Genomic DNA, 72,089 nt, shown 5'->3' with positions numbered 1-72,089 from the left:
CGAGAGTTGATGGCAGTACAAGTCAGGTTTACCCATTCATTGTTGCTGACATGAAGAGTGGAAAGTCCAGGTTGCCTGTTTTCGAATGTTGACTGGTTTGAAATAAAAGTCAATTGAACTATATCAGGAGCATCTGCAAAAAACGTTGAATGTTGACAAAGAAAAAAAATAGGATCAGGTCGCCAGGCAATATGATCATTGCGCTATCGCAATTAAGGAAAAATGTCAGTGAGAATAAAGTTAACACACCAACCAGTGCTTAAAAACGATTTGGAATATCGTAAATAGAAAATTTAAATCATTTCGTTAGTTTTATGAATTGGTCTGGTCTATATTAATAACGATATAAAGCTTGCAGTCATTAACCAAAAAGACGGCGCCATACCAAACAGATAAATAAGTTTAGTTGCTGGAGTAGCTTCATTGACGTCACATGTCACTTTTCCGACGTCATTACTGGAAACATTGTGAATGGTGAAAGTGAAATTGCCTCCGCTTGATTGAGCTCCCCGCAGAGAATATTTTGTTTCGTCACTAGGATCCTAAAATACAGCAAGAATACCATTTAAGAATTTCAAACAGACGAATAGGCTGCTACGTTGTACATTGTACAAGCACTGAGCTGTTTTCCTTGGTGGCCGGTCTTACGTAAGTTCAAATACTCTCCGTTTATATTTCTTTTCAATGTCAGCTTTAGCATATGAAGCTGCAACTAGAAGTTGACAACAAGCTAGTGTCCAACCACAAGCTGATCCTGTAGTTTTTTTCTGCATGAACAGCTTCATTTTTCAAAGAATTGCTTCATTATGATCTTCAAAAGAGAAAAATAAATCACTTGCTTGATTTGCAAAACTTTTTTAGACACATTTCAATAACCGATACAGTACAGTTTTTGTAAAAAGTTGTTTGAGGAAATAATTTTATTGTAAACTCTGTTAAACCAACGTTTTCTGGCAATTTTGTTGTTTTTAACTGAAAAAAATCTGGAATTTTTTCAACAAGCAGATCTAATGAATGAGTAAAACATTGGAAGGCGACTTCATAATTTGGAAAATCTCCAAAGCTTGCAGCAAATGCGAAAAAAAAATGATCGACCACTGCAGCCTGACACCCTTTTACTGTATGTTGGGTACTGGGTAGGCTATTCAATACTTTATACTTAATTTTACTTAATAGCTGGAAGTGGTCCCTCCGCTTAATGTTTTTAATTTTTTATCCGATTGAACTCGTAAGAAACGTAGCTTTGGTTGAAGCCAAAAGTAGCGTAGTTTTTTGTTTGAAACGTACTTTTGTAGGAAAGGTATCACAAGAAACGTATCTACGTAATTTCGTGGCAAAGGTTGCGAACTAAACTTAATTTAACAACTGTATGATGTTAAACGACGTTAATGATATCAAGAATATTTGCAAAACGTAAGCTTTGTTGAAAAAAAAAAAAACAACGCAAAGAAACCGGTAGCCTATATTTTTTGATATCACAACCGTATGCTGCATGCGATAAGCAGTTAGCTACAGAATTAATCAGCAGAAGATATATTTACCATGAAAACCACTCTATTTCCATTAGCAATCAGAGCTACTTGTTCATCTTTATGAATCCATCGTACAGTTTTCCCGGCCAGATTAGTGACTTCACAAACCACCGTGACGTTAGTGCCTTCTTTTGCATATGTGTAGTTTCTTGTAGAAAGTAAAGTCAGTGTGGCATCTGAATAAAAAGATTAGATCAAAGATTTTTATTTTTTTGGAAGAAACAATGAGGCTTACTTCGGACCAGTGCTTCTTAATTTTTTTTGATTCTGTTTACCCTTGTTGTTCATTCACCCCAATGCAACATATCATTGAAAGCATGCAATAACAGGCTAACATCTTAACTATTTGTAGCCTACATGATAAGTTAAGCTTTCAAAGTTGTAACAACAAAATATCTAAATCTAGAATAAAATTTAGAATAACCGCCGAGGAAGTGTCCCAGTCGTAATCATGTGATGTTTTCTTTTTAAAATTTCTGTAATGTGATGATGAGCGTCAGCTTTTATTGCAATAAACCTCATAAAAACTTGATTATTTTGCTTTAGTTTAGGCTGTATTTTTCTGCAGTTTGCGGATTTTAGATTTCTTTAGAATCGAAATATACCACCACAATTTTTTATAAAGTAACAAATTTAATTAAATCAAACTTTTTCAAATTGTAATTTCGACACAGACTTAAACAGCATTGCTCATTCCCCTTTTACAAAAATTTCATTGAGCTTTGCAAACATATCATTTGAAAAACATTGCTTTAGAGTTTAGACCATTGGCTCCGTTAGAGGGGGGCCGCGGGGGTGATTACCCCCCCACCAACTGAAGTGGGGGGTAACTAATGCAAAATTTCCCCCCCCCCTCCACTAATGTAAAGATAAAAACAATTTTATATTTTTTTACTTCTGTGTTCTGTGTTTTATTTTCATCTTTTTATTTTGTTGCACAACTTTTGAATTTTTTGCTTGGAAACTCCGACTCGCAAGACAACGCCAAACTGTGTATCCTGTCAAAAATATTCGCATCACAATGCGCTATGTGTGACGTCATAATATCTCACTGCTACAAACTGTTTAATTTCGCTTTTTTACCACCCACAAACGAAATCTACTACAGTTGCACTGTTTCAATGTCTTTCGGCGTTGAATTGTTGTAACTCGGCGGCTTTTTTCGCGGAGATAGCTTCTCTCCGCCTTTGTTTGAACCAGCGGGGCTTGATGGTTTTGCCATGCCATGCGATTTTGCTGATGGAGAGACGATGGGTGGCTTTTAAAATTGATTGCAAGGCCAAGGGATAGCTGAGGCAAGGGTCAGCTATTTGCTGAGTCAAATAAAATTCCTAATTATGTTTAAATATTATTATTTGTAAAATTCCATTTTTTGTTTACTGTTATTTCTTACACGGCGCAGATGCAGTGGCGTAGCTAGGAAGGAGCGGCACATTCCCTAGCTACGCCACTGTGCAGATGGTAGGGCGGTAGGCCTTCCTGTAGTATCGATCAAGATGTCTCTGTATTTTCAGTTGTTGTAACAGGTAATGCGTTTTAGCTTTAATTATATTTTTTTCTGAGTTGAATGTAGGCCTAGCTTTGACCTTTTAAATCTAATCTTTTATGTGCAAAATTTGGAGGACTTGAGCCAAGGAAGAATACTGAGAGGGATTTTTGCGTACGCCCCCTCCCCTCTTTCAGTCAAAATTGTCTCAAAACTTCAAAAAATGTGGCAAATGTTAAAGAGCTTTTGCTCGCGATTTCAGATTCGTAGAAATATTTTTTTGATTTTAAATCGTGCTAAAAAGCAACAATTTTGCGCCTTCGGCGCGAAACATGTCGCCTAAGACACTGTACGTATAAGAAACTGAAGCTTTTAGTAATGCAAAGGGGGTCTGGGGGCGACCTCCCATAAGTAAGTTATATGTGATGAAATAATCCAATAAGCCCCCTGTCGATGCAAAACATCATTCCCGCCCTTGCCTAAATAACCCCTCCCCAACTCTCAGGAAGTGTCCGGAGCCCCTGCTTTAGACACTTCAACAAGCAGAAACTTCACTCTGTCAATGTCGGTGACCAGATCTGCGTCTATGGTTTAAAGTCACTACAAGTAGGCACGCGACCTATCAGGATTGGTTTTCATAATACTAAAACATGCAAGCTGAGCTATCTTGCTGTCCCAGCGACCCAAGCATATGCCGGGTCGATCAAAGGTGTTTTGGGGGCTTAGATTTTTTTTAGCTCATTTCTAGTAACCTACAATAAAAAGGCTTATAAAGTTGCACTCTTCGAGTAACGTACCTTAAATTTTCTCTTACCGGTACTCCAAAAATTCCTAACTTCTACGAGTTTATGTCAATGTAATTAATGCAGGAATAACATTTTAGCTTACCTTTCTGTCCTTTGCATTGAGTAAACAACGCTCCAAGCAAAGCACCAAGCATGAGAAACATTTTGCTTTCCATTTGTGTGGCTACAAAAGCAACTGGCCAAGAGAGTGTCGCCCACATGCGCTGTGTACGACTAAATGAGATTGGCTATGGCAATTATACAAGAAGCTCTTTTCCCTGTGAGAAACACTTTGTTCCATAAGAATCCTTACTTTTTCGGCGTCACACTGTTATTCTGAAAACAGTGAACAGCCAGATTTGAAGGCGACACCACGCTGTGCTTCTTTTTAGAGAAAATCAGATTAAAAGTTTATTAGAGACTAATTGTGAAGATAAACAAACCAGAGGTTTACTTGAACGTTGTTTGATCGTAACGAAACAAAACACAAACGTAGGGTAAAACAAAACCTACCGTACCTACTTGAACTGAACCGGAGGTCTGGAAAACCGTCATAACGAAGTGAAAGCAACAAGTTCGGATTTGAATTCTGAAAAGTTTGGGTGTTCATCAGGACAATTATCGTTTCTAGCACTAGTTGCTACGTTCATCTGATTATTTTGTATGTTATTCGCTCTGAGGATGCGCATTGTCATGGTGCACGAAACGTCAGTGAAGCAATAAACCATCTTGTTTGTTGTTAATTTTACTTTCAATTTCATCAGATGAACGTAGCAACTAGTGCTAGATACGAAGTTCGGATTTGGTAACCATGTCTCTTATTGTAACTTACTTAAAATAAAAAAATTGAGACATTAAATCGAATGCTTTTCGTTTCACAACGTAGGTTTGGAGACATAAGGCTAGCATTCTAGTTTTGTTGGTTCTGCTGTTCGCTTTGAAAGTCTACTCCTCAAATTATCTTCGACATGAAAGTAATTTCGGAGAAACCATATCAACTTATCAGTAACTGTGGTCTGGCCAAAAACTTTAAATCACTGCCTATTCACTCACGATAAATACTTCTAAGTCAAACTTTTAAATAATTTCATCCAAGACCAACCAAATATCAACTACGGTAATGTGGAAGTATTTTACGACTACAGCCTACTAAAAAACGTTGAAACTGCTAAATACCTTGGTATCTTCATTGACAAGAATCATTCTTTTCTTCCTCATATTGATGCTCTAGCTTCAAAACTCTCCAAATCTGTATACTCTCTATATTGAAACATTGTTTATCAATCAAAGCTTTGCTATTCTCGCGTGCATCCTTAGCCTACCTAATATACGGACTGACAATTTAGGGATCGTCATACAAAACACATATAGGAAAACTTGTTAGGCTAGGCCAGGGCTTCTCAAACTGGGGGTCGAGTAACGAACTTCAGGGGTCGCAGAAAGTATATCAATTTGCACAAGGTAGGCTACTGCATAGGCTTAGCCTACTAACACTTCTGTGCGAGATGCTGTGACAGCTATTCCCCTTTTGCGGTTCAAGTAGATCCCTGGGAAGCAAAATAAAATTATGTAACTTAATATAGTCCAACGTCACCTTTGAGATGATATCCACATATTGCTGATCAACAAGGTCCAAGCATCTCTGTGGGGTACTTTTGAAAATTTTGAAAAAAAATTGGACCTCAACGGACCAAAATCGGAAAAAAAATTTGGACCTCAAAAGGTTAACTTTATTAAGAGTCGCGCACTCAATAGGCTGCCGGTATTTTTGAAAATTTAAGAGGTGAAATGGAATCTGAGTTAAAAACGCTTTTACTGCATCGTGAAATGAGGTGGCTTTCAAAAGTCAAACCTTAAAATGGCTAGCCAATTAATGTTGAAAACCGAAATCGTGATTTTTTCAACAGAATAAAATTCAGCCTTGGTCCACCATTTTTGCAATGACATCTAACTTTTGGAATTATGCCAAATGTCAGATTTGCTTGAAAAACTGAACTAACAAATTTAATTTGTCCCTCCAAAGAGAAAACATCAATATTTTGCATTGAAATCTTAAATTGATGCGTTCATCAAAAATTTGAACATCTGGAAACAAATATTTTAAAATGATTTATCTGAAATGTTCTCACTTCGCTTACCGTCCAGCCTAAACAACATTAAAACCGCCTTGAGACCTGCATTAACAAACACTGAGCCACGGCCGGACTTACTTTGTGGCAGAAACCAGTCACACTCATCACACTGAATAAATGTGTTTGCTTTTTTGTTTTGTTTCCAGTAGGCTTCCCAATGACCAATTGACCATAGGCTTGGTTGTTATGGTCAGAAATAAATAAAAACAAACTGAACTGAGAACGGTAAATTGTTTTTGGTTTTCGTTAGATTTAAGCTTTTCAATAAATAGCACAAATGTATATTTCGCACTGTTCGTTATTTTAATCGTAAGGGGACGCGAAATATTTTAGGAGATAAAAAGGGGTCGCGAGCAAAAAAGTTAGGGAAGCCCTGGGCTAGGCTATAATGTAAAATAAGGCTGCCAATGGCAAATGGGATGATCACGTCAAACCCTTTTATAAACAACTCGATGTCCTAAAGTTAAAAGATCTGTACAACTTTGAAATTGCTAAATTCATGCACTAGGTTAGTTTTGATTCGTTACACGGCACTTTCCAAAACTACTTTTAAAAAATGCAACAAAATTCACAACCTAGATTTACTATTATTGTCGATACACAATCACTCAACTGCAACGCTCTATAAAATACTCTGGCGCAAAAATTTGAATCTACCAGTTGAAGTTCGCAAACCCTCCTTCGCAACTTTTAAAAGAATGTACAAGAAAATTATTGACACATGTATTAGATAATTAGACAAATGCTAAATTACTTATCAGACTTGTAATATAGGCTACGTTGCCCTACCTAAGCTTCTAATTTCTTATTTTAGACAGCTTCACTATTATTTATTTGTCTCAATTAACCATTTTATCACTACCGGTAATAAGTTTGAACGTGGCTGCTTGACTTGAATGGTCACTTCGCAGCCTCCCGTCGCTGTGATACTATTATCATTTTTTTTAATTGTGATCTTTACAACAGTTTTACTGTACATTGTGTTTTGATTTATCGTACATATTTTTTTTCGCAGCAACCAATAAACATCTTTCTATCTGGTCTAGAGATTGATAACCTCATATAAACGCGTATAAAACCAAAGCAAAATGACTTACAAAAATATCGGAAACTCGGAATGACATGTTTCCCCACAGCTTTACTTCCAGTTAAAAACGACCAGCCACTCAAACTAATACTTACTGAACTTTTTAGCTGGTAAAAAAATACGCTTTACAGAGTTAAACCAACCAATTTATTACAGATACCGTTGTCTTTAGAATTGCAATTTACAATCCAAGTTTCATTCAAACCACGTGAAATGAACACGGGCAGTACAAAATATAGTAGGTATGTACATAAAGCACCTTTTACACTACCGCTGAAGTCGAGTGCGTTTTAGCAACTGGAGATTTTCAAATACAAAAGTTACACGTCAAGCGAGAAAAATATGTAATTTCGGAGAAATCAAGCCTGTACTGAAAGTTTTTAAATTTTCAAAATTTAGAAGGTTGACATAGAATAGACTGACGAGTGACACCACCAAACAGAACACTCTATTTTGTCAAGAACTGCGCGTGATGGTTACAAAAAGCAACTCATGCTTAAATAGATAATGAGACTTCTGTCTGAAGTTTGCAGCAAGCATTTAACAGCCTTAGAAATTGTTGTTCATGTGCAGTATGTGCACACATGCAAAAGTTTTCGAGATAAGATCGACAAATCATTCTCACTGACTTTCCTCGTGGTTGGAAAGTAATTACGATTTGGCAGTGCTAGTTTTATCAGACGAACGTTTTGAAACTTAACAAAAAACAACAAATGCAAAAATTGGTATTTATTAGGTAACACAGGGAGCAAGAATGGAGCAAGCCAATACCGTAAGCAATATGATAAAAGTCAATAAATCCACGACGGAGCTTCGGTGAACTTGAGCAACAACAGTGTTTCATGATTGAAGTCAATTTTTTAAAACAATTGGCTGGAATCAAAATTGATCACTGGCACAATTTGCAACGAAAAAGAAGGGGTTGAAAGCAGTGATCGATTGGTGTTTATAATCGCGCGCACGATGCGTGGCAAACGTTTGGAAATGAACGATTACAGAGGAACATTGCTGAACAGATACGACACGGACTCCCCGTTATGTGTTCGACGAATCGCTTCGGCCAATATGGGAGAAATGTCGATCGTCTGTTGAAAAACGTCAATCATTAAAGATTTTTGTAAGAGCATAATTGAACAAAACAAACAAAAATAAGTTATAAATACGTTGAACCCTAGATTGATACAAAAAATACGAAAACCGTCTTTGCATGATACTGAAGTACAAAGGTGACTTGCATTACCCAAACCGTCTGCAGAATCAATGTAAAAATGACGGATTTTGCTGTCTGGGTATTTCCAATAACAGTCTTGGCAACATTCTCATAAGCACATCCAAGTCAAATTAACCTTAAATAACTAAACCATCGCACAAAATCAGATGAATTTGATTGTATCGTAGAGCAATAACATTATAAAACTTCAGGGGTTGTTCTGGTGAAAGAGTGTAGACCAGATACCACGAGATGTTAAAATTCATAAGCAGCTTTATTTTTCACTAGAACGCAAAAAAAATTGTACCATGATGCCTGGTGAACAGTTTCGTTGTGTATGTGGTATGTTCAACTTCAATTTGCACATTTACTCTACCATTTTTGGTATCTTGGCAAAAACCAAAATTCTATGGACTATAATCAGTAGATAGTAAGTCGTACCTTGATTCTATCAGCTTGTCGCATGTGCTCATGCTGCGGTGTTGTATTGGTGACTACCACGGCTTCAAAGGCTGCGTTGTTGATTCTAGTCAGAGCTGGGCCGCTGAATATACCGTGAGTCAGGATCGCGTAGACTTTTGTCGCTCCAGCAAGTAACAATCTAAAATAAAATACACATTCTACTTATTTTGTTGATAGGTAGTTGCAGACGATAACTGTGCAAAGTGACAACGACACTTTCGGAAGGACTTAGTCAAGAAAACATACACAGTTACACAACACACACACACCCTATAATTAATTAAAAAATGACACAAGATTACTATTGCTAACGGGCTCTGATGGATGGTTTAGCAAACAATGGTGACCTGAAGTAAAGTCAAGTAGAACATCTACCTTTGCAACAAATAAGCCGACCTTGAATCTCTGTCGGATAGTCAATTCGAACAAGGGCTTACCAAGACTCAACTCGCTGCTTCTGATATTGGTCGTTTTAATATCAGACTGTTGCGTTAACACGATTTCCATGGAAGAAAACACTAAATGGTCGCACAACCAAGGGGTGCCCAGATATTTAATGCATCAACACGACACAAGGTAAAATCTTAAGACAATCCTAGCAATGTAGTTTTTAATATGACAGCAACAAACAGCTGCAGCTTGTTGCAGAACGTCATATTTGAAAACCTTAATTTTCCTCTTATTCCAAATGTTTTGATCTAAAACTCAAGACCAAACATCCCCGCAAAGTAAGAGGGTGTAAAACTTGCCGCACATACGAGATACTAAACTATCTGACGCAATGCGCCTGCAGGACGAGTTAATTTCATGAATTACTTATGTCACCAAAGTAAATCACTGATGAATAACCAGCATACTCGTAAAACGGGGTAAAGTTAAGAGTTGGTAATGCATGCAAACAAACACACAATTTGGCAAAGAGAATAAGAATTTTCCAGAATATCAAGAATTTCTTCTTTTTAATGATGATTGTTTCAAAATTAAAGCACAAAAACTTTCGGAGTTTTGCCAAAATGACAAACTTTTTGATAATGAAACCACGCAACGAACCGATATTACATAATATTACTTGTCAGCAGCATGGCATATTGTGCCACAGGTGTCAGCCATGTCATCAACGAGAATGGCAACTCGATCTTTGACGTCACCAACCAGCACCATCCTATCCACCTCGTTTGCCTTTTTCCTTTCCTTGTGGATCAACGCAAACTCTACTTTCAAGCTGTCTGCGATCGATGTCACTCTGAAAATAGAAAACGTAGGTTCTATGAACAGGAAGCATCGTGCTTGTCATTTGCCAACAGCTTTTTCACATCAAAAAACCACAACACACACTGATGGTCGAAATTTTCTACTTGTATCAGGCTCTGTAATCTGTATTGAAAATAGATACCGCATTGATATAACACATGGCCAACTGCTAACCCTCCCTTCGCGCTTTAAATAGCACAGTGATCTAGGAAACGCGTAAACAATTTGTAACTATGACAATGCAGGCGACTAAATGTTGTTTAGCAACGCATGATAATCTATATTGAAAAACAATGCACTACCCGGTGGGTTGAAATTCACAAAACACATGTACTAATCACTGTTCAAAATTATAACACTTCACTCGGATAAGGACCAACAACAAAACATAGACCACCTCTTTGCACCACCAGCGTCAGGTGAAACAATGACAGAATTCTTCCATTCAACAATGTTTTCTCTAATCCACTTTAGAACAGCAGGCTCGGCATAAAGGTTGTCCACTGGAATGTCGAAAAATCCCTGTTCACATAATGACACATGTTCAAAAATTATGTTGTGGCTACATATCTCTTCAACAACAAATTGACCAGTACCGTACCGTAAGCAATTAATTGGATTCATGTGCATTCACAACCACATCAGCACGCGTGAAAACACTGTGAATTGCGATACTTGGGATTCACACGTTGAAAGTGGCAAAAGTTCACCTGTATTTGTGATGCATGCAAATCCATTGTGATTATGTGATCAGCTCCCGCTATTGAAAGCATGTTAGCAACTAACTTGGCAGATATAGGAGCTCGACTCTGTGGTATCAAGGTAGAAATTATAAATCTAAGAATACATTTATTGAGTTTCATTAAGGATAGGGATCTCCTGACTAAGTAAGAAGCAAATTGATGAAAATTTTTCAAACTTCAGATTCATGTTCTGTATTCAATATTCATTTACACAAAACAAACAACAAGTCAAGCTGTATAATATATATTTGAGAAGGTAGGGGCGCGCGCACTGCGCAACACCCTAATAGCTATAAAAACCTACCGTATCGAATGACATTGTACAAATGATTGTGACAAACTCAATTCATTTAGTAAATAAAATTTCACATGAAAAGATTCTTAAATATTTTGAAGATTGATTGAAAATTATGATATAATATTATATAAGTCGTTTTCAAGTCAGGTTTTAGAACATGAAAATAAAATAAAAATTTAATGTTGTTTGCGGATAGAAATTAAACAAACATCATGGTACCTTATCTTTTTTGTCTTGCCTGGCATATGGAAATAGTGGTATGAGAGCTGTTACTCGAGATGCCGAAGCAATTTTGCATGCATGAATCATAATAAGCATTTCCATCAAATTGTCATTAATTGTTCCGCACCCACTTTGCACAATATAGACATCTTCACCCCGTACACTTTCTCCAATCTCAACGCTAAACAAATAGTTGTGAAAAAATCATTTAGGGATTATGAAGCTTGTTTATATATGAGCAAAATTAATTGAAAAAGAAACAATCCTTTTTCCTTAGCAAATTTATATATTTAGGAAAGAACTCACAGATTGAGCATCTACGATAGTGTTCCATTTAGTTAGTACAGGCCTATGCATAAAAAAATCGCCACACAAAGGTACATACCTATGTGATCATCTGAGTGTACCTACTGCACTGATAAAACATTTACATTGAAACGTTGTGCTAATGTGTACAATTAGCTCTAAGTAGGAAGGTAAATAACTTGTCAAACAATAAAACAAATCCATTACTAAGTTAAAAATAGCCACATGCGTCACAAAAAATGTAGTTACCATGTTTCTTGATTGCTGAACTTTCTTGATACAACTTTTCCCACATTTATTCCAAGTCTATCGGCAATTTTTTGTGCCAAATCAATATGAGATGACCCACTAAAAATTTTGATATTAGGCATTGTAATTTATAAAATCCAAAGATAACAGCCTGCTATTAGCTTCTGCTGTAGAAAGGTAGTATTATATATAAGTCATTGTATACTTCTAAATACTCTACCATAACCTCCAAATTCAAATATTTAAAAAATTATTTATTTGCGGGGGTTATTCTTACCCTATCTTATGAATAGGATGCAACCTAGTTCGTACCCTGAAAAGATCGAGAGAAAAAAAATCCGAAGTCGCTGATCGCAGTTTCGGCAGAAAAACAAAAACTCTTAGGATCATTACCGGAAATTTTAAAATCTTTGCGAAAACTCCAATCAACCCTAATCCTTTTAAAATGTTTGCGGAAACTGCGATCAGCGACTTCGGCAAACTCTTAGGATCATTATCAAAAATTTTAAAACGCTTGCGGAAACTGCGTTCAGCAACTTCGGCTTTGTTCTATTTTTTCTATCTTTTCAGTTTGTTTGTTTGCAGAAACCCAGGCGGAAACTCCATCAGCAACTTCGGCTATTTTTAATTTTTTCTTCTTGATCTTTTCCTAACCCTAACTAACCCTTTGCAGGTTGTGTCTCAGCATCACAAACGCTTTCCTCAAGCATCAAAGAACACTTTAATCGGGCAACAGTGAGTGGTTGGTCGCCATGAAACCACTGTTTTAAACAGCTAATACCCATTTCGTCATAGTGAGGGGGACCCAGTATGACCTAACACCTTGTGTGGACTTTGGTAATAACCAATAGACTTATAGGCTTACTATTGTACAGCAATAATACAACTTCAGAACACACGACACAATTAAACATGAAAATCGGATATTGAAAAATTCACCCTATGGTACTATTACTCTTTGCCAAGTCATAGAGCTCACGTTGCTGATTAAAATGAACCCAAACACTTATATGTTAGCTTGAACCGTTTTCGAAACACAGCCATCTTAAGTTTACAGTTTTGTCATAAAATCGCCAAAATTTTAGGGGGCTTGGGGCACCCCTAAACATAAATATTTTTCAAAAATATTTTACACAAGTTATTTTTAATCTTCAAAAATTGATTTTTTTTGAACCACCCTAATGCACAATCGTGCAATGCTTTTTTTCAATTTACGTGCGTATGCGACTCTGTGATAGTTTGACTGGTAGGCGTAACAACATTGAGCAGATGCCCTTGCTAAAGGAGTTGGCTCTGAAATATCTCAGCATACCTGCCACATCAGCATCTTCCGAGCGATGCTTTTCCCATGCGGGCTTGACGTTAACCAAGCTGCGCTCCCGCTCAGCGTTGCCAGATGGGCAAATATCAAATTAAAAAATTCTGGTGAAATTTAGAGGTCTTTATTGCCAAGCTTTTTGACCTTGGAACCAGATAACTTTTTGGTGAAATCTGGTGAAATTTTCCCCACTCAATTTTTTTCAAAAAAGTTTTTTCAATTTTTTTAAACTTTTTAGCAAATAATCCCTGCTCGTATAGAAAACGTTTTGCAAGAGGTTTGCGTATGCGTGATGGCAGTGTCTTATGTCTTAAAAACTGTTTAGTATTCCGGAATAATTCTGGAATAGTGAATTATTCTGAATTGCCCATCCCTAGGCGCGTATGATCATTGAAACTCCTTCCATGATTGCATCTGGCAGATGTCGTTACACTATTTCCAAAAACGATACAATTAAACACAGGTTGTGTAAAAACTGGTCAGCTCAGTGATTGCTGTCTATGAAAAACTTTCAGAACCTAACATTTTGTCTGTTGTGTCTTGACTAAACTGTGTCATTTAACACATTTTTATGCAGCATTAATTGGGAGTGCTTATGTATTACATCATCAGAATTTGAGATATTTTACCTCCATCCCCATTTGCCATCATTTCCCAATGTTATAAGCTTATTTTACAAAAAAACAAACACCCCTCATCAGTGTTTTTTTTAAGGTGTTTTGGGGGACTGAAACGGTCCCCCAAATTTCTTCAGCGGTTTCCCAAAATTTGGACTTGCAACTACAGTAGAAAAGTAAAGGTTGTTTCTCGCTGTGTCTTAAGCAAATATGGCAATTTTTTGGTATTTAAATGAAACACTTGCGGTCTCTTAAACCTACTTAGCGGTCACCCAAACCAAACCTTAAAAAAAACCCTGCCCCTCATCATCATTTTGGACGGATTCTTTCTGATGATGCAATGTGCATATCGTTCCATTTGTACATACTAGAGATGTACCGATATATCGGTATCGGTGATATCGGCCATTTTTTGAGTATCGGTATCGGCAAAATTTGGCCGATACTAAACATGCAAAAACAAGGCGTTTGCTGCGGATTTTTTGCAGAAGCAAAGATATAGATTTTTTAAAGTAGTAACTAACGTCACATTGATGTTGAAAAATAACAACCTGTTCAAATTTTTGATACCTCACACTCCCATGACTTCATGCGCGCACGTTTTGGCATTGTTTGCTTACAGTGATTCTTTCACTCAAACAAAACGTTTTGTTTCAGCAGTGTTGCGTTGTTCGATTCTTAAGTTGTGAAGGAGACTTAATTTCTCCAATATTTATCATTAGTGTTTATTTTTTACTCTCAGCAGAGGATAAACCCAGGCCAAGACTACCCAGGTAGCAAAAATGTATAATTTTGCATCGTTTTTACGTTGCTAAACGTTTAAAAAACCCATGTAACTTGGTTGTTTTTAGTAAGCTGGTTCTATCAGTTTGTGATTTAATTTCCACCTTTCGTTGTAATAAACTCACCAAGCTTAAACAATGTCATGGCAGAGTAAGTAGGCTCAAAATGAAAGCAATGGGACTACGAATCCTCACTAAACTAATCAATAAATGGTCTTGTTGCGCCTAAGATAAGAACCTCATTGTGAAGAAAGTAGCGTTCTTCCCATCTATCAGCACAAGGCTGAGCACTCACTAGTACAGCGAGCAGTTGCGATTCGCTAACCATAACGGTGTACCTTCCACGCTAGCCATTTAGACCATCCAATCAACTATAATGTTTCTCGGCAGCCATTTTGTAGCAAGAATTGACATCGACAAGAATTGAAACATAATGGCTAGTGTGGAAGCTACACCATTGTGGTTAGCGAATCGCAACAGCTCACTGTACTGGTGAGTGCTCAACCTTGTGCTGATAGCGGGAAGAACGCTCCTTCACAATGAGGTTCTCATCTTAGGCGCAACAAGACCATTTTGATTAGTTTAGTGAGGATTCGTAGTCCCATTGTTTAAGCTTGGTGAGTTTATTACAACGAAAGGTGGAAATTTAATTACAAACTGATAGAACCAGCTTACTAAAAACAACCAAGTTACACGGGTTTTTTAAACGTTTAGCAACGTCAAAACGATGCAAAATTATACATTTTTGCTAAAGCTTTTCAACCAAACGACAAGTGCCCTTAGGTTGCACATTACTTGTCGAATAGTTTTTGTACGACTACACAAATCACTTGGTTTACATTTTATATCTTATTATCAATTATGATAGCTTATTTGGAGAGTTTGCCCAAACACTTTATTAACTTTTCAGAAACCCAAATTATGATGTGATGTTTCTTCCCTTATACCCCAGTCCTTAATTACGGTGGACTTTCATTACTAAAACCTTAATATAATTCCTTGCAAATACCAAAATTGCTTCTTTTTATAACACCAAAGTATCGGCCAAAATATCGGCATCAGTATCGGTATCGGCCTAAAAAAGTGATATCGGTATCGGCCAAAATCTTGGTATCGGTACATCTCTAGTACATACCATACTATTTTGGCAGTGGCTATTTGACCGGCGCCGGTCTTTGAATCTGAAACACTATTTGACCGGTCATGATGTCACTATATAGGCATTTTTTTCTTTTTTTCTTTTAAAGCAAAAGACGAGAAGAGTGCCTATATAACTTCTAAATTCAACACCTATGTTCAGCTGATTCTGTGGCGCGTAGGATACGTATCGGGCTGGTGCTCCAGAGGGAATGAGTTCGATACTACGCGGAAGCGTTTTTTTTTTTTTAATTTTTAACTAAATTTTGACCCAAAGTGACTCAATCGTTAGGCTTCTGCATTTTTGTGGTCAATTTTTAATTTGAATAGCCTACAGCCTAATTTTTTATGTCTTTTCAAGTATGAGTAATAAAGTTAGACTTAAGAGTTTTTTAATTTTCTTGAATTTAAGAATTTCTCTGGATAATTTTCCATTTGTCATAAGAGGATGTGACCGTGTTTGCTGAACGACGCAAAAATGTAATGACGAACGGAAAATTACCCAGAGTAATTCTCAAATTCCAGAAAATTAAAAACTCTAACTTTACTACTCATAGTTGAAAAGACATAAAAAATTGGGCTGTAGGCTACTCAAATTAAAAATTAACCACAAAAATGCAGCAGCCTAACGATTGAGTCAATTCGGGTCAAAATTTAGTTAAAAATAAAAGAACGCTTCCGCGTAGTATCGAACTCATTCCCTCTGGAGCACCAGCCGGAGACTTATCCTACGCGCCACCGAATCAGTTGAACATAACTGCCGAATTTAGAACTTATATAGGCACTCTTCTCGTCTTTTGCTTTGAAAGAGAAAAAAATGCCTATAAAGTGACATCATGACCGGTCAAATAGTGTTTCAGATTCAAAGACCGGCGCCGGTCAAATAACCACTGCCTACTATTTTTAAAAGTGATTTTAAGAAAATTTGTTGAAAAATCAGGAGACATGCAAACTTTGAGTGAAAACTATGGCTAAAATAGAAATATTACCTCTCTCATTTTTTCATATGTTGTAGAGATAGTGTCAAAGAATATTTTTCATGTAGACAAGTTTTTTGTATCACGTGATCCACAAGGTTAAAGTCAAGGTCAAAGCAAAGGTCAAAAGGTCATTACCCCAAACATGCTTATTTTTGAAAATTAACCACAGAAATGAAATCCTTGACCAATTTCCTGCAAAATGACACCAGTTTCATTAAAATACACCCAGTGGTTGTGGAGAAATAAGCCGGGTACCCCCCATTTTCTCCCAAAATACAAAATTTCACAGGCCCATGTCTCCAAAACCACTGGTCGGATTTTGATAAAATTCATGCTTTTTCACCCAGAACTCACACACAAACCAAATTTAAGGAAAATCGGAGGTGGTGGTGTTAAAATTTTCATATTTTTTGGGTGATTTGATGTGGAATGACCCCTTTGTTCTATTTTTTTCTTTTGATCTTTCTAGAGGGTAAATTTTTAAATGTTTGCGGAAACAGCGATCAGCGACTTTTTTTAATTTTTTCTCTTAATCTTTACAGGGTACGAACTGAGGGTACGAACTGTTCAGGATACGAACTAGGTTGCACCCTTATGAATATAGCCTCAGAGGCTGTGTTTTGCTGCTTCCAGCTGTAACAGTGTGACTAATTAAGTTCAGTTGTTAAAATTTTTTAATTTTGCTGAGTTGGAGAGAGAGAAACCTTTTATTTTGTCTGCTGCGAAAAAATAGTATACGGTACAAATATAAACCGGTACAAATATATTTAACAACAGACAGGAAGCAGCGAAAGACTATATTAGTCATCGAGTTACCTGCTTCCTGAATTGTGACGGCATGAATTTTAAAAAAATGTTAAAAAAAAGTAAGGGTACGATTAAAAAATACATAGAAAATCTTCTCTTGGAGAATTTCTCTTGGTACCATATATTTTTATTCGCCAAAATTCCTGACCATGTTTGCCGAACAAACTTGCATGTGCAGGCCTTAAAACTCTTTATTTTCCGGCAGCCATCGTGGCCTACCGAAAAACTCCTTCTCAGCGGCCAAATCTGTGTGCTTGGAAGCCAAAATACAATTACAATAGCACAAGTAAATAGAATTAAACTTGCAACAATGCTAAAATGATCACTTAGCGTTGTTGAAGTCTGAGGGAGTCCTGCAATAGAATCGTTGTATCACGCAATAACTGCTTTATCGGGATTGTAATCCGGAATAGCTGGACCATCATTAGCAGAGATATTCACAGGTTTAAGACTGGATTAAATTTCCAAAATAGTTGGATCAAGAGAGTCAGATATTGTATTTGTCAAGTCAGGATCTTGGAAAAGGTACGGTAGATCCAAATATCTCTCCCATATACCTCAGCGAGTGCAACCTAGTTCGTACCTTGAACCATTCGCACAGTCAGTTCGTACCCTGAAAAGATCGAGAAAAAAAATTAAAAAAAGCCGAAGTCGCTGATCGCAGTTTAATGGCACAAGGCCGAAGTCGCTGATCGGAGTTTCCCCAAACAATTTGAAACAAACTCGAGGGTTAGGGTTAGCGGAAACTGCGGTTAGCGGAGACTGCAAAACTGCGGAAAAACGTTTGCGGAAACTGCGATCAGCGAGGGTTAGAGGAAAAATGTTTGCGGAAACTGCGATCAGCGAGGGTTAGAGCATAGATTACTCTATGGTTAGGGTAAAGGTTAGCGGAAACTGCGGAAAAATGTTTTCGAAAACTACGATCAACGAAGGTTAGGGTTAGAGCATAGATTACTCTATGGTTAGAATTAGGGTAAGGGTTAACGGAAACTGCGGAAAAAATTTTGCGGAAACTGCGATCAGCGAGGGTTTAGGTTAGAGCATACATTGCTCTAGCCTCTTGTTAGAGTTAGCGGAAACTGCAGAAAAATGTTTGCGGAAACTGCAATCAGCGGATTTCGGTTTTGAGCTATTTTTTCTCTTGATCTTTTCAGGGGGAAAATTTTAAAATGATTGCGGAAACTGCGATCTTGGCTTTTTTGAATTTTTTTTCTCGACCTTTTCAAGGTACGAACTGACGGTCCGAACTGTTCATGGTACGAACTAGGTTGCATCCTACCTCAGCTAGGCACTCTCAATTGTAATCATATTGCCAGTTGCATGTTGACGAAATCATTTCTAAAGCAAGTGAAGCCTCCAAATACACCAACCAAACTAAAAATTAAGTACGGTAAGATGAAGAAAAATTGTTATCTGCATGTAGCTTGTTACCTCATCAAACGCTTACAGTTCTGCTTCAACTGCTCTAAAAATAACATAACTACTAGGTTTTCAATCAAATGTCCAGTTCATGGTCCATTCTTCAGATACAATTTTACAAACAATTCAAAAAAGGATCTTCTTGTGTCAAAAAAACGTGTTGTTTCAGAATTCAGAGTTGCCAAATAGGGAGTTGCCAAATAGGGCAAAATCAAAAATCACGACACTCGTAATCGGAATCTGGAAGTTTGAGACGCTTACTCTTTATCTCGTATTTTTCAGTATAAACAAAACGAGAAAAATAATATCTTGTGTTGACAAGTGATTCTGCATCCTTGACGAAGTCAGTAGTACTGACTGACAAAAAATCAAAAAATAAACTGATTATGATTACCAGAAGTGGGCATCAGTCGGCAGCAATGGCCGAGTGGTTAGCGCGTTGGGCTCACAGTCGAGAGCCTGCATGTTCGACTCCAGCCACCCGCACTTGCTGTTGTTTCTCTAGGCAAGAAATTTTACGATAATTGCCTCTACCCAGTGATCGATTTCGAGTAATGGGTAGTACCAAATTTAAGTCATAAGTAGAGTAGACAACCGGAAACAGACATTGCCGTCGGCTGCAGCGTGGGTCAGGTGTATGTCGGAAGGCGTACACCGATGCATAGCGCTCAAGTCCGCTTTCCCGCAATGCAGGATAAAGATATGACAAATAAACAAACAAAACCAAAAAAAAAAGTTGGTGATTCTGGTTTGGATATTATTGGAGGAAATTCCACACACATAAGAAACAGTTTATAATAAATGAACATGTTATATCAAGATAGCATATTATTTTGTGTTTATTTGAAAAAAAGAACCGTATCTGTTGCAAAAAATATATAGAAAAAGTTGAAATATTAATAATTAATAATTAATTCATTAATAATTAATTAATTATTAATTATTAATTTAATTATTAATACATTTTTGACTTTAAGTGAAATATTTACCCATTTTGTTTTATTACATGTAATTTTATGTTGTTATTTATTTGTGATTAGTGATCACTGATCAAAGCATGAGGCTTGGCGACCTTGAACAATCTGTTGTTACAGAACAACGACTGCAGCAATATAGGCTACATTCGATAAATGTTCACATCCAAAAATCTTCATCCAACAGCGAATTATCATCGGGGAAACTTAAATCGTCTCCTTTGCTACAGACAATGAAAAACACTGCCAAAAACTAGTAGGCCTAACGGAAAAAACGACCGCACTGCAAAAAAACCCAAAAGCAGTGGAATCAACCACGCAACTAGAAAAGGCAACAACGTCATAGCCTCCAGCTCTCAGCTAAAGTCTGAAGGCGCCCGGATCAATTAAAGAATCTGGATGATTAACACGTACCCTTAGCATAGGGAAAACAATGCAATATAAACGCAACAGATCCTACTACACTTCCATGTCTGTTAGCTCATAATTTTTTTTAAAGTACCTGTAGGCTAGTTTGATAAGTAAGGTCAGATAATAATTATACAATGCTAATTTTTCAAATTTATTACCTGACGTTGGTCTTAAGCATGTTATTATGTTGAATTTTTGTAGCTTTGACGTTTCAAAAATCTCTTCCAAGCTTAGCGAACATTGTTGGCTGTGATGATTAGAAATAAAAAGAAATTTTACTAAACTGAAGACATTTCTTTATTATTTTTATTGTGATTTCTGGCAACTCTGTATTCCATTCTGTTGGTGGAGTTGTGACAGTTGGCTGTTGCTACGTTGCTGGTCTAAATCAGTAGAATCAATAGTGGGGCTGGCAGGCAATTGTGTGCTATTCTGGTATATATACGGTTTTAATTTACATTACATAAAATGTGTAAAAAGATAGGGAGTTGGTATACAAGTCCCCCCTCCCCTTGCTAACTCATGACAAAGACAGGACTCGACCAAAGGGTGAAACTATTAAAATAGGAAGTGGCTACATTTACGGCGCCGTTTTCTTGTAACGGTCCAGGAGTGACCGCAGTCCAAGAGTTACCAGGGTTGCCAAATATAATTAATTATTTTTTTTTATAAAAATTATTGAAATTCTTACTGCTCAAAAAGTTACATTGACAATTTTAAGCATTGATTAATCTTAAATGAAAAGGTGTCCATTAGTTTGAGAGCAACTACTCAATTAAACTTAGTTGCACAGTTTTTGTTTTTGTATTGCTTTCGGATGCGCCGGGCAGCTTTGGTCATTTGTGGTCTGATGTCATTTCTAGACTGCCACGCTGCAGCATCGCGGTAACTTTTGGACCGCAGTAACTCCTGGACCGTTACACCGTAAATACAGCCTAGGGTGGTCCTCAAATGTATACAAAAATTTTAAACTTAAAAAATTGTAGTGCACACACTTTTATTTGGTTCCTTTTTATATAAAAACATTTCCCTGAAAGTTTGAAAGAATTTGATAAAGGTTTAGAGGTGCCAGATTGCAGGTGAAAATTTAATAAATTGAGTGATTTACGAAACCCACCCAAGATAACGTAACATTTGCAATTGTACTTTAAAAGGACATAACACATCATGGCAGAACGAACAATAAACATGAGAAAAATGATATGTAAGCAGGCCTCGAAATTCGTTTTTGTTGACGGCGGACAAACGTGTCCGGTCTGAGCAGCTATCTCGGCGGACAAATTAAGTCTCACGGCGGACACACCAGTTTTAACGTCGATCGTCATACTTAATCACTTTATCTTGATAAGTCTTCGCCATTTGAGAACCATAGTTACGGTTTAGGCTTTTTAAAATTTCAGCGAAGTCACTCTAAAAGGCTTTCATCATACCAACGAGGTGCGCTTGAAGAGTCAAAGCGCCGTGTAGCTGCTAAATATGATGATGATGATAATATGATGATTGTTAAAATTTTGAATTTTATGGACTTTGTGTCTGATGCAAATAAATAATAAAAAAATAATACGCCGCATAACTGATTAACTTCCACCTCCGAGGTCGTATGGCTTCTTGCGTCACAATGCTCTGGCCACGAGTCGGCAAACTTCTACACTAACGCTATTTTCTACTGTGCGAAGCTTCACTAGGCTTTTTTCTTTAGGTTTATTTTTGTGTGTCATGTAAGCGAAAGTGACGAAAAGAACAAAACATTAGAAAAAGGGCAATTACATTTTGATCTCTCCGTTATGCGGTCGCCTCTCCAAAATAGTATCAATATTCCACGAGATCACGACAGGCTCGGGGCTATAGTCAGGGCCGTCCAGGCATATGCGCATGAGAGCTTCAATAGTATCGATCTTCAAAAACGTGCGCCAATCTCCACGCGATCATTGCTTGTCGTTAAGATACGTAATACCGAGATCTACTCCGTGTCTTCTCTCCAGACTGGCTAATTGAGGGGAAAAGCGTAAATGCGCGCTCTTGTTTAATGATAAAATGTGCGATTTCAAACAACCTCTTAATTTTGATTATTTTCGTTGTCACTCATATTGTAGAGGGCCTTGGTGATCGGAAATTGATGGCTTGGAGTATTGTCGGCCAGATATGTTGAAGCTGCAGCCATATGAGGCAACGATGTGTTGTGATCTTTGACAGAGCTAATCCTTACATTCGTTGTTCCTTTAATATATGCGTCTATCACCACTAAATTTCCTTGTAGTAGGTTGATTGCCCTTATTCTCACTTTCAGAATTTTTTCTGGGTCTTTTCTTTCTTACTGTAATACCAAAACTTAAGTTTTGCTGCATCTTGCTGTAGTAACCTACTCGTATTATCTAACTTTGTGACCAACATTGCCTTATCAATATTACTCGGAGATCAAAGCCAGACATTGTGACATAAAGACTTGAACTAAGTTGGGCGTGATTAATGTGGAAGTAGCGGTCGGTACTCCCATCGATTCTTAGCGAAGAATTCACCCTTGTTACGCTGATTCAATGTCATCAATCGTAGAAGCAACGTAAAAATCGAAAGTTTTCTTGCTTGAATGGAAGCTAAGGGATACAGATACAGTATTAACTTTTTCTAGATGCGCGCTGAGAATGCGATAATTTCGCATTCCCAGCGCAAATTATATTCTTGCAACAGTTGCTCGTGCTATAAATGATGATTTACATCGCTAGTTCCTGCGTTATTTCTCGGCGGACAAATATGACCGATCTAGAGGGTACTTCCCGCGGACATCACATGCTGTGACGGCGGACATGTCCGCCGTGAATTTCGAGGCCTGTGTAAGAATACTGTACTCTCATCCAACTCTGCAGTAGGAAACACTTAAAATATAATTTTCTAATACTATGCTTCGTGCATCATTATACAGTATATTAAAATAACTCCAAAGTATATTACAGGAAAACTAAAAGTTAACTCGCAACAAGATTAACTAGTGCATTCTAAAGATAAATACATAATACAATTCAGTCCATGGACTGATACCAGGCCTCGAAATTTGTCCTTTTTTCCGGCGGTCAAGCCTGTCCTACCGGACTGGCCCTTTCAACGGACATTTAATATCTCAACCGGACATTTTTTTTTGCATGTAGATTTTCCACGAAATCACACTACAGTATTGTGTAGTCGTGTTTGTAGAAGAAGATTTTCTACAACAGAATAACTCTGCAATGGTTGATGGCTTAATTAACTGACCCTGAAGTATAGGCTACTGGAGCAGATTGCTTGCAAATAAATCAGTGCGTTAATGACAGTCGCGTAATGACGCAATAAACACAATTGAAAACAACAATCCAAATTTCCTTATTACAAAAACAACTACGATCACTTATTCCGTGGTTTTCGCGTTATAGAATTGTTGTGCCAAGCGATTACTGCCTCCGCGGGGTCGTAAATTTCCAGCTCAGCACTGTCCACCGGCAACGACAAATGTGTCTAACACCTTCCCTTCTGTGCAGAAATTCTATTTCTATCAGTATCAGCGTGAATAGAGTCGCCACATTTGTCTAAGCACGTGCGGAACCCAGCTGAGACTTGCTTCTCTGTTACGTTTCTTTTTAACAAACAATCAATGTAACGCAATAATCCTCATTGTTAAAATTAGAATACATATCCTGCCGAAAAGTTCAGACAACTTTATTTCAAGGCAACATGGCAAGGCGTTGAAATGATGTAAAAATGGCTACTTTTGCCATCTGCTCGTTAACCACGCCACTCTAATGTGATCTTTAAAGCAATTGCCTGTACTATTATTGTTTCAGCTCCGTAGCCTATTTGTTCACATTAAACAAACAATTGTAACAATTCAAATTTAAAATATGTTTTGCTGCATTATCTCTATTTTTGTCAAGAATTTTGCGGCGGTCATTTATGACCGACCAATGAGTTGGCTTCGGCAGTCATTCGAGGTCATTCCGGAGGTCATGACCGCCGCATATTTCGAGGCCTGTGATACACTTTCTGAAGATTTGTTTTGCTGCAAGTGGGAAGAGCATGCCGGTGCTGTTCCACAACTTGTAGAATGTATTGAATTTGCTCTTCATCTTTCGTTAATACATTGTTAAAACTTTGCATCAAAGCAACACCTCTTTCGGCAAAGTCATTGATTACATGGAGCCCACCAACAATGGCTTGCGCTTTCTTATAATTGTCATCAACTTTCCATGATGTGATTTCCACCTTCAGAAAGACACATGGTAAGTTGAGAATCTGGAAAAATCTCATGGTGCTTGATGTGACAAAGTGCGACAGATCTTTTGATGAAATATCATCTCGTACTCGAGAAAGACGCTTTGAAGGTGTACTGCTTTGATGATTTAACGCGGAAACCATGGCTTTTTTTTGAGTAACAGAAACAGCATCATTAAAAAATGCCAGGCCCACAAGTTCTTCACTTATATACCACAAGTGCCTCGAAAATGTTTTCATGGCTTCTTGCGATAAACCTGAATCATGTTGCTCATACTCATTTATTCTTTTCAAAAGCCTCAGGTCATGTCGTGGTGCACATTTAGCTAAAGGTGCTGTGAACCATGATTTTACATACACCTTCAAAACAAATCGCTTTAAACCATGTTGCTCCTGACTTGACAAATCAAACTGCATTCGAAATAACTAGATTTTGAGTGCAACAGTATACATTATAGTATACATCCATCTGGTGCGATGAAGGGCACCAGGATGACAGAATGGAATTCCATGTGGTGGTGTTCCATTGAGGATTATGACCGATAATTCTAGAAATTCTTGGTAGTCGTCTCTTGGCTGATTATTGTTACGCAGATGGTGGATACAGAACTGTATGATTTCATCAGAAAAGCTGTTTTCATCTTTTTCCAATGTCACATACCCATCTTTATTCAATGTACTCCATTTTGATTTAAATCGTTTAAAAAGGAGAATGTCTGGTCCAGATGATGGCCCAAGGCATGTCAAGAAGGCTTTTTGTACTATTAGTTCCAGAATATGGTGACGACAAGTCAGATGAAACATGCCCTTGTTCAATTCTTTTGAAATTAGGACACAAGCACCAGACTTCTGACCAGTATTGCTGAATTGAACTAGCTTTAGCTGTATCTAGAATATTTGCTCAACTACAGACAAAGCTTTGGTAGCTGGTGTGACATAATTTTATCTACTTTTAAGACTATCAACATGGCAGCCAAGTAATGGTGGTCAGTGAAATGGAACAACATCATGCTGATAAAAAGAGATTAACCCAGTTTAAAAGAGGACATTGCCTACAACTATATCAACAGTTGGATAATTACAACTTCAGTGCGTCAAGTATGGTTTTACAGACTGTAGCTTCCCAATTCCCATATGTTTGCATAGGGAAAAGATCTGAATTTTCAAGGTAAATCTGGCAACTCTAAACAAAGTTCAATCTCTCTGAAATTTTTACAGGGTTCATTTTTGGTCATTTGGAGATGTTTTGGGTAGTGTCACGTTGCATTTTCTAAAATTCGGTTTTCGGGACCACCCTAATACAGCCGTTCCATGCCTTTTTTTTAATCTTTACATCGCTTTTACTGCGCATGCGCGCTAGTGCGTAATTTTTCTTCTTTCTCGAAATAACAAATGAAAAAAAGTGCATATACGGTATAACTTCTAAATTCAACCGCTTTTGCCAAGTGAATCTGTGGCACGTGCGATCTTTGTCTGGCTCGTACTCCCAAGGATATGGGTAACGCCTAGAACATCACACAACTAAGGCGAAAGAGAAAATTGAATTGGGTCCTGTCATTGTCATGAGTTACCAAGGGAGGTGGGGGGACTTGTATACCTGGCACTGGTATATAAGTCCCCCCCACCCCCTTGGTAACTCATGACAAAGACAGGACTCAATTCAATTTTCTCTTTCGCCTTAGTTGTGTGATGTTCTAGGTTTTTCCAAGAATATGAGTTCGATACCACCAACACCAAGAGGTGTTTCTTTTTTTAAACTAAATTCGAACCCGAAGTGACTCAATCGTTAGGCTACGCATTTTTGTGGCCGTTCAGTTTAGTTTGTTTTTAGTTCTGACCATCACAACGAAAAAACAATATATATATGACAAACATAGCAGAGTAAGGTAGAAGCGACAAAACACGGACGTTATAGGCTAGCGTGCATGATACCAAAGCAGGACAATCAGTTCAAAATATGGCACGGTCGCAACACCTTTAATAAATTTTTTATAAATTGAGAACAAAGAGAAAAAAAGGCTAGTGAGTTTTTTTCTTTAACAATTAATATGAGTAAAAAAAAAGTCTAAATTCATAAAATTTTTAGGTGTTACGACCGTGCCATATTTTAAACTGATTGTCCAGCTTTGCTATCATGCACGCTATAACGTCCGCGTTTTGTCGCTTCTACCTTTTTCTAGACCTCTGCTATGTTTGTCATATACTGTTTTTTCGTTGTGATGGTCAGAACTAAAAACAAACTAAACTGAACGGCCACAAAAATGCATAGCCTAACGATTGAGTCACTTCGGGTTCGAATTTAGTTTAAAAAAAGAAACACCTCTTGGTGGTATCGAACTCATATCCCTGGGAGTGCAAGCCAGACAAAGATCAGACGCGCCACAGATTCACTTGGCAAAAACCGTTGAATTTAGAAGTTATATATGCACTTTTTTTCATTTGTTCTTTCAAGAAAGAAGAAAAAATACGCACCAGCCCGCATGCACAGTAAAAGCGACGTAAAGATTAAAAAAAAGGCGTGGAACGGCTGTATTTACGGCGCCGTAACTGTAGCCACTTCCATTAAAATACCTTTGCTTTACTGTTCACACACTTCAATCCACATGTTTTGGTCAATTCTTCTTTGTCATGAGTGACCAAGGCGGGGGAGGACTTGTATACCAGATCCAAAGATAGAAATTAAATCTTATCTAGTTGGGTGCTCCTATAGAATCGGCCACCCTGGTCAGTGGTCAATATGACGTCACCGAACGAACGCAACTATTATTTGGAAAGAAATGAGAGTGAAGAGCGGCGGAATAGATATGGATTTTGACAGTTTTACTATACAGTAATATATGTTTTTAGAATAAAAACATTAAACCAACGTCGAGTGTTCAATATAAGCCCTAAAATGACTTAAAATTCACCAATTTATTTCAATTTAACTAAAAATTTACCCAATAAAACTTTGTCATTAAAAATATGAAACGTTTATCACTAAATTTGCTGTACTGTAGCTTTCTCATTTCTGCTCGAATTTTTACAGTTTTACCATCGTTGGAAAGCACGATTGTACATCTACCAGAATAAATTGGCCCTGAGTAGTAGGTTCTACTGGGGTAATATGGGTAGGATTTTGGTTAATTTTTATTTTGAAACCTTAACAGATGAAGTGATATTTAAAAAAAATGCAATCTATATATGTGTAGAATATGTCATATTTAAGATATTCAAAAGTATTCAATTCTATACCTTGTAGGCCTATCATTTTGAACCTGCATTTTGTTACCCATTTCACCCAGGCCTCGGGTTAAAATGGGTACGGTATCATGTATATACTCAGTATTACCCGTTTTATCGTCGTATTAGACCAGTGGTTTTCAACCAGGGTTCCGCAAGTTTCCGCCAGTAAGTCTAGGGGTTCCGCAAATTTACATTCAAATCCAAGAGTCTATTTTATTATTATATGCATATTGTTTAAATATAATCAAATATTGATTAGGTTTGCCAATATTAATAAATTTGCTACACTTTAACACGTTCGCTGCGATCCCAAATTTTTGTTGTTTTCTTGTGGTGCGATTATGTTTAACTTTCTGCTTTTCCGCCAAATTTTGTCGACATTTTTTTTTCGTTTCAAGGAGTTCTTTCAGACAGTTTAATTGTTTGTACATCGGTGGGTCAAATCGCCATGAACGTGGTCGAGATGGGGTTCCTCGAGCCTTTGCAATGTTTCATTGGGTTTCATTCTACTAAGAAGGTTGAAAACCACTGTATTAGACCATGGAAAAAGAACCATAAACACAAGCATACAAAATAATACAGTAACAAGTTATTTAATATCAAATATCAACTTTCCAAGCAGCATAAAAGTTTGGAACAATACCCAAATAAGCGTCTTGCACAAAAAATACTTCAAAATCAATAAATGGATTAATTAAACACTTCTCCTTTTTTTTTTTGTACTAAATTATAGCTGTTGGTATAAATAACTATCACTGAAAGCAGCTCTACATTTTAACAACAACAAATAATGCAATCATGAAAATAGTATAATTACCCGTTTTACCCTAGGTACCCATTTTACCTCTGCAGACCCTACCAAATAAAGCGCTAGCTTCATGTAGTGCTGACTAAAACTTCACCAAGTTGTACCGATTCTCAGCAATTTGATTTTTACAATAAAAATACAAAATTAACGCAAATGGAAAGAGTATGTATGTCTTGCTTTATACACCTGAAAAGTTTCAGGTTTATATCTTATCTACTAAACCGTCAGTCGTTGTTGAAATGTAATCACTCCCAGCAACACTTTTTTCCAATGCATTCTAAAGGCAAATCGGTCACTAGCCTATTCATTATAAGCCACCCCTGTTTGCAGTGAATAGTCCCTCCACTGAAAGTGCTATAGCTTTCCCCTATTTTTGGGACATGTGTAAATTATCATGTACTTGGCTACATAATAACAAAATTTGATAACTTTCCTGATACCATGCCTACTTGTAATTTATGTTGGCAATATTTCTCTACCTACTAACTATTTTTATGTAGAAAATTTAGTGTAAGCCTATGCACTTTAATATATCTCAAAATATGAATAATCCTGGAATAGAATTAGATTTGGAATGGGTCCAACGTATCGCTATTAATCTTCCTGCTGTCAATCGAAGAGCGGCTACTCTTCCAACAAAACGAACTGTCAAAAAAGCATGGCAAGCAGCTTGGTTACTTCGAGCTGTTACATGTTTGGATCTCACTACTTTGTCTGGTGATGACACATACAGCAATGTGCAAAGATTATGTTACAAGGCAAAGCACCCAATAAGAGAAGATTTATTAGAAGGTACATTTTCTTTTATATTTTTAAAAATTCATTTGCGTTCTATCATTGGTTCTATCTGATTACAACTAAATAGTATAATGTGTCACTTTTGTTTTCTATTTTACTGGTTAAAGTATTTTTTGTTCCTTGATCCTTTCATGCCAAGTGATACAGAATAACAGATACTTATAACACTATCCACAATAACATAATATTTACATGCACCCCACTTTTGGATCGCACTTTTGCAAAATCGGTTTTTGAGTTCCATTGCTCAGACGGGATAATGAATTGATACCAGCCCAATTTTTGTTTGAAATTGAATGCAAAGTTTTTTACAACGATAATAATCTGATCATGAAAACCACACTTCTGAATATTTGAAAATTTATGACAGTAATTGAACAATGTTTATATAATTTATATGATAATGTAAAATAAGGTTAGGTTGTGACAATTTTTTCATATTTTTTATAATATAATATATATTTTGAAAATCATTTATTTTGTATAATCGAATTTGTGTGTTGACCATTGAAACAGTTGTCTTGCAAAACTTCGTGGAATTTTATAAATGACTTGTTTATACTAACTTAAGAATGTTATGTTTCAGCAATGGGAATGAGCGACGCTCAAATCACTGTCGGTGCTGTTTGTGTTTACTCTGCCAGGGTAAAAGATGCAGTGGAGTGCTTGGAAGATGCTGGATCATGCTACATTCCAGTCGCATCAGTAGCAACTGGATTTCCATCCGGTCAAACTCCGTTGGAAACTCGCCTTGAGGAAATAACGAAAGCTGTTGAAATGGGAGCCACAGAAATTGATATAGTTATATCTAGGACAAAAGCACTGCATGGTGACTGGAAAGAAATATATGATGAAGTGAAGGCTTGCAAAATAGCATGTGGGGAGCAAGTTCATATGAAGACCATTCTTGGCACTGGTGAGCTGGGAACGTTGACCAATGTCTACAAAGCTAGCTTGGTTGCAATGATGGCAGGGTCTAACTTTATCAAAACGTCAACTGGAAAGGAGGGTGTAAATGCTATTTTGCCTGTTGGGCTTGTCATGGTGCGAGCAATTCGAGATTATTACAACAAAACTGGCTACAAGGTTGGATTTAAACCTGCAGGAGGAATTCGAACAGCAAAGGATGCGTGCACTTGGCTTGCTTTAATGAAAGAAGAGCTAGGTGATGATTGGTTGAAAAACGACTTATTTCGCATTGGTGCATCATCATTGCTAACGGACATTGAAAGACAGCTGTACCATCATGTAACCGGGCGTTATGCTGCTGCTCACCAGCTTCCAATGGCATAACAAATTTGGAAATGCTTTAAAAAAATCTCCTATCATTATAATAATCACTGTAATTGTTATTACTTTTTCAATGACAAGATTTTCAAACATTTAACCCCTTAAAGTTCTGTAGTGTGGCTTGATTATGTTAACTGCTATGTTTCTCGTTTACGCATTTCGAAAGCTTTCCAAATAATGGACTCAAGAAAAGTATCCAAATTGCAACTTGCCATAGTTTATATTTCATGGCATCCTAGATGGTGATGTATCCTTACTTTCTTGTAAGACTTCAAGAATATAATATACCTGTATGTTAGAAGTAAAATGTTTGAGTTAATAAAAAAAATTGGTTTAAGGCAGCTTACACTTGAAGTTGTTGCTCTGTCTTTACCATTGAACTACCTGTACCTGAACTTTATCAAATAGTTATTTTGATCAACAGCTAGTTTTTGAATTTGCCCGCTATGAAATTTAAATCAATACAAGGATGACAGTGTTACTGTTAGATTACCAACTCTTTATGTTGTTTTACTGCTGGTAGAATGGTAAAAGTTTTGTTGCCGTTTCTAACACCATATATACTTGAGCAATAATTGTTAGTCGTAGTGTGATGAACTCAATTACAGCCAATAATTTATTGTTCATGCGCTGTAAGAAAGCTGTGGCTTTCATTCAAAATTTAATGAGACTATTTTTTCCTCAATTCAAGATTAAACCTGCAATTGGTGACATTCTTCAACGCAGTGATAAGTATTCCTCATCAAGAAAGCATGCTTCTGGTGTGAACGTTAAGATTACTAAGAAAGTAAAATCTATTTTTCCTGTGAGATCACTTCTTGTCAAAAACGCATGACTGCTAGTTTGTTTGAGTTAGCTTAACCTGATGGTTTGATTTGTATATAATATATTATGCCCAAAGTACATTTCAAGAGTCATATTCTAATTTAGGAAAAAATGCTAATTAATCTATTGTTTCAATGCGTGGTTCAGTAATGTTTTTTTGAGATATATACTGTAGATCATGTGCCAAATAATGAAAAGCTTTGTCACTTGCTATGTTTGATGGTATAATTGTGTTTATTGATTCTGTGTACGTTGATTCTGCCATAAATCTGTTGAACATATGAATTGATTTTTGAATTTTTTTTAAACAGATTGTCTTAGAGTCTCGTATCTACCACATCAGAACATATTTTAATGAATATAAAATGTAGAGAGATTAAATTCTTGCATAAGATTTTAACTTTGGAAAAACAGATGATGAATGCAATTTAATAGGAATAGTTCCTTCTTGTAAATAAAACTTCGTTATCACTAATTATTTCCGATGCTGATGCCGTATTTTCATGTGATGTTACTTGTGCGTTCATTTAATCTTGCTGCATTGATTCATCAGTGAAATTAATTTTAAGTTTGTTTATGTGACATTGCTTCTAATTATTATTGATTCCATTTCAGATCTCACTAATCATAGAATAGTTTGCAATGACAAGAAAATGTTTAGAGAATACAGAATTGTTTACTTTGTTCCTTGATGGAAGCTTCAAGCAAACTATCCACGGAACCTGCTTTTGCAACGCAACTCAGTGTGCTTGCTTACTAAGCGCTTTCTGTGGAGCGTTAGATGTGCAAGTATGTTTGGTTCAAGAACAAAGTGATTATGTTGGCGACTTTCAACCAGCACACGGTTTAAAAGTACCGCAACAATGTTTTAAACATATTTTCACTGCTCGCAAAGAAGACGTTCCACAAGAAGTTCTAAGTTGTAATTTACCTGTAATTTTATCAAAAGACAAACACCTGGTTATATCTGGGCTGTGCCACATTTTACGAATGTTAATTAAAGAACAAGGTATAAATTCTGACACGCAACTTGTTCGTCTACTGGGTCACAAAAAATTCTGCTTGAAAGCAGCAAGCGAAATAAGTTCTCGCACAAGACTTTGTGAAGTGGTTGGGCCAGCAGTAATTGATAACTGGTTATGCAATTCCAATGCTTGTATCACTGACGAACTTCCCGAAGCAATACAGCAATACGAAGCACTTCTGGAACAGCCGATCACAATACACAACAAAGATAAAAGACAAAGAGTAGTTTTGAAAAAGCTGACAGAGGCTACTTTTACAGCTGACACAGAATTTCAACCTGAAGAAAAAGTTGCAAAGCTGACCAGAACTAAAATGAAGAAAAAGGTTGTCGTGAGAACAAACGATTTACCACCACTTGAACATGTTTTTGCTGAAGGAGTTGAAATGACGTTGTCAGATTTGGCATTATTACCCTTTGTCCATGCTTATCTTGTGTTTCATGAGAAAAGATTACATATACTGAGAGCCATTATCCCACTTACATTGCTATGGTACCATAGAATGCAAAACATGCCAAGGGTGCTTCAAGCTGCCGAGTTGTGCAATGTGGTTTGGGTCAGTACAAAAAAATTGTTCGATTCATCTGAAGACATCGGTCAAAATGGAAAACAAGAGGTATTGAAACTTGGAAAAGAAAAAGAATCGGAATCATACAAACATTTAAAAAAGTACTAACGTTGGTAATTTGTTCATGTCTTCAGTAAGGGATCAATTTCTCATTTGTAATGTAGGCTATTTCCCCACAGCTCATACTAAGGTTTGTGCGGTTTAAAAAGTTTGTCATATCTGGCGTAGAAACTATCAAGTATTGAAATACAGTGTCTTTTTATAGGAAAGAGCTGGACAAAACCCTACGACGTGACCTGCCTGGTATATTGAACAAACTTGATCCATTAGTTTCAACAACTTTCAAACAATTCCATTCTCGCATGATTGGCTTACCATGGACCGGTTTACCTTCAGATGTTCATCCAGCTAAGGTATGCCACGGTTTCTTTGCAAAAACTATATTTTATGGACTCTTTGAGAATTTTTCCCATACGATTCATAAGTATTGCCATAAAGATGTTCAAATGTAAACATATGAATGTACAGTTTTTGTACTTGTTGAAATTTATTCGGGGACCTCGTTTACGAGCGACTGAGTAAATTAATGTGACAATTACATTAGTTGATAAAAAGTAACTCGAAATAATTTGTTGAGAACCAATGGTATGTGCCACAATCATCTCATTTCTATCATTTATTGACCTATTGAATTTTTTCCGTATAGGGAGAGCTTTCTACAAAAAGAGCATTCAGAAAATGCCATCAAATTGAAAACTTGTTCCATGCTGTAAAGTCGATGTGTAGAGATGGTGATGTGGTGGTTGACTTCTGCGCAGGAGGAGTAAGTTAAAATTTGGAGTAGGCTCGTGTGTGAATAACTCCTTGTGTACACAGTTAGTGATTAATTTTAACCATTTAGTAACCAGCACAATCGACACACAGAACTTGAAGAAGGGTTTACTGGTGCAGCTTTGATCATAACGATGAGCAGGGAAGTCTTGGCCTTGTTTGCAGATTAAATTGGATTACTTGAAACGTCGTGTGATAGTTTAGCTTGTTTTACAGTGTAAATGCGTGTAAAATTTACACTATCGTGTAAAATTTACACCTAACGAGCCTATTTTATTTTTTAATTGAATTTTTTGTTATGAAATAGTTTATGTATATACCATACTGTTTGTTGCAAAGTCATTTGAAACAATATATTTTTCAAGTCGAACCACTGACAGAAACGTTAATATTTATTATTTTATCTGCAGCAAGGCTTACCGTTTTTCATTTTAACTGCACGATCACTGTGATATATCAAATCTTCGCTTTAAAAACAATAAAATATTCATTATGTTTCAAGGTAAACAAGACTACAACACGGTACTAATGCAAAGCAGAACAGTTTCTGCTGTCCGGTTTTGACACCGAGTGTTGTTGTTAGGGACATTACATCGCCGGACGCGCAGCACCGCTGTTTCCGGCCACATTAGAAGGGTTAATTGACAATTTGTACGCCTCGCTACAAGATTGCTTTCAAAAAATCCAAAAAAACTAACTTCACTAACTCATTATATTGGGTCTGCTACTATTCGGTGAGTCCGATTCGGTGAGTTCCTAACTTCTAACCCCTAACCCTAAAACGGCAATGATAATTAGGCTACGGTACCCGATAATTTAAAAAAAAAAATTGAAAAAATCCCCCGTTAAGGGATCGGACTCACCGAAACGGGCCATAAAAAGTCCAATACTTTGTAAATCGGAAAAAGGCGACCCTTTTCCGTGTTGCAAATAAGCCAAAAGCCGATGTAGTTTAGCATCCCTATGATCTAAAATCTATAGTTGCTGCAAGCGGCTTCACTTTGTCATCACCATATCATTGGAGATTTGGCAGACTAACACTTTAAGCATTAAAATGAATGAATTTGTCATGAAAGTATGACCTAGTTGAAGGTAGCATTCTATTGTATTTTCCAAGTTCTTAACTATGTTAGTGATGACACGTAAGTTGCAAAAATGGCGTTGTCAAAAATCATCGGAAAATGCCACGTCTGATCCTCTAAGCGGCAGTTCACAGTGTATGATTAACTTTCTTTCCTAACCCATATGACTGTCACTGTCATGCGCATCATTTTTAAAAAGCGCGATTGATTTACAGGGTCACGTGGGAATTGTGCTTGCCCACTTGCTTCCAAAATGTCGCATTGTTGTTTTGGATAACAAAGAAGAATCATTGGACCGGGCTCGTTCCAGAATTCAATCTCTAGGATTGACAAATATAATTGTTTATCAGTGCAACTTGGAAAACTACAGGTAGGCTGCATCACTGTTGTAGAAAGTTCGTAACACGCACTACTCTTATGACCATACGCGCCGACTTCCGGGGGGTGGCGCCCCCCGTGAATTTATGGTTGAGGGGCAACAAAAATGGTTATTAAAAGTGGTGTTTTAAAGATAAAACACTTCGCGAAAGAGATTTAGATCATTTAAACGGACTTAAAAAATGCCGAAAGCGAAAAATAGCCTACGGTGCTCTTGCCCGCAAAACAGCAGCTGATCACATGGCTTTCTCGTACGGTATCGAAATTTCAAAGTAGATGGTAGAGTAACTTACGCTGCTGGAATAGTCACGTAACTATTCACGGCATTATTAAGTAAACCAGCTAAATTAGACGCGCTATTTTTAACGAGGTCTTCCCGCTGTGAGATCAATTATGATTCAACAGAACGCATTGTTTTGTTCGCAATGTGTGAGAATTAAATTGAATACCGTACCGATAAAAGAAAAGGCACTGTTGGTCTTGGTCGCAGATATTGCCTGCATTAACGACGTCTCTTACCGCTATTATCACCTAGCTAACCTGGCATCGTTGTTTTGTGCGGTCGCTAAGGTTTGACATCGACTTCATCGATCATGGCATGTTACATAATAAGAACAATTATATCCCACACGCAAAAATAAAAAAATTGATCTCCTAAAACAGCTCTTTTCGCTGTTTTGTCTCGTGAGCTTTGCATATTGCTCAACGTGTGCATAAAGTTTAGAATTGACAAGAAATCATTAAATTTGAAAATTAAGATTGAATCATTGCAAATAAACGTATTCAAAACTTTTACTTAGGCCGACGCCATTACACAATCCGTAATCTACGTCGGCAATGATTTTGCCGCAGCAAAATGCGTTCATTTTGAAAACTGCCGAACTGGAGACAACAGCTTGTCTCGTGTTAAGTTGAACTTGTCTTTTTGAGGTGAAAATCACTTGCGAAACCTATACTCGAGTATATACGGTATTCGATAAAAGACTATAAAGACTTTCGATAAAAACAGAAAACACTTCGCCGTTGTTAGCGCTTTGAAAATAGGTAATTAGCAAAACAAGGTTAATAGGCTAAAACTGATAGCGGGTTTTCACTCTGCTTGAGATCATGATTTTTTGCGTTTTATTATGATAACTTCACTGTCTTGATCGTTGTTATTCACTCGCATGAAAAGGAAATGAATCGGCTTGTTTTCCAACTGTTCCAATCATAGACTGGTTCCAATTATGAGCTAACAATTATCAAATTTTTTACTAGGCGTACTGCATGCGTAAAACTAATCGTTTCAAGTAGCGGTTCTAATAAATTCGGTTTGCGACTGAGGTGTCAATATAAACAAGACACTAAGCTTAAGCAAAGATTATTTTAATTGAGTAAAATAGCGTTATGGTTATGACGTCATCACTTTTCTTGCCCCCCCAAGGTTTTTTAAAAAGTCGGCGCCTATGCTTATGACTTTGTTTTCATTTCCAGAGGTCGCTTTGACGTAGGCGTGGCACTTCATGCATGTGGCGTTGCAACAGATATGGTTTTACAAAAGTGCTTGAGAGAAAGTTCTTCGTTTGTGATCAGTCCGTGTTGCTACGGAAAGATACAGGACACAGATTCCATTCACTATCCACAGAGGTAATGGAGTCGTCTTGGACATTTATTCAGTTGAATATTTTCTACCAGAAAATCGTGCAACAAATTTACGCATACCGTGGTATGAGATTGCTTTTCACTCCTATATTTTTTATTTTACTTTTGTCAAGCTCAACCCAGATAGTAAATCAACCGTTTTTACATTGCAACTTAAAAATCTGCAGACGTTGAATCAATGTAAAAAAACGGTTAATTTGCTGTCTGGGAAAGCGTATATTACCTATGACAGTACATTGGCCACAGTTAAGAATCTCTACTATATAGCCAGGTTTATGCCGATCTCAATGAACATGTTTCCTTATATTGACGCTATTTTTATAATTTTACTCATTTTGCAAGTCAATTTACGTCATCGCTTACCTTGTAATCAATTTTTGTGAATTCAAATTTCGCATTATTTCGTTGCAGCACTTTCTTCAGACAACTGCCTATCTCGTATGAAGAGTTTGTGTTGCTAGGTCACGGGGGCGATCAGACATCTTGGGATTTTGACGGTGAAAAACCACAGCAAGGTTGGTGCAGAGACGCGGACAGCTATGATGCGCGACTGTGTCTTGCAACCTTGTCGTCTTCGTACGTTTGCTAAAAATTCGAGCTCAACTAGTTAGGAAAATTTTTGTTGTCTTCACGAAATTAAAGGCGCATGAAGACTTATGATCACGTCATCTTATATCTGATAATAAAAAGCAGTACATCTTACTATTTTGCAGCATTACAAAATGTTTTACATTCTGGTTACCACCTGGTCTAAGCTTCCAACAAAGGCTTTCTAAATTCTAGAAGGAAGATTTCCATAATTCCAATCCCATCAATAGAATATTTTAATAGTTTGTTTTTCGTAATCATGACTGTAAAGTAACGTATGGAGATAATTCTATCGTAAAGATTATACTGTATACCTATTTAAGTGATGTCATTTATCTGCACAGGAAAGCATTGTATGGGCCTCATCGACAAAGATCGAACTATGTCTGCTGAAGAGAAGGGATATGATAGCTCGTTGTACACCTTGCAACCACACACTTGTTCACCGAAGAATAATCTAATTATTGGAGTTGCGCCTGAACGAGTAAAGAATCTGAACGCTATTTTATTAACAACAAATGAATGTCTAATACCTCACACAACTTAGGAAATATGGGACTTTTTTATGATTTTACGTGGTTTAGACTGTGAGCACGATTTCATTTTAGTTTTCTGGTTGAAGACAATGCCTTTGTGTAGTTAAATAGTGAATCGTGAAGGACAGCATGGTTTTTGCAGTTTCTTTTCATTAAAAGGCTCTTCAACTTGAATGGTCCTCTTCAGTAACCGTCATTACTTCGTCACCAATGGTTGTATGATTTCATGCGGGCAGAGGCTGCTACCATCATCTGCAGATACAGTAGAACTCGGTTAATCCGGATAAAACTGGAAGTACAAATGATTTGTAATCTTTTTCTTGAGAAACAGCTTCGGATTATCCGGATCTTCGCCTATTCCGGACAAAAGTTGCGCTTTCTCTATCGCTTTATCCGGATTTGCCCCACAGTTTTGCCATTTTATGCTAAAACGTAACGTGGCTCATTGCGAGAAATTTCTTATCTATTGTTCCGTTAATGTGACGCAATAAATTATTGCGGATTTCTTCCGTTCTTGAACAGTATTCCCTACTAACGCAAAATTAGTGCGCAAATGCCCAAACTCGTACTGTAACTTGAAAAGATGTCGAAGGAATTTTCGGTCGTAATGTCGGTGACGTTTTTCCAATAGAAGACTTTGTTTGACCGTGATTTTTTGTAAGTTTTCCATAGAAACTCGTTTTCCGTAACTGTTTTCAAAAGTTTTGAGTGACTACAGATTATTCCGACACGCATGTCTGAAGATATAACTTTTGCTAGTGTGTTCTTGCGTTAGACGCAGAGTCTACAAATACATTCATTTTACATGCATACTGCATTTCAAAAGAACTCTATCGCTAATGTGGTGATCGCGCGTCTCGGAACTGGCAGATGACCACACTAATGCATTCAATTTCGGTGATTTTTACCGATACCCTTCTATCTAGGTAGCGTCAGGCTTGATAGAACCGTCATCGGTTAATCCGGATCTTCGCCTAATCCGGATGGAATCGCCGGTCAAATCGAATCCGGATTAACCGAGTTCTACTGTATATGTTTTTATGTCGTTTTTGTAAAATTTAACGCTTTTTACATGACCGATGTTCGGATATATGTGAAATGGTTGAAATGATGACTTGAGTTATTCATGGTCTTTTTGGTATCAACTGCACAGTGCACTCTTTACAATGTCTTGTTTTTTTCTCACAACGTTTTTGCTGAATCTCAGTCTATTCATTCCCGTGTTGAAAGGTCAATTCATTCGTCCTCTTCAGTTACGCAATGTTGCTTCAACTAGTACACGAGTCAAGAAGTTTCCATCGAATGGATAAATACTTGGTTAATGCATTGATTCAGTGTTAGTTGTCATCGAATGCTGACTGTTGAAATATCGTGCTAGAAAATAAAATCTGTGAGCGTTGAATCTTTTAGAATTCCTGCTTGCAAGGCATATGTGTGTTGACGCGCTAAACTGGCCGCAATATTTCAAAACTTTCATTAAAAGGGCCAAGTAGGTCAATAGCTCTACGCTTCTGTAAATAAAACTGACTGGTTGTTTTACCGATTTGAACGGCAACAATTATTTCCTCGACCTGACTGTTTGTCGTCATCACTTGCCTTTATGTGAATAAAGCCTAAATTTAATTGGGACTTGATTGGCAATAAACTTCAAATTCAAGTTTCGCCCTGATTTTATGGATACAGCAGAATATTCTAAGACCTTGGCTATAACTTTTTTTCAAAATTCTATCAACTCCCTACCCCAAAAATTACTTTAGTTTAAGGAAATGGCTGTATTTACAGTTCCGTTACAATCGTCCACAATTTGCAAGGCAACCACAGACAATTTTTCTGGGTTAAGGTTTACCGCAAGACACTGTAAAGTTGTCATGAGGTTTTTTTTATGGAAGCTTTGAAAAGAATTGTACCAAAAGTTTTATAATATCCTGTTGTATCCCAATATCGGGGCTAAATTGAACGTAAAATTAACTCCCCCTCCCCTGTCACATTCGCTTTATGCAAGAAGCACACTTTTAACCTAGATACATTTCAAGACATTTTAATTTTGAAACAAAATAGATATTGCTCAGTAGACTACGTCATTGTTGCTTCATAATGTCAACTCGTCGTCGCACTGCGTGCCACAAAACGCAGGCTATTCGCTACTGCTCTGTGAAGCATGTAAAGTATAAACCATAAAAGCGAAGAATATCCGAAGTTTGATCATCTTGTTTAACGTACTTGCAGAAAATAAATATCCTGACCAAGTTTTAGAAAAAATGTAAGGTTTAGTGAAGAAATGGTGGTTTTGTTGTACGTTGCACCTTTTTGTTCACCATTATCAAACTTTGTCGCCAGCTAAGCATGAAGACGTCATTAAAATATATACAGGCGACCGGTGGTCGCCTATGAGCTAAACGCATCAAGACGTGTTCCCCTTACGACCATCAGCACTCTTGATAACGCACCATGGCCGATCTTCATAGCAACTGTCCATACAAATCTTAAATATATCAGCTAAAGCTATGTGGGCTAATTAAGCTATAGCCTAAATATATGTTGTTTATTTGTTTGTTTTTTTTTTTGTAACATTTTCTTTTTTTATTTCCCCTTTATATCTTAAATTTTTCTGAAGGTGTTGCGACCGTGCCAAATTTCTTTCAAATCAATAACTTACTTCGGTCTCAAGCACGTTTTAACGTTCGCGTTTTGTCGCTTCTACCCTTTTCTCGACCTTTGCTATGTTGACGTGTATTGTTTTGATATGATGGTCAGAAATAAAAACAACTGAACTGAACTGACAATGGAAATGATAAGGCGGTAGACAATACGATTTCGGCCTATAATCATTTTATTTTTGACTATTGATTGAGGTACTGTATTAATAGAAAAGATAGGAGCCCACTAACCAAAATGAACGATGTGTATCAACGCTTATAAACAAGAAAACTGGCAAGAATGTCACCTAAACTACGCTTGTTTTCCACGCCCATGTCAAACGGCGCTTGGAGCAGTAAATTGAAGATCCCAGTTTAGTAGTACCTTTGCCAATTTGATGCGTTAGAAAAAGGCTTCAAATATTTTTTTCCTAAAATATAAGTCTCGCTCGCAGCTTTACAGTTCGAAAATCTGATTTCGTTTGAATCTTCAAGAACAGAGTGGTTTTCTAAAAGTATTGAAATTTTCTTTAGCTGCATTTCGAATGGATAAAAATAGGCCTAGCCTACTGTAGCAGCCTGATGTGAACACTTAAAAACTGGTTTCTTTGGTTCCCATCTCGTTCACAGTAGTTTCACTTTCAAATGCTTCCTTTTCGTCTGACTTTCCAAAACAATTAATATGGGGATAATAACCTTCCAGGAAATACCCAATGCCCGGAGCATCTTCGCAAAACTCATCTGGCAGTGTACTTCTTGGTCTTGGAGTGAACTCGAAGCCAGGATCTTTACAAAGAAATCTGCAGAGCAAAAAAATAGCTCAAGCCAAATCTTTAATAACGCTTTTGAATAATGCTAACTTAATGTTTGTTTTTTTTGTCGTATCCAGGCTTACACCCAGTGGTTGAAGATTTAGATTAAGTGGACGGGAAGGCAAGAAAGCCAATCTTTGTGTCCACCTTCAGGCATGTCTTTAAGTGTCCTGCCACAGTCACATGCTCTTGAGCGGTGTCGAACCGGCGCCCTTTCGACTGCCGTTCCAGTGTTCTTACCACTCGGCTATGCAGCCGAATGTGTTTTTGTATATATAACATATTGTTATTAGAGTTAGACGGACTTCGGTTTACGTCGCCTGCAGTAGGTCATTTAGGAAACTTCTTGCGTGAAGCAGCAATTCAGGCAACATCTCTCAATTGCTGCAACCAGTACAATGTCTTCATATCAGGGTCTATGAGATCCACATGCTCTGCAGGTCGAAACACTGGACAGTGATTTATGATGTAGGCTACTGTTTGAGGTTCGCTCCAAACACAGGCTGGTGAGTCACACAAACCCCAGGAAAATACGTTGTGTTTGAAGCAACCAACACCAGTACGGAGACAAGTTAAAGTCACTCATTCTTTTCTTGGCAGGCCTGAGCCAGGTGGTAGGAGGTGTTTCTCACATAGGCTTAAGTTTGTAGCCTACGTTGTTATTGGTATAGCCGCAAGCGCAAGAAAGATGAATCACGGACCATGCCACAAGCAAAGTAAGAACAACGTTATCTAAAAACTCAACCTACTTGTGAGTGGTAGGGCTGACGTTAATCTTCCCAACTTCGCTGTGAGATTCGAATTTGTTAGCCAGAGTTACATTGTTTCCAAACAAACAGAAGCGAGGCATTCTCGTGCCAACCACCCCTGAGGCAACTGAGCCAGTGTGGATACCAATACGCATCTGAAAAAATAAGGCTAATGGTCAAAATGGTAAAATAGAGTGACAAGGTAACAAAATAAATAAAGATATGAAATAGCTACTGTGGCTTTACAGACAACGACTAACATTTTTAATAAAATAAATCAACTTGTCCACAAAGAACACGTTAGGTTACTGCACTAAATAGCTTGGTAAAATTTACGAGTTTATATTAGCACATCAGGGGTGTTCTGTGAGAGCCAGATTTGTTAGCACAGAAGCGGGTGAGGGCGTTACGAAAATTTACTTGAAAAAAAATTAATGATAGGGGAAGGCGAGGTAAAACGGACATGCAAAGCAAAACAGACATTTGCTTTTTTAAAAAAACTACGAACAAAAAATTTGTTCTCCATCTTCTAACCCTAGCCTACTTGAATAAATATTTCGCACAAAAAAGTTTGAAACTTTTGTCCGACAATTGATGGCAAAGAGGACAAAATAGCTTTCTCAGTAGGCTATCGGTAGCCTACTTTGTTATAAAAACTTTTTTACTAAAATGTGATGATATTTATATGTTTTTTGAAAATGTTTGCTTCTCTTTTAGTTTTGAACATTGGTGAACATTGGTGAACAATTGGTGATCACTATCCTCTAAAAAATTTTTTTTTTCGCTACAACACGCAAATACATTCCAGCGCTGCAGTTGAAACAATGTTTTCAATGGGCAAAGACATATTGGAACCAAAACACAGCAAAATGTCAGATGTTAATTCAAAAAAACGCAATGTCCAGAATATTTGATTTGTTTGCTAAAATAGAGCACTTTGAAGTTAGCATGTCCGTTTTGCCCCGCCTATTAGCCTACTGAATTTACGCCAACCGCATCATATTGATTTGGTCAATTTCAAAAAGGAATGAGTCTATTTCAAGATAATTTCTTATTTTATGGCTACTAAAGTCATGATTTAGGCTAGTTGGGGGCTAAATAAAAACAAAAATTGCTATTTTGTCAGTGTAGGCCTATACAAAACAAGTAGGCTAACACATCAATATCAGTGTGCTGAATGAAAATTCTACAGTAGCCTATATATTTTACGCAACTTGTAATTTCCCAGGGTTTTTTTAGCAACCTCTGCTAAACAAATGTAGCTTAAGTTCTTGCCCAAATTTGCGAGATTTTTGACTAGAAGAAAGTCAAATATTTTTTCTGGCTCAAATCGTCAAAACAAGTGTTAGGCCAAGCTATGACTGTAGAGCTGCTAGCAGACTAATGAAATCTACAATCAAAAAAATTAATACAGTTAGCCCAATCGTCACTATAACGAAACTTTATTTACATTAATTGGTGTTCCACAAGGCGTGTGAACTGTACTGGCGCACTTCATCATGAAGAGAGCCATCCAAGCGATTTGCTGCGCGTGAGTAGATGAAGCTCGATGCAAACCTCCTGCTACACAATAAGCGTCGCCAATTGTTTCAACCTGAAACAGTTTTAACTCGATTATAGCATTTGTGTTCCGTGTACTTGCGGAACTTGGAAAATCAGAAGAGTGAAAACACAAAAATTGTAGACAAAGAAAACGAGCAAATTAAGACAAATGTAGTGGTAGCTTACTATTAAAGATCAACGTGACCATTTGCGAGGGCCCATGGGACAAGTTACAATGGTATTTCCATGAGACTTATTAAATCATACTGATAAACGTCTAAACCACACAAAAAATTCTACAATTAGTAGACATATGATCCCAATAGAATAATAGATCAGCACGGCAGAGAAGCCAAAACATGTTTTTCAATGTTCATGAAAAAATCAAAGCAAAATTAATCCTTTAATTCTTTCATAAAGGTGAGCCCATCTGTTTTTTGAAGGTTGCTAAAAAAAAAACCACAAGGTCAAAACTCAAAAGAAAAAATAAAGTTTCTCACTGCACTGCAAATACATTTATTCTACTATAGCTCTTTGCATAGGAAACCATAATGGGCAATAATACTCTGAAAGTACCGGCAGACGTACTCTTTCCTTGCTACGCCTACAGGGTAAATCAGTTTTTGTGAATAACCTTTCATTATCAAAATGTAGCCTATTGTAAATACGCTGATTATGCATAAAAATATGAACGAAGATCAGTCGGTCAAGAGAAAGGAGTAGCCTAAGCAATAACGTCCAAATCAATAGCGTTGATGGGGGTGAGTCCAGGAGGAACTTTTAGACACTGGCCCGGAAATTTTTTTAGAGTGTTCAAACCTTTGCGTAGGCCCCAGAAACTTAAGAAAAAAATCTAAGTGAAGCACTACAATGTTCTTATTCTTTAAACAAAAATTCTTGAATACTTTGATTAGCATGTTTAGAAATTAACGTACCGGTAGTTCTAATTTTGGTTAGCCTACAACCTTTTGAAACAAAATAAAATAATTTTAAAACTTTATAAACAACATTTCCCACCTTGTAAACGTCATAGATTCCACAATATCTATCAAAGCGTACATACAAATCGCTGAGCATGGAAATGACTTCCATTGGTGTACAAGTAGAACAAATCGACGTGAAACCGACAATATCGGAGAATAGCATTGTAACGTCCTGAAATACAGTATAATGATAAAAAATAAGCTTTTTGCTTTCAATTGGCCAAAGAATAACATCCCTCTTCGTAGAGCTGCAAATGAGATATTGAACGATGCTGCAACGCATACGACAACTTCTGCTCAGGTAGCAAAATTCGTCATGTTTACATTGATTTAACGTCTGCAGACGTTGAATTAACGTGGAAATGTTGGATTTTGCTGTCTGGGATGTTGTATATTGTTGCCTCCCAGAAGAGGTCAGACTGCTATCGTAAATCGAAGTAGGCTATTGTCTTCATTATAATAAGACTATGCATGCTATTGCTTAGCCTTTACGGCTGCCATGGCACCAACATATCAACAGCCATCGTTTGCTAACGTTAAATCTTACTGGTTAGTTGTATGATCAAAATGAGCTTGTAATTTCATTTTAAATACTTTTGCACCGTAGCTGCGAGTATACCATTGTAGCCTATGCCTTTTATTTTTGCATTTTTCTTTTTTTGCGTGACTTGAATATGGACATTCTTGTCTGATGCAATAAAATAATAATAATAATATTAATTAACTTGTTGGTATTGGCAGTCAAAGACAAAAGCAGGTGAGTAATTACCTACACTGCAATTCAAATGTGCTTCAACAAACGCATATCAGCTATGTCACTGCGGACTTACAGTACATAATACACATAGGCTTATTCTCCCACAAACCTATTGCGGAGGAGCAGTAGCATATTAACAGTGGGATTTTAAACTCCAAACCCATTGAGATGAGTGTGGCGTCACGATAAATTGAATTAATAATAAGTAACAAAAATAATGATCCAATTGTCGTGAGATCATGTAGTTTCAATGAGAGATGGAATTTGAACCTTCTCCCACCTGCGGCTACGCTACTGTGGAAAAGGATAAAAAAGATTCATCAGACAGTAGAGGATTTTGAAAAAGGTTTTGTCTGGGTTCCACACTACAGCAGCCTAATGTTCAGACAAGCATTGCAAGAAAGCGTAAAGGGGAGAACAAGAGCTAGCGTGCAAAGCGATAAACCTTAGACTGGGGCTATACCTACCAAACAATCTTAACCATTCTGCCTTGTTTTTCCCTAAATAATCCTTTTTTTAATATGCCGTTCATCTAGCCAAATGATCTTACCTAGATGCTTCGTTGGTTGAGGAACGCTTTAATGCATCCTGTGCTACTCTCACTATATCAAAGAGGTAACACCTTGATGTCATTATGTTCTACCAACAGTGGACCTATCCAATCCATGGCTACATTATAGGCTACAGGCAACTAGTCTAAATCCCTAAATGTAAGGTACCGTACTGTGAGAATACCACTTCCAAAAACACTGATTGTAGTAATCCGCTTTCTCGCAAAGCCATTAGAGATCATATTATGCTTTTTATTGCGAAAAAAGTAGAAAAATGTAAGTGTAAACGCATATTAATTTTATATCACCAAACACAAATGGAAAAACAAATATTGAAATTCAAACCTGGTGCGTTGAATAAACGTTGTAAAGTGGAAAAAATAGCTATATATACATATAATAAACTTGGTCATTTTCGGTGTACTGTAGGCAACATAAAAGCCTACTCTGGTTAGTTTGGTAGGCTAAGTGTCTTACTATTAGGCTACACTTTACAGTTAACATTCCCTTAGTTTATTACGCGCGGTATCAAAGTCGTTTGGCTTCGCTTTAGCAGTCTGGTATTTGATTTAGGCTACAGTAGGATAACATTAGGTCAATTTTACTTCGATTTAAGTTTTAAAAAAACTTGCGCAAAGTAAGTTATAACAAAGAAACAACGTTCTACCATACCACACGGCTTGAACTATGCAGCTCTTTTGTTGCAGCTGTTTCGTTTCGTTGCAGCTCTTTCGTTTCGTTGCAGCTATTGCAGCTCTTCCAATTTTATGCAGGTCTAACACACAATACCCTACAGCTCTTCTAAGTCGACTTATTAAAAGTCCACAAAAGTAAGCCGAACGTGTATCTAAAATATTAAATTTGGACAACGTCATAAATCATGTGATCGAAATTGTCAACATACGTTCGCATTCATTTTCGAGCAATTTAAGAATCTCATCACCAAGTTGGACAAAAATCTGCCAAGGGACCTACCTCAGCAGTGTGCTTTAAGATGGCTGTCAAAAAGTCAGGTACTCTCTCGCCTCTTTCAGCTTTGAGATGTCGTGAAACTGTTTATCACAGAAATGAACAAGAACTAGTCTATCCCGAACACGCGGGAACCTCAATGGATTATGGATCTGGCCTTGTTGGTAAACTGAGGACTAAGCCGACTAAACTTTTCAGAATAGCCTATGGTAAGACTGGTAAATGACCTAGCCCAAAACGTGTTTGTGTTTGTCAATAAATAAACTGTTTAAGGTACATACACAAAATGGAAATAAATCACATTTTGTCACTCTGCTAAGCCAGCGTTGGACCTGATTGATTTTTGTTAGAAGAATCAACTGAAATCTGTTTTTATGGAAGGGAGTCAAGGAACCATTGAGTTATGAAAAATGTGCCAATGGAAAACTACCTCAATGTCCAACAAATAGCGTTTTTAAGTAACTGTCAGTGTTCGGGTCAGCAGTAGTCTGTGAGTCTGTGCTTTCTATCTTAAAACATAGGCTAACATCGAAGCATCGAGACGCCTATGAGAACGAGTTACTTTGATTGGCAACAATAAAATTCAGTATAAGCCAGACTCGAAGAGGATTGTTCAAGACAAGGATTGTCAAAAGTCCCACTAAGTATCAGACACCATCTTCGCCATAAGCAAACTGCGCATCAACACTGGTCATCTGCCTCCATGAGTCACCGGTTTGAACTAGCTCGCCCAGTGCCGCCATCTTGAGTTCGGTCCTTGCCTGGATTTTGTCATACAATCGTCTTGGTGGTCTGCCTCGTTTTTTTTTTCCGTTGACTTTACCTTCCATGCAGATTTTTCTGACTCCGTAATTTGATCTTTTAGTGTGGCTGAACAGTTTTAAAACTTTCAATTTTATTGCTGATGCAATTGGGTGTAACTATTTTCATGTGATCAAGTAGCATGGTAGCCTATTGTAGGATTGTCAATTTTAACATGCATAATAATAAATGGCTTGTATAATTTTGTCATTTTTACTTTTATGTGTAAAATGTACCATAAATCCAGCTGAGGAAAGGAATATGTTTCAGTGAGAAAGAGACAAGGTGATATTAAGGTGAGCCCATGTGTATGATGCGAGTGTGGCTCTTTGCGGTCCACAAAGTAAAAAATGAGGCTCTTGACTTCTGTCTGGTTGGCCACCCCTGTAGTAGGTGGTAGAAATTCTTAGTGTGTGAATGTCATGAACTGTCATGCTCCTAAAATCTTGTCAAGCCTCACGTTGATAGCGTTAAGCTACACAAAAGTGCCAAATGTTTTAAGCGCTTTTTATTAAAACATTTTTTGGCAAACATCCAGTGCCAGATAAGCTGTATGACACAAAGATGAACATGAAGTTGGATTTAGACTACTATTTTGATTTCAACTTGAAATCTGTAAGTGGGTTCAGATTTAAAATTCTAAAATCTGTAGCCTACATCTTTGATATGACAGCTCTTTTGTGTTATTTGGAGTTGAAACTGCAGCTGCTACAGTAGAACGTAGTCTAGTCATTACCTGTATTGTTTTTGCGCTAACTTGCTTCCCCATCCACAAATCTTCAGCAATGTCCGCTGGAAAAATGGAATACAACAGATCGACGTTGAGGCGCTTTTCACGTTCAAGGGCACTGCTGTTTTCTTCCAGCGTTTCCCTGCGAAGATCTTGTGATCTTATGTGGCCTAATCGTCGCATCATTTTTAACGGCGATTTACAACATCCAAGAAAATCGATCCGATAAAAGGTTTGAATGCTTGTTTGTAGTTATTGTGAATGACAGGTAACATAATTGAATAATGCACTTAGTCTGCAATATAAATGACCCACGTGGGACTAATAAACCAATTACTACAGAAATTCCAAAAGTTATAAACTTTTTACGCATTTTATCGATTTTGATTAGCTCACTATACTCTGACTCGATAAATGATTTTATACCACGACTTAAACACAAAATAGTAACCTTTGAACGCTTTAATGTAAAGCATCTTTCGTCATAGAAAAATGAAGAGCCCAAATGTAGATACTAAATTTATGTTCAGAAAACGTTTCGAAAATTGTAGCCTACTGTCTTCATCTTCAGTGCTATAAATGTAAGCAATCTCTGATGTCGCTTAGTTTTAATTTAAACTGCGGCCGACGTCACAAGTTCATGTCACGTCACGCTAATCAACAAGCTTTTATGGGTGAAAATAACGTAACAGAAATCAACTTTTTCAATTTGAGTTTTTCAAGTTTGACATTTTGGGCTCTATATTTTTTTTGAATAGATTAACCAGTCGTTCCAACCATAGGTGTACGAGCCGGGGGTGCAGGGGGTGCAACCGCACCCCCAATCTGTCGAGAATTTGGGCAAGATTTCATATTTGGGCAAGATTTCATACCTATCTACCCTACTTAGTCTTCAAAATGAGAATTGGAAGATACCTTGCTAAAAAAAAAGTTATAAAAAGTGAACGTATAAATTCCTGCTTGCTGGAGAATGCAGCTTTTACCTTGTTTAGTACAGTTCTTGACAAAATTTGATAATGGGGAAGCACATATCAGAGTGATGGAGATGGAGAAAAGGAAAAGGACCCGAAAACCTGTTCTGATGGCAGAGGTCTATTTGTAGCTGCGATGCCCACTGTCCAGTTCTTTCTGGGACTAAAAGTTTTGAAATTTATATTTTCATTTTCAAATCCCCTGGCTGGCAACATACCTCCAGGGAAAGGATATGAACATAGCAACAGCCCAACAAACTGCACTTGGAACTACTGTATTTCCACTTTAAAAAATCACAGGAATAAGGAAAAGTTCGTTAACATTTGGAATGATGTTCATAAAGCTTTCAAACACATAGTGAACGAGACTCAAGTGCCGGTATTTCTTTGCATTGTCAATCCAAACCTTCCAAAAGGATGCAAGCATTGTGTGGTGAAAATGCAGCTCCAAATAGAAAATAAACAAATTGACATGGAAAGAACATGTGCTGATGTATACTATGACGCGATTGACAGGGTCACTGCAGAATTATGTGAAAGATTTACGAACAAAAGTTTGAAGATACTGCTTTTTCTTGCAGATGTAGTGCTGAAAAATAATGTCAACCAACAAAGCTTGAAGTTGATATCTGAATTCTACACCGTTGAACAGGATTTTCTGGAATCGGAATGTCAACCTTTTCACCATCTCACTCGCAACAGAGAAATCAAAACTGCTGTACAGCAGCACAATGTACAAAATTCCTAATTTCAAATGGATTAGATAAAACTATGTCCCACTTTGCAAAAGCTGCGAAAAATCTAGCAACAGTTCTTGCAACTTCATGTTCAGCTGAGAGGTCTTTTTCCGGATTACGACGACTGAAGACATATCTGAGATCAATAATGGGCCAAACACGACTGTCAAACTTAGCTTTGTTGCACTTGGAAAGACCAACAACAAATAAAGTGCATGTCAATCGTAGTGTAGATATATTTGGACAACGATGTGGGCGAAACAAATATAATACTTCTTTTAAATTTGTTTATATCCAGTAGCCTATAGGCTAATAGCCTACCACAAAGTCTACCACTGTATTTAATCTACTAATCAATACTTTTTAGTTTAGTTTTGCAGTTTTAGAGCCAGGTAGTAGCCTATTGCATTCTACTGGTTCGTTAGTGTAGTGTCAATTACTCCCTTCAATTGTCTTGTGATAAATTTGTTGTTTTGCAAATTTGCATAATGGTATAGGCCGCTACTTAGCATACCAGTGGCTTTGTGGAAGTCTTGTCAGTTGATGCCTTATGCTGTTTTTTTCTCTTGAGGGCTATATCATTGCTTTTTCTTACAAGTTTAGATTTAGGCGCAGTTGATTATATTTGGGCAAAAATTCTTTCGCACACCCAAAAAATATGCTTCCCGTACACCTATGGTTCCAACCATTACATCTATAATAGTTTTATAAAATTTATAACAACTTCAACTAGACCTAAACAAATCATACAAAATTTTCTTCAATTTTTTTTATTAGAACCTCACCTCAATTTAATCATTCTGCGTTTCAAGCTTTCTTGAGCTTTAGCCTGCTCTCCTACCAATATGACGTCACGTGTAGCGTCATGAAGAGGAATGTCCGAAATAAAAAGGTTGTTTCTATTCATTTCGTCGAGATTCCTCAAATTTGGAGAACCCATGAAGAGAATGCAATTTTTGTTTTTGACGTGCATCATTTCTCCCCGTATTGTAACTCCCTGCCAACACAGAAATCATCGTTTATAATTGCGACTGTGAGCTTTATTTCATATGGTCTGAAGCGACTTGTTTTTAGCCCAACCGTTCATTCAAAGCAGTTATGTTATTTTTGGATCGATAAAACTTATTCAAAGTTTGTTGCGACCTACTTCGCTTCAAGGTAGCGATTTATTTTTAGATGAAAAGGTTGAGGTGCAACAATATCTGATTACATATTCATTTACGCAACAAAATACTATTCATTAACAAAAAACCAACCAAGTTTTTAAGTGTGAATGACTGTTGTAGATTTCTTCTATTTGAGGACAAGTTATCCAGGCAAAATAATATCTTTACACGCCATGCAATAGTTTAGTTTCTATAGCAGTAACTGATAACTACATTTTCTCAAATCCTGTAAATCGATATTTTTCCAATTTAAACGAGTGGGCCAAGAGTTATTGACTGTCATTTGATTTAAGGATAACGTTGCTGTGAGTTAAACCACTTTCAAGTTAAGATCACGTTTTCCTGCCAAGGCGGCTCTGCAGATGAACACCTGGTTCCTTAAACAAACAAACGACAAGATCAAGCAACGAGAGTTCAACACTCGAGTGTGCGCTTGAGTAGTAGCCTACACTTTTAATGACAACTCCCCAGATAGCAAAATCCGTCATTTTTACATTGATTCAACATCAGACATTAAATCAATGTAAAAATGACGGATTTTGCTGTCCGGGTCTCTACTCAGCGACATCTAGAAGATGGAATATTTACCACGCAATAACACTCCAATAACAAACATCTTTTTTACTTTTATTTGCGATGCCCCTTGCACGTGACCAAGTGCTCTCCTACATCCCCTACTGATACATTGACATACCTCTAAATATGTTTTCTGACCGTCTCCATTGGTTGCGTTTTTGCACGGCCTCCCTTTAATACGAAGAGTAAAAGACTCATTGACCAATTGCAGTATCGACGCAAAGGTTATTGGTTCCTCACAGATGTTATGAGGAGTGACGATAGAGAAGTATTTGTCAAAATGAATTGATGATTCAGAATCCTGCTTTTTAAAATTTAAATCTGAAGATGACTCTCCGGTGATGACGCGAACCAAAGCGATCCCACATTGCAGTATGTTTAATTTGCAATCCAATACCATGTGATACGGAAAAGCTACACAAAAAGTACTTGCTCCAATGGTACTTTTTGGTTTAGAAACTTTAACTTTTTCTTTTTTCAATGATCTTTTAGAATAGTCCAAGAGAAATGGCGAGTCAAAACAAAAACTTCTGCTAAAGTCTGTTTTCTTTTTCAGTATGTTATAACGACTTTTCCGGAACGTAATATCTGGTGATAGATCTGATTCCTCTGAAATTCTTTTAGTGTCAAAGCTTGTCTTTCTTAGCGAACAGTCTGAATGCTCCGGTGTTGACTGAAGTCGTGTTAAACGAGGCTTTCTTCTATCATGAAGCGAAAAGCTGTTACGTAACCGTTCCTGGGATGTACATTGCGGCGACAAACCAGAAACAGTACTTGCCGATTCGTCAAAACCATCTAAACACATAAAAGGAAATGCATAAGCTCACTAAGATGAAGCAAAGTGTCGAATTTTTATAAACCGTTTCTGAAAAAAACAACGACTAATGTTTGCTCTCATATGTTAAAACCAGTGGCGTAAGAGTAATAAGAGCTTATCATTGCTTCACGCAAACTTTGTATTTCTAAAATGTCATGCACTTTATTTTTGTTGACTTTACTTTAACTACAGTTCATTGGTAATATCTGAAATGCGTACGGTAGTCAAATGTGTAAAATATTAACTACATGAACTTCCTGTTAGCACTTAGTAGGGTGGGCTTATGGTAGCCTACCTTGTAGTGACACTCTAACTGTATAAGTATAACAACTGCACACATTTGAGCATTTGTTTTGGTTAGCTCATTTGTTCTTGTGGCAAAAATATATACATTTGGCTACTGTAGCGTTTGACACCTATTACGTCGAATTTAGGAAGACCAATCTTGACCAATATTGCGGCTGGATACTAATTTTTAAAATACTTCAGTAACCATAAGCTATTTTTTTATCTTGTAAGTCTTAAAAATCTGATTTTGTAGTTCACTGGGCCTGATCAATTTTGGTAAAAAAAACTATGCCTTATTGTAAAGACTATACTTTACCATAATAATAAATAAAAACTATAATCAAAACTACCAATGTACTCTCAAACTAAGTTTATTTTACCATCAAACTCGGTGGTAATGAGTTTCTGACGGTTTTTAGAGGCAAATACAATGTTAGGATAAAAGAAAACAATCTAATATCAATTTTACACGGAAGTATGAGCTTCAAATCCCAAAGAAATGTACTAAACAAAAATGTGAAGTCACCAAAGCATTAAGGATTAATCATTAGGATATCAAAAAGAAACAACAAACTTTTGCAATTACTGCCACTCACTTGAACTCCAGTGTTTATCCAATTGTGCTGCTGTCATCAGCTTCATTCCGTTTGCGACTGCACACTCGTTTCTTTCTTTTGTATCATCAACTTTGGAGTTGATTGCAATAACCTCTGAAAAGGCATCAGCTTCACAAGTTTTACTGTTATCATAAGTCTCTGCACAACTGCTTTGGATCGATAAAATCTCTTTTAAACTTCTTGCACTGCTTTTATCTTTGCTATTCGCATGTTCTCCGGCACATCGACTTTCTGTCATTTCTTTAATGTATCTGCTTTCCATGGGGACAGGTTGAGTGGGATTTTCTACCATAGTAGATTTTTCGTATTCTTTTGGACAGGTGTTTAAACCATTCGAATGGGTTATGCCCAAAGACTGATAATACGGACAGCCATGTTGGAGCATGTTTGTATTTCCCGATTGATTAGTTGTGTTTTCACTGGTTGCAAGTGAGCTACAATTATTCTTATTTGACTGGTTTGAAAGTTGTGTGAAATTGCGTCGCTGTGCTGAGAAGTAACTTGGAGAAAGAGATGAATATGAAAATATATCTCTGGTGCTCACGTTTGGCTGCGTTGATCTTGCGCCATTGTTGTTGGATTTCAATTGAGTTCTATCTTTTTTCGCTTTCGAGATACTCTTTCGTCTTTTTTTCTGCTTTACACATATAGAAGAGCTGAATAGCTTCAATTCCTCTTCAAATTTTCTACTAGTTTTTGATGCAGAAGCGTGGCGGGACGATTGTAACTTATTAGCTTGCTTTGTTTGATGCGTATCCTCAAGGTGATTGCCTGTGGTCCTACTTGAATTGTTGTTTAATTGCTCATTTTCTACATTAGCGTTTCCTTTACTATATTTTAAACGAATGCAATATCTAAACACACTTTCGTTTTTCGAACTTAATACGTCAGAGCAACTTTCTGCTACACGCCGTCTACGTTGAGAAGGAGATGAAAGATGATTTTTATCTTGGTCTGCTCTCTCTGTCTCACTGCTGAAGTTAATTATTGCGTTTTTATAAGTGCGACCTTCAGTAGAAAAAGCGCTGTCAGGTACGGTGCTTTTACGAGGCAATAAACCGGTGTTGTCACTGTGATGCGATGTACGCTCAATCTGATCATAACAAGTTACCTCGTTAATTTCGTCTATTTCAGCAGTTTCGTTGCATTTATGTTCATGATACCAATCCACTGGAACGCGAAGAGAGACTTTAGAAGGGTTTGTTGTTGACTCTAAATTGTTGAGACTTGTTTCATCTTGTTTTGACTGCATCACATCGGCAATATAGTGTGTTTGATCAATTTGTTCTTTCAACAACAGTAAGCACTTTGACGCAGTCTCAGGTTGGCGACATACTTCTACAGTAAGATCAAATAGAAGTTTCGCAAGCTCTTGAATCAGTCCAGGAAGAAAAAGTCCCATAGTTGGAAGAGGAGTACGAAAATCCATGGCAAGTTCTTGATTACTACTTCTAGAAGTATCGTCCTCTCCGGAGTCTGACGACTGATTCGAAGTGCCATCACGTCTTTTGTTCAATCTGACGTGGTGAATTTTAATGGGAAAACATCTGATGGAATGTCTTTGCCGTAAAAAGAAATATCTTTCACGGATTTGTTTCGTGAATGGAAGCTTCAAATCTTCGTTTGTGTTGTTGTTGTCAAAGAAGCTTCGCAAGTTACCTGTCAAACCTAAAAAATTACAAAAGGAAGAAGTTGTTCAGAAAATAATCTGTAAGTAGGCGGAATGTAAGATTTACAATAACCAAACAAAGACTACACCTACATTGATGTTTGTTCAGTGTTTTCAGAATATTGTTAATGGTCTTTTCCGACCATGGTCTCTACACCTATCAGCTTGTTTAATTTTCAAAACTTTTGTCCTTATAATTTATTATCGAGTTCGATTGAGTTGCTGTGACAGAAGTACCGTAGTTCAATTGTTTACTTGAGATATAACTGTCTTGACCAGATGATAATTTCCATCATTTTTGTTTTTAAGTGTTTAACACGATCGAAACTGACATCTGGTATGAATGCATACTATGAGACTGAGTTAACAAGTCAAAAACAAGATTAACTTTGTAAAGTCATTAAGAAATAAAACTCAAAAGCATGAAAAATTTTTAACCTTCAGTGGGTTAGTTTATTCTTTTTAAAAAAAATTGTGTTGATGTTATTATTGATGTGTAAGGGGAGCAGCTGACTCGAAGATTATGTCACTTCGCTGCTTCCTGTCGTCTGTTGTATCGCATCTGTGATCGCAGTGTACTGTATGTTATCGCAATAAGCGCAAATAAAAACATGATTATTATTATTATTATTATTATTGCTGTGCTGAAAAACTGAAACAAGCCTAACAATAAAATAACTTTCACATCATTATTGTTGGCTTTGCAATATTGATACCCCCAAAGTCTCTTTAAATTATGCAATTGTAGAGTTTTTTTATTTGCATTATATCGTCGCGGAAGCTTTTGCCACAACAGTGTTTCGCAAGTGCTAGTTGTAGGCTATCCACGCGGATACGAAGAATATCAGTATTTGCAATCAATTACAGGCACAAGAACACACGTGTCTTTACAATCGAATGGATGCAAAAAAATCATCAAAACAGATTATGCTATCTCAGAACACTGTAATTATATTAGACAAAGTATAACTTTCGTATTAAATAAAAGCAAGACAACATTGTGACACAATTTGATTTAGGTATATCCTCATTGTTTGATTTCTTCTTCAAATTCGAAATAAAGGTTTTGATAGGCCACTTCAAATAAAAGATTTTAATGTCTCGTATTGAAATGTAGCCAATATTTACAATACAAATGCAATTGATGACATTAACACACATTAAAGAAAGTTTCTTCTTAGCAATTTTCACCGTACACATAGGCCTAAAGAAAACCGGGGCCACGAAATATCACTCAACCATCAATTCCAAATGGAAGAATGGTTTATAGCAGGGGTTCTCAACCTGGAGGCCATGAGCCTTTTTCAAGTGGGCCATGAAAATTTTTGAAAAATAATAATTTTTTTAATTTATCATCTCTAAGTCCACTCCAACACTATATAACAAAAGAAATAAACTAAAATTTAATAAAACTGCTAGTACATTTTGCCCAAATCTTCATGAAATGGTCTTTAATTCCCGGTTGTTTCAAAAATAATAAAATAAAATTTCTATGTAAAATTGTAAACGGTTGCGGCTGCTGTGAGACCAATAAACATCACTGAATTTTACCATTAAAATGACGTTTCTTAATTTTTTCAAAAGGTTGAAAAAATAGGGGGGCCATTGATTTTTCAAAATTTTCAAAGGGGGCCACGGTGTAAAAACGGTTAGGAACCCCTGGTTTGTAGAATACTAAAATTCAACTTTAATGCTTTCAAAATACCTTGAGTTTTTATTGCTTCTTATACCGCTGATCCATTGTTGTTTAACATTGGAAGATGGCATATTTGCAAGCTACAGCTACGTAGAATATAATAACAACATCAAATAATAAAATACTTTACCATCAAGGCTGTTTATAAAATCTTCCAAAGTGTGTCCCAGTGCTTGTAAACATCGGGGGTTTCCGTTATATAAACTTGAAGCCATTTCGTGACTGAATCTTTCAATTATAACGAATATATCGGTGTCTGTTTTAAAGAAATAATTATATTCAGAAAACGAAGTTTTCATTATTTTGTCTTTGAGCAACAAACTGAATAAGTTATACCAACATAAAAGACATCTTACTTATGATTTCCGAGAGACAAGCTAGCTTGTTGATGAGTCTGTGCTCTTCGAAGGGTTCACACCGCAGAAACACTTCGTTGATCGAAGCATTTATCTCTGCCGGATCAGCTTCACCAAGATACCAATCGAAATGGCTTGAACGATTTGAACTGATCGATGTATAACTTCTTTCAAAGTTATTAAAACCAATGTCTTCATCTACTTTATCCAATATAAGTGACCTGTAAGGCGATACGATGATGCACGTCAAGAACTATTCTTATGTAAAATTTTGGATGAAGTTTTATTGGCATAAAATCTAATTGGGTGAAGTGGGTAAAAAAAGAAATGTCTGGTTTATTATTGTTGCAAATCGTAAATTTGTTTAAAATTTTCTTATGCTTTCACGTCACTCATCAATAAAAGTAGGATGTCATATTTCACATGAATGTAAGAAAGTAAAACAAAAAATCTTATATTGCTTCAGGAAGTAAATATAAACGTCGCCGTTGAGTCGAACATTGGGAAGAATGCCGCCAAAAGTTGCTGCTATTCCATCGTTTCAACGTCTAGCAACGCTAAAATGATGCAAAAACGACAAAATGTGTTAGTTGGGGACTGTGCAAACAATCATCAAACAAAACTTTCATGGTTAGGAGAAAATCATTTTGTCGTATGCTGTGGTCATTTGGAGATCGTATTAACATTCTATTGTTTTTATGGAAACTCTAAAAAGCAACACTAAGCCATGGACTTCTTTCTTGAGCATTGACAATCTATCATTTTGTTTATTCAAAGGCAACTGGAAAACGCATCAGCAAAAGGTGAGATCGATAATGAATCGAACAAAACATAAATGATACATTACTACACTTAACGTTTGTTGCTTTGGTTAAAAGGCTAATACTAAAATGAAATAATATCTGACAAGGAAAGCATCAATCAGTGAAGGTTTTGGGAAGGAACTCGGGACTGCAGGTTGATAAAATGCAAACCTGATTGCAAGCCAATCTTGTTAATTCAAGCAAAATGAACAGCAACAATGCTTTTCAAATGGTTGCTGTCAACCTGCAGTTCTATTAAAATTTAAATGATCTGTGAAGAAAGCCTGTCGTCAATGCATGCCAGACCACCGTGTTTTTACGCTTATGAAAACTATTGATGCTATAGAATTACGGCACTAAAAGCGTAACTAAATGGTGCTTTGTTAACCCATATACGCAAAACTTTGATAATTTTCAAAGATTTCTTGCTATTGGCAATTCTTTTTGGTAGACTACAAGCAAGAAAATTTGTTTTGAAATGATTTTGATATGCCGTGGCGTTGGTTAAACAATGAATCTTTGGACGTCAAGGCTAATGCATTTTGAAATAAATAAATAGTTTAAACAAGGCATAGTGACCGCTCACCTGGTTCTATCGTACACGTCGTTGGTGTAATTTCTCAGCAGTCGGAGAAAAGTTTGCCTCATGAATAACTCCTGGAATTTAATTATGATTGATGAGACATCTTGCCAGGCGTTTTAGGCACAGACACTGAATTAGTTGATGCAAATTTGCATCCTGAGTGCTTGAGCAAGTCTTAAAAACGCAATCCAACAAAATTAGATTGAAATTGAACTTTTTGTGGCCGAGGTAAAGTGTGGTTGCAGTGGTCTCCTCATTTTATCACACTTTCTATTTGGCTGTTTACAACTTTGAGAAAAACAAATAGCATCAGATTCAGAATATATTTTAATACAGCAATGTGTGGCCTAAAATTACTATATAATTCTCTGAATTACAAGTTTTCGTTTTTTGCCAGTGCTCTACAATAAATAAAACTTTTAATTTATTGCATGTTCTCCGTGGCTTTAAAGCATTCAAAAAGTGCTCAAAGAGTTCGAAACCTAAAGTCATTTAATCGCCCAAATGTGCAAAAAATATATGCAAGAAAATGTAATTTATCTAAACTGTTTGTTTGCTAGGTTTTTGATTAAAAATATTCCGTACATGCAAGGGGCAGAGTCAGCAAGTAGCCTAAGGGATGGGGCGATTTCAACAAAACACACAATGATGAGTAGGAATACAATACATTAATCCGACTTTGCAAATAGGCTACACCGTGAATGAAGCTACATTTCTGTGTTTTTGAGGGGTGATGAGAACAATCGCCCTCTCCCCTCCCTAAATCGGTCACTGATACATGGGCTACTAAGTTGCCTTAAAACGAATGACGTACGCCTACGCATGGGAAAACTTTGGAAACATTTAAAGTAACTTGTATTGTTGCGACATCAATTATTTTCCTGCTTATGATGGCAGCCTACATCCTGTTACATTAACTTGTTTTTCGTGATATTTTCTTCATGGTAAAGGTTATTATTTGTTATTGACGCAAAACGTCATTGCCATAATCTTTTAATTGATATTCTTCAGTATCCTATGTTTTAAAATTAAAGTCACTTTACGGTGATATAGCCAATGTCAAGCCATTGTGTAATAATAATCATTTATTTTACACTCGTTGGGTGCAAAATAGCGTCAATACAAAGTCTCCATAATTGGCGATTTTCAGCTAATTTAGCAGGTCTCTCGGGTGGTGCTCTGCAAGGGATCGAGCAATAACTTTATGGCTTCTTAGCCGCAACCAGATGGAAAGTTTCAGTTACTTGCTTACCGAAGGCATAATGATGTTATGAAGTGCATCCATTATATCCTTGACCGACGACGTCCGAGATAATTCACTTTCCGAGGGTGAATTTTGAGATAAAGGAGACTTGTCTTTGAGGAAAAGGCCGGAAAGTTTGCTTGGAGGCTTCTCCGTGCTCGGTCTTCCTCCGGTGTAGTAACCATTATCCGAACTATACCTTTTCTCTCTGATGACAGCTTGTGAAGATGATGCTTTCAAAAGAGCCATCCCTCCTGAAAAGAAAATCTCATGAAAAAAAATTAAGTGTGCTTATCTATTCGTACAGGCAAGCCTAAGGTAATGATTCTATAACTTCTATTAAATTTATCTGTAAGCTACGAAAAAAGATACCTACTGTAGGCTATAGGCTATCAGTCGGCTACTGAAAAACGTAAACTAATGTATTTCACACAGCAACACACAGTTTTACCCAGGCTTGTTCTTCTGTTCCTATTTTTAGAATGTAAGTGAGCTTGTTCGCCTTTGAACGGCTGTGGAATGGCACAAATCGAACTCCGTCGCAGATTTTGTCTTCCTAATAAACTTGCTGATCTGATTGGAACAGGAAATCTTTCAATATCTTCTTCCAAATACACCACTTTTTCGATGAACTTTGTTGGTGATTCACTGAAAGCAAAACCAAATAGTTGTGTTGTGCAATACTTTCCAAAAAAAATGAGTTAAAAAAAAATTCAGCAATCACAAGAGTAGGCCTACCGGTAGCTTACTTTTTGCAAAATGTGTATTTTAGGTTAGACTTATAAAATTTGCGACAAATCACAAAAGAGGTCGAACCATTTATGAGCCTTCCTTTCAACTAGACTTATAAAACTAGTTTCAACTACCTCAGCAAGAACGTGCACTGCATGAGTGATAACCGTATGCAACAACCTTTAAAAGCTATAGATCGATTTTCTTAATTTAATCGGTTTCAATGCAAAACTCTACAATTTTTTTTCTATAACTGTATAAAAAAAACTATCTTCTTTCTTTATTGAACAGCGGCTTATGTGTTTTGTACATTTAAGCTTAGTTGGAAATCTAAATTCTGAATCTAACCGATTATTATGTCACCTTCTCACATCACTATTATTTTAGTTATTTCCCTCCTGTTTAAAACGAATAAAAAAACAAGAATTTCGGACTATACCAGTATGCAGGAATATGCATGTAGGCTACTCTACAGCTAGCTTGCATATCTTAATGTAGACCTCTGCTGAGATATCTTGTTGTCACACAATTTTTGCCTTGCAGAAAAATCAACGCAATGAAATAAATGTTTTTCTCACTTCATTTGGCCATAAATGGCTGGTTGCTCGTCGAAATGCAATTGAAGATATCTTCACTTCACTGCACTAAAAAGTACAGATGAACCTAGTCTCTCATCAATAGACCTTTCTGTGATGGGACAATCTGTAGACTGGGCTCATGCAAAAAGAAATCGATGTTATATTTTAATTGTAAGTCGACCGACAGAGCAAGAAAAGAGAATAGATGACCTTACTGAGTTACTCATAGTATCCGTATCAATCGCGTTCATGCTCGTAACAGTTCAATCGCACAGAACGTAGCAAGCGTATTGAACACGCAAAAATATACCGCTTCTTGCCAAAGGCAGGATTACTGTGAACGTGAGTTGATTGATGAGTTGATTTACTTTGCAATGATTCGTTGGGGCTACTCAGCTGGACTGTGATAATTGAGTTTCGTTTGATGATACTCTATTTTGCAAAACCTACAGTATGTAGCCTATCTCTGATCGAAGTCTGTGCTGGAGCTGCTGATTGCTAAAACATCAACGTAATGTTGTGTTTACTAAATTTGCTTTCAATGATAAAACTTGTGAAATGGCTTCATACTGAAAATTAAAAGAGGAGAACTATCGACATCTTCGAGATGCAAACTTCAATTAATCATCTGCAGCTTTTAAAATGTTGAAGAGTTTCACACCTTTACAGCAATTTTGATCTCAATTGAAACAAATAGAATGGCCTCTCACCCATTTGAAAATGGACCGGTACTATCTATCACAAAGCAATCATCTGCCAAAACCAAACGTATTGGACCAGCTAAGCATATGCATTATTGATTTCAACATCAAACTTAGATGGCCAGGTTCGAGTCATTTGAAAGTGTTGGAGATCAATCGCTCAAACGTCCCTACGGGTCACAGTAATAAAATTTTTAGCTTTACTTGAATTAAATTAAATATGATATTGATTGACACTTTACAACCACCATCTAGATAGTTTAAAATAGAAATAATAATGAAAAGTGCATTAGGCCTATGCCTCGCATTATACAACAGTTTTCAAAGAAACGATTGACCAAATTGAAAAACGTTTGAAAAAACGATCAAGGTTAACAAGATTGCCGGACCATAACCACTTATTCTGACTTTGTTGCAACTGCTGCACCTCTCTGCCACCAAAAAAATAAATTTCAGTCTGGATTGATAACTTTTTGATTCTTGCTTTAGTTCAGATCGCTACGTATAAACCAAAAACACTTTCTATCAGAAAAAAAATCAGTGAACTCTATTTACATGTAAACCTAATATTTGCTTTCATTTCACACCAGCCTTTTTGCACTTTTACCATAAGCTAAATATCTAAACGGTGAGATGAAATCTCCCATTTATAGAATACGAGCATATAACTTGCTCGTAAAAACAATAAGGTACAATAGAAATATACGAGTATATTTTCCACGGTTTTATAGACAGACCACACATTGTTTTAGCACTCGATACGATACATCAATTTTCTACCGAGCACCAATACTACCCGCACATTGCAATTAGGAAGTATCAGCAGCGCAGCGTCTAAGGGGCATGGGAGGGTACGTGCCCCCCCCAATCATTTTTTTAATTTTATATATTATTATATATATATATTTTTTTTTTTTCGTAGCGTTGGTTTAAAAATTTTCTGAATTATAAAGTATCAGATTTATGAGGGGAAGGGGGTCCTAGTAACTTAAATTGTGCAATTCATGCACTTAAAATTTTTGCTTTATAAAAACTCGAAGTTGATGTTTTTGAAACATTGCCACCAACCAAGTATTTACAAACGCATTTATGACATCATTATCATCATATCAGTTTTGTTCGTTTTTTGTCTTTTTGTTATCAGCGAAATTTAGTTTCAAAATCAGCGGAGTAAAAATTTGCTTTTTTGCGACGTGCAGACTTTTCTAATTTTAGGGATAAAGGTATTTTTATGAGTTTCTGCATTACCAAAATATTTTTTTGTCGTTGGTTTGGTGGTCAACCATACCAACTGGGCGTGATATCTGAAATTTTTTATTCGTCTGTAGTCACTATCGCTTTCGTACATTAGGTATTATCTTTTTTTTTTCAATGCAAATATTGATTATTTTTGTTTAAATCGAGGTTAAGGAAGATATAAATATAATACGTTCTGATAACAGAAATTATAGCAAAGAAATTTTATGTAAGGAGACAAAAAAGTAGAAAAATGTGTGGCTGGTTAGAAATTTTTTAATTTTTTGCCTGCTTTAAGCTATGATTTTCTTGTTTATAGGCCTAACAAGTTATATAAAGCAAAACTTAACTTCTTTCGACCCAAGCAAACCATCTGCTTGAATAACCCGCCAATTTTTCAACGTTGGCTATTTTAACTTTTAGTTGGCTACAATTTTCAAAGTATGTTGAGGCTACTCTTTTTCTTTCTATGTGTTTGCTTTAGTATAATAAGCCAACTTTGCTTTTCAATGAGATCTGATTTTTGTGAGTTGGTTATTGGATTTATGTTGAAAAGTCTTTACACAAAATTTCGTTTGATTAAAACGAAAAATTCTTTTTTTATCTTTCATTTTGAAATCATAGCAACGTGGTTTCGTTAAACGCTAATTTTTTAAATAATTATTTTATCATGCTGAATATATGACATTGCACGGTCGAATCGTTGTATCAACAAGGGTGCAAGGTTGTAAGATATTTGCATAAGTTTTTATCACCATTGATCTACTTTTTTTTGGCGTAAAGTAAAATTGAATCACTAGGCTACAACAAGTACTTCACAGGAAAGACTGGCTAAACATAGCGTGCAGTGGATCATTTGTAGGCAATGAATTGCCTTTATAGCCTACCGTACGTTTCGCAGTAAATCCAAAAAAAAATTTGGAAATTTCTCAACCGCAAGACATAACATCAATTACATTTAGCCTACTGAACAACCTTGCTCCTGTGATCAAGTGATCATGAGCATGATAACAACAAACCTACATTTTGAAACTTTATTAGCCCTGTGTTTGTTTCTGCCGTGGAGTAAAATTTGGTTAGCGTAGCTTCATGCAACTTTTCTTTTCAACCTCCTTATCAAATTTTTCTGCGCAGGCCAATGATGCAAAACAAATATTTCCAAGTTTAGTTTAGCCTGTAGATTAAAAGCTGCCTATAAATGTTAAACTTTCATGTCATGTTAAATATTGGTGGTTCTGGAGTGCCCCCCCTCCACCCAATCAAATGAGTCACCCTACGTCACTCTGTATTGAGCAGTTTTTTCACAGATAGAGATATTAATTAAATTTAACAAAAAAATATAATTAGCAAAACGATAGGCACCCTTCGTTTAGATTACGTTACATGATGTGTATTTACAGAACGTAGGCCAAGTGAGAAAACTCTTTAAAAAATCGAATTTGATTTAGTCCCGAAGTATTGTTCTTTTCATTACCTATTAAACATATCTAAGTTTAAAGCATCATCGTTGAGAATCTCCGGAACAACGCTGTGTTTCCTTATGTAGCGCGGGCTTCCCTCCAATCCACGACACGAGAGTGCCGTGGTGCGAATGTCTTCCCAGTCTTCTGCTCTTTTCCAAGAAAGTTGCCGAGGAACACCAAGTTGACTGCTTTGCGGGTATAAAGACATTTCCAAAACTCTGTTCAATAAATTGACACAAAACAATTTATTACGACATTAAAAAATATTTACTTTCACTGCCCCAGTTGTAGATAAACTCCTCTCACGGACCCATGCACCAATTCTGAGTGAATAAACTGCTCCTTTTGGCTCAATTTTGGCTTTTATGACCACAGACAATTTGTTTTAAGTGTCTGCTTAAAAAAAATTACATTGAAAAATTTTAAGATACAGCACAAACCAACGGAAAATTAGAAACTTTAAAACTATTTTTTGAAAGAAAGCGTTGACGCATCGTCTATTCGGCGCCGTACGCACGGAACCAGTGGGGTCATGTCTTCTCCCATCCTCAAATGTAAAAAAAAAACATAAAATTTTTTTGGTAACTCTAGTCGAAAAGTTAAAAGATTTGTGAAAACCAATTAAACATTTAATGAGTGATGACAATTATGACATCTAAGTAGTACATTTCAGAGTATATAATAAATGCAAAAACTTCAGCACAACTCTGGAGATTAGTTGCTTTATTTTATAATCCTACTCCGCAACTTTTGTTATTTTGTAACTAATCTTTCTTAGATTAGGATGTAAGTATTTGGTTAAATTTAATAACAATTGATGAAATACATTTCTGTTTTGTAACCTTTTTGTTTCAAATATCCACAAAACATAACGAGGAAAACTGTTTTGATCAAGAAGAAAATGAAAGAATTGACGTGAATAATAACACAGCCTACAAGTAAAAGTTATACCTTTTTGGTAAAGCAGGAATTGAAAAAACATTAAATTTTGTCTTCACAGCATGTACTGGTCATCACAATTAATTGACAACAATCTGCTTTTCTAATTGCTTTAAAAAACAATATTGAATTTAGTTAATAGCAACTTATGTACTTGTGTTGTCTATAAGTCCATATTTGTACGTAGAAGGGACAAGGGAGGCCATATGGTCCCTCCTCTTCAGAATTTTCTCAGGCGATTACATTTTAATTGACTGGTTTTTGAATAGCAGCAGTAGGCTAAAAAACTCCTACATCTCACCAAAATATCATAAAAACTAAATTCATGGCTTAGCAATACGCTTCTATGGAGCAGTATCCAACTCATCTAAGTTAGAAGAAGTGTAGGGCAATTTAGGAATTCGTAGGCTTACCAAGGCTACCAGATTTGCTATGCTTTGAGTATTTTTTCAATGAGGTGGCCATATTAAGGATAATTTTTTAACTTGGCTTATAGTGTGGCCATTTTTCAAATTGGGCCTAGTAGCTCTCCTAGTCCGCTGCCTAGTCTGCCCCTAGTCCGCGCCGCCTATAGTCCGGACCGCCTTAGTCTGCCCCGATAGCTCAGTAGACTAGTGCGTGACTTCGTGAACAAAGAAGATTCAAGTTCAAGCGACCCTGGTTCGGCTCAAGCGACCCCTGGTTCGAACAGTTGCGGTCGCGGGCCACTTTGTCAATTACACATGAGTGATCGGGCCACACAACTTTTTAATCGTAACCTACTATGAAATCTTTTAGAAGCGACTCAAGATATTATTCGTGAAAAGTAACAAACGGCAGATAAAAGCAATAAAACCTTTACAGTTGAAATTATCTTACGCAGAATCGAAACATACAATACAGTGTTTTCACAACTTTACCTTATAGCTTTCCTATTTTCTAACTTTAAACCCTGAACGTTAGTGTTTAGGGCAAGAAAATAGCAAAGGAAAGGTGTACCAGTAAAGGCATAAAACAGCTTTGAGATACCTTTTATCTTTAATGCATGAGCGATTGTCAAATTGTTTTGCGGGCCGCAGGTTCGTCACCTCTGCTCTACAACAAGTGTGCGAAACTGCCAGGATTAAGCTCTCAAAGAAATTTTCCCAGTCTGAGAATAAAGATACTTTATGCTCACATTTTTTTTAAATTCAGAATTATGTTTCGTGTTGTTTTTGATATTATTATTTTATAAGCTTTGTTTTGTGCTGCTTTTAAGCGAGATCGCATTTCACTAAAATACGTTGTTATTTTTTTCCTAATACAGATATTTTAGAATTAATTCAGATAAATCATTTAAATTATTTTTGATGAGGAACAGCTACTAATCTTTTATGAAACAATTAAAGTGACTTTCGACATGCAATCTATCGATTTTAGATCAACGGTGAAATATCTTGCAACGTAGGCTATATTAATGAAAACATTGAAAACACCAGCCAGCGTTATTGTAAGAAATTTGCATAGACTAAATAAAGTGGTTACGTGTTGGCTCTCCCCTGCGCAAACAATCCGGCAATTGACATGATCTGATCTACGTTGACAAGACAAACGAATAAAGAAAATAGCGTAAAAGCTTAAATTGACGCCTATTTAGGACATAACTTCATCATGTATTGACTTGTTAGCAAAATAAATGTTAATATAAAGAAGGGAATGCCTCCCTTGAAGAAAATCCTGCTCAAGCCACTGATTGATTGATTGAATCTTTATCCTCGGACTGGGAAAGCTTCTTGCAGAGCTTAATCCTGGCAGTTTCGCATACTTGTAGAGGCTTTGAATCACTGACGCAGGCCCGGTCACCGAGATTGACAGAGTGAAGTTTCTGATTGTTGAAGTCTTGTTTATAGCCTACTATGAATCTCTGGTCTTGTTGCCGTCAAGTCACTGGAGGCTATGGACTAAAGTACCTTTTCTAAAAAAAAATTGCAAACTTTCTGTTTTAGTTAATTGTTACGTTGCACTAGTTTTGACCTCATAGCTTTCATTTTTATCTTGTATTCACTTCATGAACTGCTAGCAACTGCTCAACAACTCATTGCAAGAAGCATTCTAGTGCAATGACGTGATATCTTTGAGGTATTGCTATTTCTCATCTATTTGAATTTGATGGAAAGCTTATGCCATCGGTGTATCTTAGATACTAAGTAACTTACATAACAATTAATCACCAGTGATTAACAGCTAGCACACAAAGCAGCGAGGCCGGACGGCTGAGATTGTTCCACGTCATTTCAAATGAGGAAGGCCGATATGACCAGTCTATGATTAGATTCTTATTACAACGGAATTTAATAAGTCCGACAAGGAAAAACATGATCGTCGACACTTTCTCATTGGATGCTATCAGGTTTGATATTTATATCGGGTGGAACAAACAGAGAACACCTTCAAAGTTTAAATTTTTCAAATAACTTGCTTGTAAGAGCTATGATTCTAAAAATTGATATAGCCTATATCATGACTAGAATATGTTACAACGTTTTTTGATATTTCACGTATTAGGTAAAAAACAAACGAAGGGCACTATTTTAAAATTAGTAGCCAAAAACTTAGTGCAAAACGATATTTGTGAGTCCAATTTGAGATGATCGATGTGGCAGCCGATCTGCTGGAAAATGTTTTTGTCGTTTTTCTTTATCGTCTAGAAATTCACTCCAAGGTAAGCTATGTATTTTCACTTTTGACCAAATGCGTTCTACAAATTTTTCTTGGAAGGTAGAAATCTTTCCTCCTCGTAAACTTTCTCTAAAGGCGAAACCCGAATATTGTAACCATCGGATTGCGATCCGGAGATTAGGGAAGCCATTCATCTTACTTGAAGCAACTTTAGGCCGAGTATCTTCTAAATTTTCGAGTTAAATTAAGATGTGTAGCAATTTTTAGCTTAGTAGCTTTCATAGTTTTCAAAAATTTAAACTATTAGCCAACCTATTACTTTTTTGCCTCCCAGGTAGCCTAGCCTACGTAACCCACAGGCTTGATCTACATTTTATTATAATTGTTTTCAGTTCCAAAAAACCTATGCAATCAGCAGGATTATACAAAAATAACACACCACTGTGCATAGCTGCATATTGCATAATGACGCGTTGGGACAGCGTTTAATGTTGAAGATGTTCTAAGTAAATATTATGATCACGCGAGAGATAGGGGAGAGTGTCCAACAGTGCCCCGCTTTTTGGAAAATTGAGGTTTAGACATAAAAAAAAAAAAAAATTTTAATTTTTTTTTTTCTATTATGAAAATTCCTCCTTTTCTTTAGTATTTCCACATAAAAAAAAGTTTAAAAGTTTTACACACTCTTCATAATCAGGCGTTAAAAATCACCTGTCAAAGTGGGGCACTGTTGGATATGGTATCCAACAGTGCCCCGGGTAGGATCCAACAGTGCCCCTATCAAAGTAATTGGTGTCTTTAGTTGCAATGTTGAGCCACTCTTTTTGCAATGATTACCCTAGGTATGAAACTTGTGTTAGTACCGGTATTGTTTTACATGATGGATGTCACTGAGCTGGTCAGGTCAAGACAAAACCTTTTAAAAGTGGTACATATGCTACACAATTATCACAGACACAAAATATAACAGCAACAATTATCATAACATGTAGGACACGCTATCTGCCCGTCGTGGTGACTGTGCTTGAACGAAAGAATGCGAATAGGTTCCAAGGAACCATGCGAACACACTGAGCTGCAGTTTATAGAACAGCCCAAGTTGATTTAATTAGAGCTGTAATTACCTTTTTAAAAGCTTTGGTGTTATGACCTAACTACCAATTGCAATGACAAGGAAGGTGTTTATTCAACAGTCAATCAGTGAAAGAACATGCAATGCAGGAGATTAAAGACATCATTGATTCGGCCACATGGAAGGTATGATTAACACAAGATACAGACACAACACACTTTAGTAGGCCTATAATGACATGTGGTTCACAAGAAATCGCTTGGTTTATGGAGCAAAATAACCAAATTTGACAGACAAAATTACTAAACAATAGGCCCACATATAGTTCAGGCACAAAGCTTCTTCCACAGCCGAAACGTAGGCTACCAAAAACTCCCCAACACCTATAATATTTGAATAAAAAAATAACAGTTAACCTCTCAAGTACATGTAGCTCCACACACAGAGTGAAATTTACATGCCTTTTGACTCTTTTTTATTTCTTTAAAAGTATTAATGACTCAAAAAGAATGTCTAAAAAGACATTACGAAAAGTAACTACGGACAAAGGCCAGTGTTTCGATCTTCCGATCTCTTCAGCGTAGTAAAGTAGAAAGTTGTCTTGAATTATTTTATTTATTTTTGTGTTATTTTATTATTTTATTCACTTGTTGATTCATTCATATCAGTTTGTATCCTCTGGGGATCCTTCTCTTGTATCATGGGCCAATCCTATAGATGTTTGCTGGTACACCCCTTCATTTTCTTTGAATTTTAATACCTATAATATTGTTGATATAACATAAAATGTTGATAATCATTTTGGCACTGCATATTGATTAATAAAATCTCATGGCTTCCAACAGTGCTCCACCGGGGCACTGTAGGAGACCTCAGGGTGGGGCATTGTTGGAACCACGGGCCTAAAAGATAAAACGGCGTCAGTTTTTTTACCGAGGCCTACGATCTGAAACGTTATTACTGAAACCTAGTCTAGTGACTGACAAAGCATGAAAAACTTGTGAAGCATCCCTGAAGCCATCGTAAAAACTGCAGCAAAAAAAGTTATAAAGTTCTGAAAATTTACTTTTTACCCCCTAAAACAAACTTTCATTTCTGCCAACAACAAGCAATGACTTATTTCTGCCTAACTTAGTTTTAGCAGCTTCTACGGACCACGTGACCATGGTAATGTACGGTTGAGTGAATAATTTGTCACGGATTGCGAAAAACGATGGGAGGGGCACTGTAGGCACCCGGGGCACTGTTGGGCACTCTCCCCTACATTTATTTCATACGCTTATTGTCAACATATTGAACTACCGTATCTATTGCTTTACGCATTCAATATGTCTAGAGATTCATAATTTCAGTTCCTAGGCTATTTTTAATCATAAACAAACGAATCTTGGTAGCTCAGTCGATAAACGCACAGCTTTGTCGGCAAAGAAATCGCAAGGTCCAGTAATACTGTAAAGATTTCAGCTATAAGCCTGTGGTGATATAAAACTCTTGTGAATTGCTCAAGCATATTTCCAGCCGATAACAGTCCAACTACACCTTGCGTTGTCAAGTTGAGTATCCGGTAGCTTTCAGGCCAAAAAAAAAATCTTTCGTGTTACAGAAAGTTGTAGCATGGGCACACTTGTGAATTGTTGCATCTGTTTGCGTATCAGTCGCCTAAACTACAGTGTGTTACCTCCAAAAAATTGAGAGCTTCGTCGTCAAGAGTTGGAAGGCCTGTGAGATCATCTGGCGGACCTACTTTTAAAAAGGACGAAGCTTCGTTGGCAGCCAGAAAAAAATTAGGCTACACATTGAAATAATATCTTAAAGCAACACTTAGAAGCAAATCTACAAATACAATAAAAATCTATTGTTATCACCAGCCTGTCCTCAGAAAAAAATATGCATTGATGAAATCGAAGCATAGGTGAACTTACTGAGTGAACGAGAAGGCAATAAAGCCAATTTTTGTGGCATTTTTACTAAAGAAACTGCAGCGTTCTCTCGTTGGGTGTAAAATCCAAATCCTTACGAGCGTTAAGCAGGGGTTCTTCCCATTCGGCTACACAACCGACTATGGGGGTCTGCAGGCTACTGTGCTTTCAAGTATGAAGAAGTTCAGTTCTTTTGTTTTAATATCGTATGAGCACAGAAAATGGATTAATATAACATCTTGATAACAGAACATATGTTGAGTTTCATTCGCCATTACAAAAAATTTAACATTGTTTAATTTTTTTTTCTATTTTTTATGAGCAAGCCAACAGCGTAAACTCTTAAAATTGCTGTGGTTCTCCATGAAAGGTTCATTAGAAGCATAGCCTCTTAGTAAACAACTGATGATTGAATTCGAAAAGGAGAAATTATACGCTCCTTTAAAATTTTGCTACATTAAGCTCAGCAGCCCCTGCATTGAAGCGAAATCATAAGTGAAATTTCTTGACTTCATGGAAAAAATTGAAATCTATGTGGGACGTCGCTTGCAGATCAAATTACCTAAATAAACGTCACCAACTCTTGATTTATTGCTTCTGAATTTGGGCAGCGGCCATATAAGTTTTGAGAAATTCGTTGTCTTTACGTCTGTCAAAGCTCTAAATTATTTTGTCAAACAAAGAATGTTTGCACAAAGCGGAGAGCATGAAGGCAATATTG

General features: G+C 36.8%; 5 protein-coding genes across 5 annotated transcripts in view; 2 read left to right on the top strand and 3 right to left on the bottom strand.

Annotated features, from left to right (window-relative positions):
- Positions 1–3,972, bottom strand: part of LOC145780091 (uncharacterized) — a 7,106-nt gene extending 3,134 nt beyond the window's left edge. The window contains exons 1-4 of the mRNA XM_082591803.1: positions 3,907–3,972; positions 1,542–1,708; positions 386–542; positions 1–133 (exon numbers count right to left, since the gene is read on the bottom strand). The exon at positions 1–133 is cut by the window's left edge and continues 85 nt beyond it. Of these exons, the coding sequence (XP_082447929.1) occupies positions 1–133; positions 386–542; positions 1,542–1,708; positions 3,907–3,967 (518 nt within the window). The 5' untranslated portion in view covers positions 3,968–3,972. The remainder of the gene's footprint in view (positions 134–385; positions 543–1,541; positions 1,709–3,906) is intronic.
- Positions 3,973–7,152: 3,180 nt separating this feature from the next.
- LOC145779231 (ribose-phosphate pyrophosphokinase 1) lies at positions 7,153–11,925 on the bottom strand. Its single transcript, XM_082590768.1, has 7 exons — positions 11,764–11,925; positions 11,206–11,389; positions 10,656–10,754; positions 10,343–10,467; positions 9,764–9,937; positions 8,674–8,833; positions 7,153–8,107 (listed from the first exon to the last, which is right to left on the bottom strand). Exons 1-7 carry the CDS (start codon positions 11,883–11,885, stop codon positions 8,015–8,017), a joined length of 957 nt encoding a protein of 318 aa, XP_082446894.1. The 5' UTR covers positions 11,886–11,925; the 3' UTR covers positions 7,153–8,014.
- A 17,057-nt stretch (positions 11,926–28,982) lies between these two features.
- On the top strand, positions 28,983–32,006 carry LOC145779375 (deoxyribose-phosphate aldolase-like). Its single transcript, XM_082590951.1, has 2 exons — positions 28,983–29,269; positions 29,862–32,006. The coding sequence occupies exons 1-2, from the start codon at positions 28,996–28,998 to the stop codon at positions 30,566–30,568; spliced, it is 981 nt and encodes a 326-aa protein (XP_082447077.1). The 5' UTR covers positions 28,983–28,995; the 3' UTR covers positions 30,569–32,006.
- A 290-nt stretch (positions 32,007–32,296) lies between these two features.
- Positions 32,297–39,690, top strand: LOC145779480 (glutathione S-transferase C-terminal domain-containing protein-like). Its single transcript, XM_082591082.1, has 7 exons — positions 32,297–33,084; positions 33,249–33,396; positions 33,690–33,806; positions 35,112–35,266; positions 36,748–36,900; positions 37,327–37,430; positions 37,848–39,690. The coding sequence occupies exons 1-7, from the start codon at positions 32,381–32,383 to the stop codon at positions 38,048–38,050; spliced, it is 1,584 nt and encodes a 527-aa protein (XP_082447208.1). The 5' UTR covers positions 32,297–32,380; the 3' UTR covers positions 38,051–39,690.
- Positions 39,691–40,374: 684 nt separating this feature from the next.
- On the bottom strand, positions 40,375–65,009 carry LOC145780223 (uncharacterized). Its single transcript, XM_082591926.1, has 14 exons — positions 64,813–65,009; positions 60,543–60,739; positions 60,101–60,345; positions 58,852–58,922; positions 57,463–57,683; positions 57,237–57,362; positions 53,721–55,409; positions 52,138–52,814; positions 51,063–51,274; positions 48,576–48,711; positions 44,796–44,933; positions 43,687–43,830; positions 42,237–42,391; positions 40,375–41,475 (listed from the first exon to the last, which is right to left on the bottom strand). The coding sequence occupies exons 1-14, from the start codon at positions 65,007–65,009 to the stop codon at positions 41,268–41,270; spliced, it is 4,416 nt and encodes a 1,471-aa protein (XP_082448052.1). The 3' UTR covers positions 40,375–41,267.
- Positions 65,010–72,089: the final 7,080 nt, after the last annotated feature.

The sequence above is a fragment of the Aplidium turbinatum genome, chromosome 11 (assembly GCF_918807975.1).
Source record: "Aplidium turbinatum chromosome 11, kaAplTurb1.1, whole genome shotgun sequence".
NCBI classification, from domain to species: domain Eukaryota; kingdom Metazoa; phylum Chordata; class Ascidiacea; order Aplousobranchia; family Polyclinidae; genus Aplidium; species Aplidium turbinatum.
The sequence above is the reverse complement of the archived record's forward strand: the minus strand, read 5'-3'. Positions and strand labels throughout refer to the sequence as shown.

Coding starts and splice junctions, on each gene's coding strand:
- LOC145779375 (XM_082590951.1), top strand. CDS start 28,996: ATGCACTTTAATATATCTCAAAATATGAATAATCCTGGAATAGAATTA. Junction 29,270..29,861: donor AAGAGAAGATTTATTAGAAG/GTACATTTTCTT, acceptor GTTATGTTTCAG/CAATGGGAATGAGCGACGCT.
- LOC145779231 (XM_082590768.1), bottom strand. CDS start 11,885: ATGCCTAATATCAAAATTTTTAGTGGGTCATCTCATATTGATTTGGCA. Junction 11,390..11,763: donor TTCAGCAATCAAGAAACATG/GTAACTACATTT, acceptor CTATTTGTTTAG/CGTTGAGATTGGAGAAAGTG. Junction 8,834..9,763: donor ATATGCCATGCTGCTGACAA/GTAATATTATGT, acceptor ATTTTATTTTAG/ATTGTTACTTGCTGGAGCGA.
- LOC145780223 (XM_082591926.1), bottom strand. CDS start 65,009: ATGTCTTTATACCCGCAAAGCAGTCAACTTGGTGTTCCTCGGCAACTT. Junction 48,712..51,062: donor CGCAGAATGATTAAATTGAG/GTGAGGTTCTAA, acceptor AGATCTTCGCAG/GGAAACGCTGGAAGAAAACA. Junction 41,476..42,236: donor GTCAGCCCTACCACTCACAA/GTAGGTTGAGTT, acceptor TTTGCTCTGCAG/ATTTCTTTGTAAAGATCCTG.
- LOC145779480 (XM_082591082.1), top strand. CDS start 32,381: ATGTTAATTAAAGAACAAGGTATAAATTCTGACACGCAACTTGTTCGT. Junction 33,397..33,689: donor CAGATGTTCATCCAGCTAAG/GTATGCCACGGT, acceptor TTTTCCGTATAG/GGAGAGCTTTCTACAAAAAG. Junction 35,267..36,747: donor TGCAACTTGGAAAACTACAG/GTAGGCTGCATC, acceptor TTTCATTTCCAG/AGGTCGCTTTGACGTAGGCG.